This window comes from Medicago truncatula, chromosome 5 (assembly GCF_003473485.1).
Source record: "Medicago truncatula cultivar Jemalong A17 chromosome 5, MtrunA17r5.0-ANR, whole genome shotgun sequence".
Classification (NCBI taxonomy): domain Eukaryota; kingdom Viridiplantae; phylum Streptophyta; class Magnoliopsida; order Fabales; family Fabaceae; genus Medicago; species Medicago truncatula.
The window spans coordinates 30,334,227-30,395,174 of NC_053046.1; the positions used below are offsets into that span (position 1 = coordinate 30,334,227).

A 60,948-nucleotide genomic window follows, 5' to 3' on the forward strand; every position below is an offset into this window, starting at 1 on the left:
TAGCAACGATCCCCTTGAAGTCCTTGTTCGTCACTCGAGCGTATGAAGCAAACACGGACGAAAGGTGATAAGGGGTGCCCGTTTACGAGATTGTGGGGTGCACATAAGGAAGTGGATTGTTGTTACCACTGAACACCAACTTGTTACTCCTCAGAGGATCCTTATTTTTATTCTTATTCCCACCGCCACTGGTGTCTGCATCTGTTGGCGCCTTCATCTTTGCAGTCAGGCTCTCTTCAGGAGAACCACCGCCAAACACATTCAAGACCCCGTATGAGAGATCTTGTCCTCCAGCCTGCTCAAAACCCGGAGCAGTTGACTGCCCGGAATTAGTCTCCATAATCATTAGATCTTGAGAATATGAGACGCTCGATAACCTTCGGTTGCTGGAATACCTCGATAGTGGGAGGTGGGACGCCCCTCACCATAGTGAGCCTTCGAAGGCACAACTGCTTGAGATTGCACATGTCGTTTGCAAAGAAGAAAATGAAGCTTCATTAAAGCAAATAAAGAATAATCAAGATAAAATACATAGAAAGGAATCCATCCTCATCGAAGATTTACTTTCTCTCTTGCATTGGTTTGGTCAGTAATCAAAGCAATTTGAACAACTTCTCATCCTACACCTTCAACCAAACATTTTTTCATGTAAAAGAATATTTAACACCTTCAACCAAATCCTACTACTCTTGGCAAGAAGTTACCTCTTTAAAAATAGCCTTCCACCACTCATTGTGTCTTCTTTGCACTCTCTACCTCTCCCACCACCAAACTTTGCTAAAGTACCATATTGTCCCCCATAAGGAAGACCTTTATGTTTTTCAGAACCTCCATCACATAGCTCACTTGGACCATGCTTGACTCACTGTAACATTTCAAAACCCCTACTGAACAATTTTGTAAGGTTTCCATCATCTCTTCACTCACCAAAATCACTAACGATGGTGCCACCACCACCTCCTCCACACTTTTTGTATTATTTTCTAGAAAACTGCTTCGGAAAGATTTCCCCCTACTCTCTTGGCCTAATACGGCCTCCCTGCACCACCTTCTTACCGCACACCAGTTGATAGTTCCTCTTATCTTTCGCCGGTTGTTTGGCTTTCATCCCAAACCTAGCTCTGTTGACCTTTAATTTAATCTTCCCCCACCACACATTCTGTAATCTGCTCCACTCCGGTGTTGTGATGCTATCTAAATGTTAGGTATAGCCTCCACTCTGGTGATGAGCAGCACCGTGAGAGACCCTCTCTTTAGTCCCAATGGAACCTTTTCCCCAAGGTACCTCTCTCCAGTTTCTCTCTCTGTTTTGTTCCGTTGTTGGTTGTTGTTTTTGGTGGTTTAGTTTCTTTTATTTTGGTGGTGTTGCGGGTCTTGTTTTTGGTCACCTTTGGTGTTCTTCTATCCTTGTAAGCTCGTTCTCATTTTCTTATATATTTCAAACAAAAAATATTCCTTTTTTTGGTAACATTATTGGTCAAAGATTTAGCATCTTTATACTTTTTCCATTCCTTTTCAACCTAAACCACTATAGCTCAACATTTTTTTCTTTCCAAAATTAAAATGCAAGCCAAATGACAAACACTATGGTTGTCCAAATATTATCGGCTTGAATATTAAGTTGATGGATCCTATAGAACTAAAAATTATCCTCTGAAACAATACAGTGAAAGACATAACCGAAAAAGTAAACTAACTGTGGTAGTGAGTGAGCTTTGCAAATCCTTGGCCATGGAAACTGAAGCTTAATTTTTAAAGAATATAAAGATTGAGCAAAGGCCTTTCAAATTTTACAACATAACAGTTGCAAAAATTAACTAATTGATATAACCAGAGTGGATTTTATGAGTGTTCCCAATACACACTTCCTTCAAACTTGGAACAACTTCCTCAATTCTTAAGAAAATACAATGAGTTTTTCCGTCGACTTTTCTTAACTATGATTACTTCATTAATTTTCAAATAATATGAATTGCCGTGAGCAAAGAGCTACACCATCATATATAAGGATAAAAATGAACCAATATGCTGCCCATCCACTCATGTAGACAGAGATTTGCATAAACTTACAAAAAAGAGTGTACAAAGTAAACAAAGATTCCAACAAGATACATAAATACTAAAAAATATGAAAAGTAAATAAAATTAGAGGGACAGACATGATTATTATAACTAACTTTGTCGTTGTTCATCAAAATCAAGTTCTAGAAGTAATCAAAATGAAATTCCATCAAAATTAAGTTCTAATTTCTAAATGTAATAAAAAATGAAGTTCTAAAAGAAATAATCAAAATGTTATCCAATCAAAATGACAAAATGAAGTTCAAACAGTAAGCAAAATGACAACCGATTAAAATCGAGTTCTAAGATTAATCAAAATCATGATGCTTCCACGTCTATGTTTGCCTCATCTTCACTTCAAAGTTCCACCACATCAATCTTAATCTTCCTCGTCACTTGATTCAAACTCTTGATCTTCCACCTCCAACTCCTCCCTAAGAGAAAGAATGCAGGTGCTTCAGAAAATAAGAATAGGAGCGCATATGCCTAAGCTCTAGAAATGCTATTGATGTAATATAATATATGTAATAGAGATTATGGTGTGTGAACTGGTTGAGATACTCTCAGTCCACGAGGTTACATTAGTACAAATTGAAAAATGATAATCTCTCAAAAACTTGTAATGGATTTTAAACTAGAAACCGCTGATAGAATCCTTGCTGCCCTCGTGTCAATGAAGTCGCAAATTTCATAATTCAGTTCATGAAACATATTATGAAAGACCTCCAAAATGAGTCTATCAAAGATGAAAGGAAACAAAAGTAGCATAAATTAGAGACAACACAAAATACACCAAAATCTTCCTGAGTCATAGTTCTGTAAACCATTTGTTGTAACTCCGAAATATTGAAAATAGAACATCTAATCACTCCTCACAAGTCACAACCACCACGTTTCAAAAATCAAATTCTCACCCAACTCGAGAATGCCATTTTGATTCTTGATCAACCACAGCAGCTAAATTCAATCCTACTGAAAACTGGACAGAAAGCGCCATAACTCCAAGCAAGAGAAAATATGAGATTAAACCCTACACAGCCCATTGGGTCGACACACCAATCCGGAAATACCAAGGGGATACTCTTTGTATTCTCCAAACACCAAAGTCGTGGGATGACCTTTATTAGACCAAACATAGCTAAAAATTTGTTTCATTTCAATTCCAACAATGAAAAATTACATAAAGAATTGCAACATGTTCCCTTGGTATCATTAACACGAAGACAACAACAAATAATCTAGTCACACAAAGCTACCCTGGACGTGAAGAGAAGACCTTTTTATTCTTTGCACATAAAATAAACTCAAAAGTTAGGTGTGTAAATTCAAAACAAAAATACTTTTGAATACATTTTAACTAATGTGCGTTCAATACTATTAAGGTTGCAAATAGATTTAATCATTTGGTTCATCTTGTTCTTGACCAAAGGCAAAATTAATTAAACAGTAAGTTAAGGAAAAAACAAGCAGGCATACATATAACAAATCAAGACAAGTTAAACCCTTGAAACTCACCAACAAGTCAATGAAATGTGAAGTAACTTACATTGCAATTGCATAGTCGTCTGGTTCGGAGGTAATGGAATATGATACCGTCACTATTGGTCTCTTGCGGTAAGCAGAAGCAATGCAGGCAATGGTTATTCTAGGACAAAAAATGACAATAACTTCTTCGAGAAGCTTACAGTTGTTTATAAAGTGGAAAAGTGATTGGTCGTTGATATAGCAATGACGAGAGAGATCAACCTTGCGGAGTTTAAAAAGTGACAATGAAATAGCCTCTAAACCATCGAGTAAGTTACTGCGATAGTTGATCTTTACAGGATAACTAAGATCGAGTTCTTCGAGCAAAGGGAAGCAATCAGCAATAAGAAAGAGATGAGTGCTATTGAGGGTTTCAAGGTGGTAACAAGTGAGAGAGGTCAAAGTAGTAATGTTTTTGCTGAAAGCTCGCAAACCATCTGCGGGAAAGATATCTTGGTCGGAGAAATTGAGAGATGTGAGGTTCAAAGGGAAGCGAGAGATTTGAAAGAGAAGCGAGTCGAGGTCACCATAGTAGCACCTTAGGTCGAGAGAGTTGAGGTTGGAGAATCTAGGGAATAAGTCACAAAGGAAAGGTGGTGTTGGATCATATATAGTGAGAGAGAATTTGAGACAGTTGGAGATAGAGAGAAACTGCTTGGAGACGAGGGAGAGAGACTTGAAAGAGCAACGGTTATCGTCGTCGTCACCGTCTTTGAAGAGGAATTTGAAGATGCATTCCCAACACTCGTCAGGTAAATAAAGATCTGAAGTCATTGTTTTTATGGAAGAACTGAGAGATTGGAATTTTTTTTCAAATATTATTGAGGACGTATGTATGTGTTAGTTAAGTCCCGCCGTTGGTTCAGGCTGATTTGTGGGATTAGGTTAAACTCAGTCACTATGATTTAAATGAGATATGAAATTTAATTGATTTGGTTTTTTTTTTTTTTTTGGGCATAGAGGATTTCCATCATTTTGAATTTATGTTCAATTTACGTAATTTATTTATTTAACTAATTTCTTGATTTCCATCATTTTGAATTTACGTGATTTATTTACTTAAATAAATAATAATTTCTGATATGTATCTGTAGTGGACCTATTAGTTTAGTATGATTTGAATCGAGAAGGTTTGGGAAAAAAGGAAGGAGTATGTTGAAGAATAGAGAACATTGGGAGGATTATTTTTCTTCAAAATATAAAACTCTCCTCATTTAAGGAACTAAAAAATTGTATTGGAGGACGGTTTTTGGGAATTTGAGGAGTTTAAATGAATTCTTCAAATTTAATATATGTGTTGTTATAATATTTTTAAAATTACAAATACATTAATCATAAACATTAATTTATCACTCTCTAAAAAAATGTGAAAGATTTCTCAATTTTCTCCTACATTTGTGCCCCCGCCACCCGTCCCCAAAGTCCTTCCTTCCCCTCCCTCCCCTCCAAAACAAAAACTTAATGTTTTTAGGTAAGTGTAAATTAACAGTCTATATATATCTATATATATATATATATATATATATATATATATATATATATATATATATATATCTTTTGAAGATGCTAAACAAAATATATTAAGAAACCAACACAACTTCCTATAGCACAAGGTGTACTAAAGAAAGCTAAAGTATCCAAAATTTACAATAAGGCAAATCCAAAAGCTACCAAAAAGTAGCCAAGAAAAACAAAATTACATTACAACTCAAAACATAATAAAGGATTTACCCTCCAAACTGAATACTCAAAATCAAAAACAACATAATAAGATTTAAACCACCAAAATGCTTGTAGTTTAACCTTTTTCCAATAAAGATAGAAGTTGTTCGATTTGTTGTGAAAATATCTCATATTTCGGTCCTTCCAAATTGTAAAAAGAGGTGAAATCCAAATAATATTAAAAGTGAGACGTGACTTGTTGGAAATATCGACCTTATATGTAGAATTTTCTTAAGCCATAAAACATGATTGCAGCGATCATCAATCGCCACATTCAAACTAGTCAAGTGATTATAAGCACTTTTAACAGCTAGTCACCTGTTAGACACACCAACATGCAAAACCACAAACGGAAGTTGTTCCGTACACCCTTCCTCCCACGCAAACAGACTCATTCTCCACTTCCACGCCTCATCATTAACCTCTCAACCCAAAGAGAACATCTCCGCAACAATGGCACGATTAACAGCAAGATCAACCAATCTAGCAAATCTAACATCTAATGAAACACAATCCAACCAAGGATCCTTCAAGAACAACTTTTCTCCAACATCCTCCACGAAAAATTAAACTCATTCAGCTTCTTGACCCCCAAACCTCCATTCTCCCTATATAAACATAAAGTATCTCATTTTATCTAAGACAACTTCCTAACATCCTCACTTCCCCCAAAAAAAAATTACAAAAAATAGAGTCAAGGGTAGAAATGATACATGAGGGTGTTTGAAGAAGGAAAGAAAATAAACCTGAATGGAGTATCGCTTAAAGTTATTACTTTTAAATACATCCCTTAAAGGCTAAATTGCATTTTTGGTCCCTTAACTATTTAGGTAGTATCGCTTTGGTTCCTTAATTAAAATTCGATTTTTGGTCCCTTAATTTCTCTCTGTTACATATTTTGGTCATTTCCGTTAATTTTAATTCAAAAATGTTAGGTTTTCTTCATTTTCTTCTGGAATTTTTCTGGAATTCTTGTTGTTGAAGGTTAATGGAGATGATATGAAGATGAAAAAGAGGAGAACAAGAATTTTCATTAATTGTGTGTATATGATTATTTCTACATAATTTACACGGGTATATATAGTATATATTCGTAGGAGTGTAAAGAATATGATTGTATGCATCATTTAAAATATTTGGCATGACTTTGTGCGGCTTCATGCAAGTTTTCATTTTTGGTTATAGCTTTATGCGGCTTCGTGCGAGTGACATTATGTTTGTGGCTTTGTGCAACCTTCCTTTGTGGTCTATACAATATAATAATAATAATTTGGTCCCAAAAAAACGTATATATTAATAATTTTGCCCTCAGAAATTTGGTGCATGACACTCATTATCCAGTATCATAATAGCAACCTTGTCTCATTTGATCACATGTTCGGGGAGCAGCGACAAGGGTAAGGGTATATCACAAACGTTGGTTTTTTTTTAGTTTCTTGCTTGAGGGAATAGACTATTTAGTGGTTATATATATATGGTCACGTTTCTTTACTTGGATTCGAGAAAAAAGAGAGAATGTAAAACAAAAGTAAAATCAAAGTATATAACCAATGCAAAGAAGAAAATGATACTTTAAATTCATTAAAACAACCTTTCGGCTCTCAGAAAAATAGAAAGAAAAAAAACTAAACCAAATAAAAGAAATAACCTCTCGGCTCTCAGAAAAAGAAAAGAAAAAAAACTAGTAAGGAAAACTAGATAACTGGATCATACTTCAACTTCAACTACCTCATATCGAATCGTAGACATGTTGTTATCTTCTTTAACCGTGAAGGTTGCAGATTCCTGTTGGACTTGAATATTTCCATGTGCGGGCACAATGAGCTCCATCGAGTCGTTCATGATATTAATCTTTGCCTTGTATAATTTAAGGGTCGATCCTTTCTTGACGATATCAACTTGATTGTTTTGTGACTCGAAGCTTGATGGTGGCTGTTTCATCACCAACAAGGCACACATTTACTCTTCTCTGATTCTTGCGACATGTCTTCTTTGCATTTACCACTTTTACCAACAAAATTCACATCATTTAACTTTGGGCGTAGGTCTTCAACCTTTATCAGCACATTCCCACTCCCACCCATATCCAAGTTCCTGAGGAGTGTTGTACAAAAAAAGTCAGTGGAAATTATGTGTAAAATTACTAATTAATATATAGAAAGAAATAGAAAAAAGAATGATACTATTATACCTTGCAGTTGCAGATGATGGTTCACACTCCTTAGCATTGACTGGAGCATCAATAATCTAAAACCAAAATTAACAGTTCATTCATATTGAATATATAATGCAAGGCATTGGTATATATCAAATATAAAGAATCATAAGTCACATTTAAAAATTACAGAAAGTAAAGATTACCTTATCAGTGGTAATAGTCAATTCAGTTTTCTGCAAAGAAGCATCCTCCTTTTCTTTGTTAAAACCAGTACTCGCATTCTTGCAAGCATTTGAATCCCCCGAAGATTGTCCACACTGCTTAACAGTTTCAGGAGCAATGTTCTTCTTCGCTTTGGAACCAATAATCTAAAACCAAAATTACCAAGAAACTTCAACAATTCACGTATATTGATGAATATAGGCATTTTTGCATGGGAATGAATTAATGTAGGGCATTGGTATATCAAAAATAAAGAACCATAAATCACATTTAAAAATTACAGAAAGTAAAGATTACCCCATGAACAGGAACAGTCAATTCACTTTTCTGCAAAGAACCATCCTCCTCCTTTTCTATAGTCTCAGTCTTGTTAGCCCATGGACAGAAGAAAGGGTCTTCTTTCCTAACAAAATTAGTGAAACTTGAAGGAATCACAGTATCACGTTCATCACCAGTAGCTGCTGCATTCATATCAATGGAGTTACTTTCCGCCATGACAATGAGAGAAAATATTCTTGTTTATTGTGATTTTGTTATTTGTTTTGCAAGACTGGATACTATATGGAAGGACGAGCTGTATTTATAATAAGTGTTCTGCAATAAAAAAAATCAGTTGGGAAACGGTTATATGAGAGGATTAGGCAAAAACGGTTATTAAGATTTTGAGTTCGTTCTTAGCCAAATATATGACCTTTTTTTTTTAATAAAGAAATGTACGATTTATATTACCAAAAGAAAATAAATAAAAATAAATATTTCAAAAAACAAAAACAAAAATTATCTACAAAATATTAGGAAACTAAATGAGTCTCATTTCTCATCAACAAGGTGATGATCAATTTTTCTGCCCAATAAGACATTATCTTGCATGGTTATTACAATTGTTTTGGTTTTTAGTTAGAGAAAGTTTGAATCGTTAGGTTTCTAGAAATTTTATTTCTAGGTGTTGGTCTTCTAATGATTTATTAAACATTGGTTGAATAATATCTTAACCGATTTTGAAATATTCATCTTGTGATCAATGAATATTAGGCATCATATGATGAGTGTGTTGAATGATGGATATGATTTGATACCTTATGACTATTCACAAAACAAAAAGGTAGAATCATTGTAACCCTAAATACATGTCTTGAGACATATGGACTATGACTTGACCAAAGTAACTTTTATGGAATGTCTTTAATGAGAGGTTTGATGTCATTGTATGCCTATCCATCCAGGCTTGAGAAAGGAAAGGAAGATCATATCCTACACTCTTTCAACAAACACACTAAAGAGTATCAAATCGTGATTAAAAGGATGTCTTCAAGAAATAATTCTGTTTACCGCTTCTTATTTTTATATCCATCTTTTCACGTCTCTTATTACATGAATTTGATCATGTTGATTTTAATGCATGAAATACTTAAATCCCAGTAAACTACTTTTGATGAAATTTTTTAATATTCTGCGAAGGGTTGCGACTGAACCCTTTTTTTAAATAAAATAAAATAATGAAACATTATCGGATTATATGTTTCGGCACATTTTTCATTCATGCGTTAGATAATTTTCTGCCTACAAATTTTCCTATTATTATTCCTCAAAAAAAAAAAAAAAAATCTCATTATCATGTTTACTTTGAGTACTATAAAATTGGTTCAAAAAGCAAGTAAAAATGTACCAAAGTGAGAGAAAATACTATTGATAGTAAGCGGGTCGTATTTTGGATCTATTTGTAATATTCACTGGTTAGATGCACTAGAACATATATCACTCTCAATATGTATTAGTTGGAATTTACTCTCTTTTTTAAAATAAAAAAAAAATGTATTAGTTGGAATTAAAATGATTAATATTATATTATATGTGTTTTTTGAGCAATTGTTATTAAGTTTTGGGATTTCATTAGTTGAAGGGAATGTATACCACCATAGTGGATCATTCACGAATCTTGAAAAAAATATATATATTCCTTCTGATTTATGATTTATGATTTAACTTACCCAAAGGAAAATTAAATTATAAATTGTTCTTGAGACATGGTTTATAGCTAATGTGAAACAGTTAAAAATTCCTTCTGCCCACTGGTGTTGGAATGTTCGGTTGATGTTTTTGTCTAATATATACTCCATCCACATGAGTTCATGTTTCCGAATTTTTTTTTTTGACCCTAATGTAAAAAACAAAAAAAAAAACTTTATGAATATTGTTTACAAAAATAACCTACGTACTTTTTTTTTTTTTTTTTGTCTTTCAATGTCAAAACCGCCACTTTAAATAATGATAATGACAGTCTGACAAAACAGAACCTGCCATGATTTGACTTTTTAATTTATTTTTTAATTAAAATTTATACATGTGGCGTCCTCCTCACTTAAGTGAGGTGCCACGTGTGCGTTCAATTCGTCAAAATTGGTGTGGGGGTCAAAACTGCAAAAGGGGTTGGACTTAGGGGTTGGGGTCGTAATTGTTTTTTATAGGGGGCTAAAATCACAAGTTTGTGATACTTAGGGAACCAAAAGTGCTACTAAGCCTTTTTTTTATATTGAAATTAGATATCTGAATAATTGAACTCAAGTATATTTATGCCATCATTATCGATCCCCTAATCAACATGAATTAGTGAAGTTCTTATCGACTGTTACAACCTCGCTCATGTGTCACATCAGATCGAGTCATTAAAATTTAGTATTGGTTGATAATGCATGGTCTTCGATATGTTATCTTCCATATTGATTCTGGAATCAACAAAGGGGGCAAATCATCAAACTTGTTGAGATTTGATTGATACTAATCTCAACAAATGATTATTAAAATACATTCGTCGTCTGTGCATGTGATGGTATGACCTAATTATATGAAATTCAATCGTCGGTCACGACATTTAGATAAAGTGGAGGGAACTCGTATTCTAGATTTAGGTAAGAAAAATGATAGTAACTCCAAAGTCAATGTTGTTAGTGTAAAAATGATTACATATGTTTAGAAAATTGGAGATTCCTAAGTTTGGGACACTAAATCATACTACCTCAATTCATATTTAAGTACACTTAGTCATATCTTATTGTTGTAATGGTCACAATTGTGACATTGATTTTCATTTTAAATCATTTTGTCCTGATGAAAGACATTTACTTATATTTCTCTCGTGATTTTTACATCAAAGTGGAATACATGTTCTAGTAACTTATACAAGGTTATAATATGTGTTATCATTATGTGTGTTAAGATATTTCAAATACTACTGAAAAATGAATAAATTATTTATATTATAACTAATATTCATAAAATAATTAACTCTAATATTCTTTCATATCATCCAAAATTGTTATTCATCTATTAACTATTCCAAAATCCTCAACCTTATTTGAACAATCAAGTATATTTACGCCATCACTATCGATCCTCTGATCAACATGAGTTAGTGAAGTTTTTATCAACTGTTACAACCTCGCTCAAGTGTCACATCAGATCGAGTCAAATTAAAATTCAGTATTGGTTGATAATGCATAGTCTTCGATATGTTATCTCCCATATTGATTCTGATTCAATAAAGGGACATGTCATCAAACTTGTTGAGATTTGATTGATACTAATCTCAATAAATGATTATTAAAATACATTTGTCGTCTCCTGCATGCGATGGTATGACCTAATTATGTGGGATTCAATTGTCAGTCATGACATGTAGCTAAAGTGGAGGGGACTCGTATTCACACCTTCAACGTTGGCCCACACACTTATGGAATACAAAGGTAAATATCATATATCTCCAGGTACATGTAATGAGGTATAATATTACTCTGATAAGATCATCACTAACTTGAGTATTGAAGTATATATTTTTGCGGTTATTGTAAGTATGTGTTTCACTCTTCATCGTTGTATTTGCATATTCATTCTCTCCAACTTGTCTGATAAGATCTCACTTCTCAGACATGCATGTTGTATAATATCGTTGCAACAGTAACATCACTTACAAAAAGAACCATAAAAATAATGATAAAAAGATATAGAAACACAAAAAAAAATCTCTCCTAAAATCAACAACAATTCATATTTCATACTGTATTATAGTATATATCATTGCAGATACTGTAAGCATGAGTTTCGTTCTTCATTGTCGTACTTGTATTTAAAGATTCATTTATTCAAATTTGTCTGACATGATCGCACATCAGAAACATATAACGTGGTATATATCATTGTAACAGTAACTTCGCTTACAAAAACCAACCATAAAAATCAAGAAGAAACCTCTCCTAAAATCAACAATCCATACCAACAAACACTCACTACACACACATTCTTAACTTGAAATTGAAGCAAATCATCATCAATCAATCAATAACCTCATTCTAACCTTGACCCATAATAGGTCTATCTAAACAATTTCAAATTGACATTTCTTGTAAAAAAGATTGGTTAAGATATACATGAAACATGTGGGCCCAAGCCCATAAAAATAGCTTAGGATGATATCATCTTGTTAAGACAGGTAGGCAATGTCGAAAACCATTTTACAACACTTTCAAAAACATTTCATTCTCTTTCACTTCACACACACTTCACATTTTCCCCATTTCATTTCTTGATCTATATCTATCTTCATTCTCTTTGATTTTCATTTTTCATTTTCAATTTCTATTTATTTTCAATTTCATTTTCTCCCCCCAAAAATTTGAAAAACCTAGATCCAAATTTGAAACTCAGAATTTCAATTTTAGGGTTTTTATACGGTGAATTGTGAACGGTGGCTCCTTCATCGGAGGGAGTTGGCCGTGAAATGGAAGGTGGTGGTGGCAGTGGTGGTGGGAGGAGAGTTAGTTCAAGTCCAAGACCTTGTTGTGGCCGGCGTGTGGTGGCGAAGAAGAAGCAAGGTCGTGGTGGTGCCGGTGATGGGTTTATCAACAGTGTTAGGAAGCTTCAAAGACGTGAAATTTCTACCAAAAGTGTTCGTGGGTTTAGTATCACTGATGCTCAAGAACGATTCCGCAATATCCGTTTGCAGGTTCCTTTTCTCAATCTCAATTCTCTGTAAATTTATATTTTTTTTGAAAAAAAATCGTTTTTTTTAAATCTAAATCTATTATGGTTTTTTTTATATGCATGTGGAATTTTGATTAATATGTTATCGTTAATAATTGTCTGAAGATGGAACATTGTGTTTTTTATTTGATTTTTTTTATTAGGGTTTAATTGCTTGGTTTGGAGAGTTCATATCTATGTTGAAGTTTTGCTGGGTTGCCCTAGTAGAATTTGAATTGTGAATTTTTTTTTGCTTGAAGAGGGTTTTGTGTTTTGATTGTATGAGTAATGTTATTGGTTTATAGATTGATCTGTATATGATGCTCTTTTGTATGTTAAAGGACGAGTCGGCTACATTCTTATACCTTGATGATTTCGCGCGTGATTTTAAATTGCAATCTGTATTAATTTTGTAGGTCTTCGTGTCAGTGACATGGTTTCGTGCGCTATTTTATTATACCTTGATGATTTCGCGCGTGATTTTAAATTGCAATCTGTGATACTCCCTCCGGTCTTATATATAAGAAACAATTTACTTTTTTGATTCATTGAATAGTTGATGTATTTGGTCTATTTCTAGGCTAGGTACATCAATTGTTGAATGAATCTAAAAAGTTAACTTTTTCTTATAAATAGGACCGGAGGGAGTAATTTTTTAGGTCTTCGTGTCAGTGACATGGTTTCGCGCGCTATTTTATTATACCTTGATGATTTCGCGCGTGATTTTAAATGGCAATCTGTAATAATTTTTTAGGTCTTCGTGTCAGTGACATGGTTTCGTGCGCTATTTTAAATTGCATTCTGTAATAATTTTTCAGGTCTGTGTCAATGACAACAGTTATTGTGATCTTACTGGCTGCATTTTTTGTGTAAAATGTAAATATAATCTCAATGTGATTGCAATTTAAATGTTTGCTTTAGGAGTTCCACATTTGCACATGAGACTTTGGTAATAGAAAGCTTGTTTAATGTGGATCTGTAATTTAAATGTTTGCATTTTAATGTGGATCTGTAATTGCTTAGGTGTGAATTAGAGTTGCTGAGTTCGACTCAACCTAATCCCGTACTTTGATTTCTGCACCTGATCCCTCTGAAGGAAAGAAAAGAGGGTGAGATATTTTGTTCTAGCAGTCCAAATTCGAGAGCTGTAGGGTTTCATCTGGGAGAGGGTAATAGGAAGAAACATACTAGAAATAAAAAAGGAGATAAGAATTCGTTATGGAAGAGGGGAAGAGGAAACGACAAATTCGATAATTAATGTAAGGAAGAGGAAAATTATGGGTGGGAGTTTCCTGTTTCCGAAACGAGGGGATGAGAAAACGACAAATTCAATAATTAATGTAGGAAAACGGAAAATTGTGGGTGCGGGTTTCCCGTTTCCATAGATGGGAAGAGGGAAAACGTTGAAAATATTTAATTGATAGAATCAGTGTTGGAAATGGAAAGAGACATTTTGAATATAAAACGCCGACACTAGGCGTGTCTGACGTTCGTTAACACCACCACCCGTACAAATCAATATTTATTATCTTGTTCAATGTTATCGATGGCGGAAAGCCAAAGATCCGACATGCCGGCTGACATATGGCACCGTCATCCAAGTATGGTGCCATGGTGCTGCCATCCTCCACAAATTGACCAATATAATTTTCCAAAAATCCACCATGGCCGATATTTGACAACATTGATTTTGTTTTGTAGCATATTCATCGTAAGTGTAATCAATTCTGTTAAATAGCGGCTATCATGGGGCAGAATTGAACGAATTGTTATTGTTTCGTGATACACTGTTTGGTATAAAATACTGTCATATATTGACTATAGCAGCTCTATAGAATTGTTGCGTAGCAGAAATTGAAGAAATTGCTATTTTACGTTATCCGTGATTGACAATGTGTAATATGACATTTGAAACCGTGCTATTATGAGATCCGTACCTTGCTTTACTGTGCCCATTACCCCTACTTATGTCTGATTTATATTTTTACAGGAAGAATATGATACATATGATCCAAAAGGTCCTTCTTCCATCGTATTGCCATTTTTGAGAAAAAGGTCAAAAATTATTGAAATTGTAGCGGCTCAAGACATTGTTTTTGCCCTTGCACAATCTGGCGTGTGTGCAGCATTTAACCGAGGTAATACCACTGAAGCCTTGTTTTCGGCATTTTATGTTTTCTTTTTAATAAATTATGGTATTTTGTCATAATATTCTGTTCAATGATATTCTTGACACAAATGTAGATACATGATTTATGTTGCATGTTTCCATTGTTTGCTGCAGAGACCAATGAAAGGATCTGCTTCTTGAATATTAGTCCTGATGAAGTTATAAGAAGCTTGTTCTATAATAAAAATAACGACTCACTTATCACTGTTTCTGTCTATGCTTCCGATAGTTACAGTTCTTTGAAATGCAGAAGCACCAGGATTGAGTAAGCATATACCTCTATTATTTTATAACTCCTACCATCGTTTTCCAGGCTCAACAAAAAAAGAATCTGAAAGAGTTAAATAAGAGCAGTAGATAGAAAGAGTTGCCTGTCCAATTTTGTGCTGTCCTGTTCTATGCTAAATTATCTCTGTTTTCCAGATATATAAGGAGGGTTCAGCCAGATGCTGGATTTGCTCTTTTCGAATCTGAGTCTTTGAAGTGGCCAGGTTTTGTAGAGTTTGATGATGTAAATGGGAAAGTACTGACATACTCTGCACAGGATAGGTAAATATTTTAGTGTTCTAAAACATTTGTACGTGAATTTTATTATATTTAAAAAATTCTTGATGGTGGTACATTGACACTTCTCTCTTTTTTTTCTTCTTTCCCTCTAGCATATACAAGGTGTTTGACTTGAAAAACTATTCGATGTTATACTCTGTTGCTGATAAAAATGTACAAGAGATTAAGATCAGGTAATTTCATTTGTGTTTATGAATTCTATTTTCCAATATACAACGCTACCATGTAGTTGTGGTTTATGTTAATTCAATTTTTTTTAAAGATATCCCTTCACATGTTTTAATGCTTGATAGCTTTATCTTTATTTGTTTTGTCTAGTTTGTTTTTGGGGCCTTATACAACTTCGTTCTTGTTTATGATTTTTTTATCAGTCCGGGGATCATGTTGTTGATTTATACTAAAGCAAGCAGCCATGTCCCTCTAAAAATCCTCTCAATAGAAGATGGTACTGTTTTGAAGTCATTCAACCATCTTATTCATCGGAATAGCAAGGTGGACTTCATTGAGCAGTTCAATGAAAAGCTTCTTGTCAAGCAAGAAAATGAGAACCTCCAAATCCTTGATGTAAGTAATTTTCTCATTTTTACATGGATTATTATATACATTGTTCTCCATCCATATATCTTACTTTTAATTACCTTTAGGTACGGACTTTTGAGCTTACGGAAGTTAGCAAAACGGAATTTATGACGCCATCTGCATTTATTTTCCTGTATGAGAATCAATTGTTCCTGACCTTTCGAAATAGAACTGTGGCTGTGTGGAACTTCCGTGGAGAACTTGTAACTTCTTTCGAGGATCACCTTCTGTGGCATCCTGATTGTAACACAAACAACATATACATAACCAGTGACCAGGATCTCATCATATCATACTGCAAGGCTGATTCTGATGAGTCATTGTCTGAAGGAAATGGTATTTTTTTTCTTTTGTAACCCTCTGCACTGCTGCCCTATTTTTCTTTCCCAAGTATTTTTATTTTGTCTCTTCTTTTTTTCTTATGCACTTTGTCTCTTCTTATTTTGATCAATATTTATTTTTTTATAGGTGTTTGTTAGAATCTATGAAAATATCTTTAAAGTACTTTAGTTTATCTCATTGGATTAGTTTCTTACATACAATCAAGATACTCAAAATATAAGATGTTTTCAATATTATAACTGTTGTTTGAAATTGAACTGGAATGGTGATTTAGCTAATTGCTTCACATGTTGACCTGACAGAGATATAATTTTTCGATGTGTTCATGATCAATTTGTATCATTTGTTGTAAAGAAGCATGTATCAAATTACTCACAATTTCTGCTTTTTCATACAGCGGGATCCATCAATATCAGCAACATTTTAACCGGTAAGTGTCTTGCGAAGATAAGGGCAAGTAATAGCTTTCCCATTGCAAAGGAATGCAACTGCGGCGACGACTGTTCAACTGATGGTTGTAATTCAAGGAAGAGAAAGCAGGCCTCCTCCAGAATAAGGAACACAGTTAGAGAAGCCTTGGAAGACATTACTGCTCTTTTCTATGATGAAGATCGCAATGAGATCTATACAGGCAACAGGCATGGTCTGGTTCATGTGTGGTCTAACTGATGTATTGTTGAATTTGTTCTGACCTTGTGATTTCTTATTGGCTTGTCTCCTTGGTTGTTGTGATTTGTGATAGTCCTGTCCTCACCCCTCACCTGCTATGAGAGCTTCTGGGGGAACTGTAACTTTTATGTGATCTTGTACAATATTGTTTTGTCCTTGTCACTTGCAACTTAGGCATGTTCTGCATGTGGCAACAAACATGTATTAAGTTATACTGTGTTTTTTTTTTTTTTTGAGGGAAGTTATACTGTATGCTGGTAACTTACAATATGTATGTTTATGTTGTACAATAAATATGAGATGTTGGATAATGTTTGCGTCCCGGTTTTTTCTTTAACTTGTTACCTTTTGGTGGCATACAAAGTGATTTGTTTGTGCTTTCACATGGATTACTAGTGCAGTAGCGGCAAATGTGCGGCGGGTTAAAGGATCAAAGTAAGTCCCTGACCAGTGGTGTGATTATAGCTTTAAAATTTTCCTACCACTGGTACTTCAATCCTCCTTTGCTTTACATTTTATCCTAAAACTTTTTCTTATATTTCTTTACTCTCAGTTGCCAAGCCTTAATAAGTGCAAAACTTCCAAAATGAATTTGTTTTAAATTTGTTTTCAGTGTTGTTTACTTGAGAGTGCATTATTAGTTTAAATCAAGATTTAAATTTTTGTAAAAGGCATAGTGGTTACCATATGACATATCTGCCGTTTTTTTTGCCAAGACTGTGTTCTCGAATCAACTTATTTTGTATTTTTAAAAATTTATTGAAAAGTTTCATAAAACAATCTTTGAATTTTTTTTAAGATATTTCTTACTAAGCATGTGAATCATGTGCATGAGTCGCATATTTAGATGCTCTTGCACATGGATAGTTAATGTAAGTTTTACAGGTTTTAAATTACATCTAAAAGCATAATTGGGTATGTGTATTTTTCTCTATTTGGTAAAATAGGTTGGTAAGTTTTTCTATCTCGTTGAAAGGAGTTGATATGATTGATCTCTAGACTTTGTTTGAAAGTTGGGATGGAATGGCTTTTGGGGAGGGAAAGAAAGAGAAGAAAATTTCTCAACTTGTTTGAAAGAAGAAAAAAAAATGAAGGGTATTGCTAATGAGTGCCCTTATGGCACTCTTTTAAGAATTCCTAATTATGAAAATGTTTATAGGAAGTTAAATTGTTCGATTTTCAATGCGTTGAATACGTCAATTTCTATAAAATCTTATTATTGGAGGTTGTTAAAGAGTGTCTTTGGAACATTCGTTAGCATTTCTCAAAAATTAAAAGTGAGAGAAGAAAATTCATTATTATGAGAAGAAAATGAGTCTAGAAGAAAAGGTTTTCAACAAGAGGAAAAATGAAAGATCTTTAGAAATAGAATGACTGTGTCTTGGGTGAAGTATGAAAGGAATGATGGGGGTCCAAATACAATGCTTATTAGAAATCCAGTGAAGTAACCTATGTTGAGTTGAGAAATATACCTGTCTTAAATTTGTAAGAGAACTTTATTCAAATACTATAGTTAATCAAGAGTATAAAGTCATTAGCATAGGCTATAATTATTCCAAGAGTATATAATCATTGTTATATTAGTATAAGGACAACATGCTATGAATATCATCATCACCAAGGATTCAAAGATAAGACACAAGGATTTCATTGAAAAGTTCTCCAACCTTTTTATTTTCATTCGTTACAAAAGTACAATATTATAATTTTACTTCTTTTCAAATATTTACACAGATGAAAAATAATTCTCCCCATTTTCTGTCGGAAAAATTTAAAAATGAAACAAAATGAAAATAATGTGATATTTTCATAATTATTTGTAAATTGTAAAACATTTTCTCATCTCAAAGTAATAAAAAGTTTATTCTTTTGTGAGTGACGCTATTTGCCGAGACGAACTATTTCAAGAATTTCAAGATGCTCACATTTTTTATTTTTTTGGGTACAAAGATACTCGCATATTTTACTCGTGTAAATTTGGGAAAAACGAAAGTTAGTGATTGAATTTGAAATAATACATGGGTGGGTAGTGGAGGAAAAAATGTACTTAATCGTTAGTTCCGTGGGCACTTTTGTAACATACATCTTTTTCCTTTACTTATTTCTATTTTTACCAACAAGAATCACTAAAACAAAACTTAAGATGAACCGTCAAATGAAAAAGGTTGCTTGTTAGTACCACATGCTGATACTACTTCCAAGTCTTAAGTATAAGCAAAAAGTCAAATGTATTTGGTTCATATTTGGACCAGATATATTCGACTTTTTATTTATTCTTAAGATTAGAGGGTGCATTTTTTTTTTCCTAACAAAGTTCCTCAAAGGACTCCCTTTGAAGATCCCTCTAAGAAACCCAAGCTCCTTCTAAAGTTCTAATTCTCTCAACTCTTTCAGGAAGACATCCATGTTGTTTCCATACTTGTGTCTGATATTGGCATGTTAATAGCAAAACCTGACTCTGAGTGGTTGAATTTCTCTAAAAGATCCTTGAATAGTTTGCCTGCTATGTAAGATAGTCCTGAGGCTGCAAGTGCCATTGTGACATAGTACAACACAGTTTTGATATAGGATTTAGGTGGCCTTCTGGTGTAAACTTTCCCAACAGTAAGCAGAATGATGCATGCAACAGAAGTTGCTGCCACTATTGCAAGCTTAACTTCATCATAGTAGTTCTTATTAATCAAGATGCCGTATATAATGAGGGGGACAGAACCAAATATTAGGAATGAAAAAACAGCTATAACAGCGTGAAAGACGAAGTTTGATCTGTTTCCTAGTAGTTCTTGATATCGATCTTGCACATTTGTTTGCAGTTGTTGCCCTCGAGAATGGCTATCTTTCAACTCTTTAAGCTGGAAAAAGGACCAAAAGAAAGAAATCTCGGTAGTTGATAAAAAAAAATCAATGGCTGATATTACATGCACATGTACAAATATATGAAATCAGTGGCTGATATTAGTTAAATTGTTTTCATTAATGGTTCAGATTTCTTAGTTTACTATCTGCTAACATTATTTTTCAACTATATATTGTTTTCATTCATGAAAATATATATGAAGAAAGAATGCCAGAGGGACATGATCATACAATTAGTGATTATGAAATTGAGCAGTAAATGGAAATCCACTCACATTATGACCAAGGATGAAAAGTCCACCAATCAGATTTGCAAATCCCAATGTAATAATATTCACTGCAACAAACACAAGATCAGAGAATTAATTGGATATCACTAACCAAATTTTAGCTTTCAAAATTATAAATCCAAGACTGCAGACTTGCAATAATCCTCAGAACAGAATACTTACATGGGGTAGCACCAGAACTAGCTGCAGATGAAACAATTCCTAGACTTGTGATTGACTCAACTAAACCACCATACACAATGCTTTTAACTATTTCCCACTTTTTTGGTTCACCAACTTCATTTCTAGGTTGTTCACCAATATCTACTTGAGTTGGAGATTCTGTCACAATAGCACCATCCCTTGGAACATTACCTTCTGTCTGCAATGTTGTTGATTCATTTGCTTCTTCATCAACAACAACAATCACATCACCTGCACCGTAATAACACCTTTGGTTATTACACACAATGTTTTTTTTGTAAATAGCTAACCGATAATAATCGTTTCATGTGCATACCTTTATTTTCATTTATAACAGAAGGATTTATCTTCCCATTGATATCCTTTCGCACTGTATCAATCAGTGTAATATCTGTTTTTGATGGAAATATACCATCTATTGCAGAACTTGTGCTGTCAAAGGATTGAACTGGTGATTGTGCTCCATCTTGCCTCAAAGAGGAATCATAATCATTATTCTTAACAATTTCAGGCATTTGGTTCACATCTTTTGGTAACTTCTCAACAATTAGGGACGCTATGGTTGTACTTGTCGGAACAATGAATTCAGGTTTCTCTTGATAATGATTCAGAATGGCGCCTTTTGCAGTTGCTCCAGAATTAACAAATGTTTCACTAGAAGTAGTAGTTACTGATTTAACACTTTTATACTCAGATACCGTCCCATTAGAAAAGTTCGTTGAGGACGTAACTTCAACAGTATCTGCATCAGAGTGATATAGTGAAGTGAGCAACGTCACATAGAACAAAATGAATCAATGGAATGAACAATAAAGTAATATGAAAGAATTAATTCATATACATTGTCAGTGTAAATGTTTTTTACACGTCAATCAATTATAATCATTAGTTCATTTAAAAACATTTGACTTCAATCACAACTATTATCAATGATTTGTCGACACCTTTTTACACCGACAGTGTATCAAAGTTAAAGTCTAAAATGAAAATGCACATTATGCATAAGTGCACAAAAGTTTCATATTTTCTTATATTGTTGGTACATGTTTGAATGTAAACATGAATAATTTCAGTAAGAAACTAGGGAACAGTTCCTCTCCCGTGACCGTGAAAATTGCATTGGAGGGATTCTAGTGGAAATCTTCATCGTTCAATCAAATCTTCATCGCTCATCGACTTTGACCGCATGCAGTAGAGATAAATAAGCGGTGGAAATTCTACTGCAGAAAATTTCCACCGGAGAGAACCCGTTCCCAACTAAGAGACAGTTATGCAGGTTTTATGATTCTAATGCTCAGCTAAGTATCCCTATGATTTAGCTAGATTCTTTTTTTAAAACAAACAATATCAAAACAAACAAAAAATTATATTATCTTAAAATCTCAAACATACTTGTATTTGTTGTATCCACTGAAGTCTTGTTTTTCCCTCTGTTATCGGTCCTCAGTTTTCTGGTCAGCGACTGCTCTTTTTCTGAAAAATCTATGAAATCCTGCACAACGCTCTGCACTCCATTTGAGGAAATTGTAGAATTCATTCTTTCACGTCCATGATTAACATCTGACGTCGGTTTCACATTCTTAATCAGATCTGCATCACCAAGTGTACCTTCTGGATGACCAATATCAGAGGAGGATAGTAAAGGTGAAGTAATTGTTGACTGGTTCTGGTCAGCAGGATCAGTGGTAGAATATTCTTGGGAAGTGTCACCTGCTATACAAATAAAACAGGAAATTAAATTGGAGAGACAAATTTCTTTACAAATAATTTCAGTTCAGAGTCAAATTGACTTCAAGGCTTCGAGCTATAAGATTATTGCTCAAGTGCATGCTTTTTTTAATACTTCTCTGTTCAAATAAGGTAAAATCACTCGAGAAAGTGTAGACAGTTGGAAATAATTCATAAAATTTTCAAATAAGCATCATCATGCAAGTGATTTTACTTAGAGTACCTAAATAATAAAAGAACAAAGAAAAAACCTGGTTCAGTAGCTGTTTTCCTCTTATTTGAAGTAAATAAAGAGATGAACCAATTTGGACTGGAGCTTGGTATATTTGAAGAATTTTGCGAAGTTTCATCCTTGCTGGCCCCACCAAAATTACGGAACAGATTGAAACCTTTTCCTGTCAAAATAAATGAGATTAATAGGTTAAGATATATAAATAAGATAAGCACACAATCATCATATATAGATGTAGTGCATGAGTTGAAAGAGAAATGCCAGCAACAAACCCCCCTCTAGCACACTCTTTCCAGTACACTATTATTGAGTGAAGTTCATGTGGATCTCACTAATTTGGCATTTAGCCCCACAAAATAGGGAGTAGGAGCCACAATAATTTCATTCAACGGAGGTCTCCTTCAAGTGCAACCTTTATTTAAGTGTTGTAACTTGTAAGTGCCCCACAAGTGTCTGGACTCTGGTGTATGTCCACAGCCATAAAAATAATTCAACAAGAGTGTAGGGACAGTGTTGTACAGATGTTCATGTTCCAACACCTCAACAAGAAGAAATGCTTTTGTGTTTTCATAATCTTAAAATCATTATCAAATCTCTTTAAATAAGACGCTTTTGCTTGAAATTGCTTTTTCAAGTCACGTTCCCTTTAGCCAAATAAAAATGAGCAAAGCATAGACACAAAGACCACATTCTGCTATGCATCATAGAAAAGAAGAAAAAAAACTACTTACCACTAGGAATAAATATGCTGAAGCATGATAAACATCTGAATACTTCCACTTCTTTCTCAGGATGATCATCACCGTCATCATCGGCAGCAGCAGCAGCAGCAGTAACAGGAGCAGGAGGTGGATCCATACTGGTAATTTCAGATGTTACTTTTTCATAATTACCTTGGTTAGCTTCATGTGTAGTACTATCAGGATTAACCACATCATTGTCAACTACACTGTCCAACCTATCGCGCTTGCCTTTGTTGTCTAGTATCTGATTGTTCCTTTTTCTTTTCTTGAGGATAACCCTTTTAGTGATGCAAGATTTGCAATTAGGACAATACAAATCATGTGTCTCTTGTTTTGCAATTACTAACTCAACATCATACTCTTTCTCTTGCTGGTCAGTTTCTTTTATCGAGTTAAGTTCCTGTATGATTTCTTCGTTAGAATTCACAGCAGGTGTTGCTTGTTTGTCGGATGAGTTATGTAAAGCAGATAATTCTGAACTGGAAGGAACTTTGTTATCATGATTGGTAGCATCGCCGTTTTGAACTCCATGATGTCTATGAACTTCCACTTGTTCATCAAGTTTACTCTCCTCATGATTGGTAATATCATCATTTTGAACTCTATTAATTCCATGAACTTCACCGCGTAAACTAGTTTGAATAGCTGAATTTTCCACCTGTTCATCAAGTTTACTCTCCTCATGATTGGTAGCATCGCCGTTGTGAACTCTGTCAAGTCCATTAACTTCATTGCCTGCAAACATAAAACAAATTTCAATTCCAAATTTTAACATAAGATTGTTCATGGACATAAAAATTTAGGACAACATAATCATAGTTCTCCAAATTGAGTATCAAAGATACTCAGTATTTATGCTATAAGCGCTCAATTAAGCTGTTTATCTAAATATGGCCTAAATTTTTAAAGCCAACAAAGAAAAATAAACTGTCACAATCTCATCCAACAAATTTATAATGGAAGTAACTTCAGAATCCATCTCATTGAAAGGCTATTCAACTATGGCCGTCAGAACTGCGATTGTGTACTTCAGAAATCTTGGCATCTACTACTGACCTTTAGTTTCCCAAACAAAACAAGGTCCATGTTGAATCAAAGTTTTGACATTCATCGGCAAGTCAGGGTACCCTTTAAGATTCCACATGGGACCAGTCCTAGGACTGTCGAATGGCTTGGTCGACCATGTGCAATGGTGACATTTCCACACTCCTTCAGCCATAAAAGTGATGACATATTTACCAAAAATCAGAAAAGAAAAACTAACCAAGAAAATTTGAGTCTAATTGTTATTTATATTGGGGTTAGTTCCAATTAATTTACTAATCTTACAAATTATCTTCTTTCATTAAGTTAGTAATAATACTCATAAGAAAAGCCAAGCAAGACAATTTAAGGTCAGGAACACCATTATAGATCTAGTAATGCATTTACCTACACAAACACAGATTAACTAATGTTAATCGAAAAGCTCGAAAAACATCCAGAAATTGAGAAACTGTAACAATTAAACTAGTACTAACTAATATATGTCAAAAAAAATTAACAATAACCTTTAAAACTTAAATTTGATTTAATATAATCAAACAAATTAATATAAAAACTAGTCTATGATTTAATATAATTAAACTAGTCTAATTGAGAGTGATGCAGCAACAACCACATTAAAACTATGATTTAATATAATCAAAAATTATCTTTTGTTAATCCTCTCAATTAGGAGGATACTATATATAGTACATACTAAAAAACAAGAGATAGTGGTGTACCTTGTTGTTTGTCAAAGAAAACACTGTTCTTGTTCTGGAGGAATATATCAGAAGATTCAGAGCCAAAAATAGCATCATCTTTTATGGCTTCTCCAACAAAATTAGCAACTAGTCCAAGTCCAACAGGTACACAATCTTGTTCTTTATCACTGTTACATTCACCAACATTTCTTTTCTTTTCAAGTTCTTCATCTTTTTGCAAAGAAAACTCATCTAAGTCGGTGACAATTGTTGAAGTTCCATTGCTATGACCATTACTAACAAAAGAGGATGTCACAACCACAGTTGTGTTGTTATTGTCTTTGACATGTGGAAAGGTTATTTTCAATGATAAATCTTCTACTTCTTCTTGTTGTTCTTCATTATCATGCACAATTATCATTGGATGTTGGTTTTCTTGCTCCATTGTTTCACAAGGACAAAGACAGGACAAGACAACTATGACAAGATTGGGTTATGGGATAAGTATGTATGGAAATTGAGTGGAATCCAAAATTTAATGTTGTTTGCTGTTTGGTTTTGAATATTTTGCATATAATCATGACCTCACCTACTTTAGGCATGGAAAATATGAATGAGACAAGTTGGCATGGCACATGAATGGTATTTTTAGAAAAACACATGGGTTTCTATAATCAAAAGATTTCAAAATTAATATTTTTGATCAAAAATGTTTAGTGTTAAATAATTGACAAACATTCTGTAAAAAAAAAAAAATGACACTTAAATTGTTTTTTAAGGTCATGAAAAAAAATTCTTCTAAGGTATTAAACTATTCATTAGTATGTTTTCATAAAAAAGAAATCTATTTTCTACTTCAATTGGGATAATGTTAAGAAAGTTGAAGATAAATTTAACACTCAAATTGATTTATTTAGTAGTGCTACGTTATTTTATGGTTTTACTTTGTAAGGAGTCAATAAATTTAAAATAATTATTTTTTGTAGGAACGAAGAAAACAAGATAATGGGACAGGCATTACTATTAAATATTGTATATTAAAATAGAATTATCTTTTTCCTAAGTTGCATTGTGTGGTTTGTTCTGAAACGTGTGTCTGAGATTCTGAAATGGACGAGAGAACGAGGACCACTTTCTTTTTCTTCTTTCAGAAAGAAATATGGTAGAAGTTAAAATTTTCGAACAAAAAACCAATATACAAATCCCACGTTTTTTTCTTGCTAATTATTTCTTGTTTTCTTCTACTGTACTAGTAACTACCAAAAAGTATTTGTAGGGTCGATAATTCTAGATGCACAAGTTTATGAAACTAACATCCATTCAACAATTAAATGAATATATAATTAATGTGAGAGTTAACTTAAAATCAGGTTACGACACATTTTTAAAAGCAAAAATAAGTACGAATTTAAGAACTCAGAAATTCAACATTCTCGCATCTCCCCCAATAGACAACCTCAGATACATAAACGAAATCATACCGGTCCTACAATTCATATCTCTAGCCGCCTCAAACAACAACGAAATTGACACATTCACACAAGTATAATAATTTATGCTTCATTAGAATAGACCAGTCCAATTTAAACATCTTTTTAAGGCATTACGATACAAACTATAATTTGGCAGAACTGTGACAGCTAGAACTGTGAAAGTGCCTATAATGATAAAGAACAACCCATCTTTATTTTTTGTGGCAAGAATAATTCATCTTATAAAAGATAATGCAAGAATAATTCAAGTAAATGATGTAACTCAAAGACTATAATACAAGAAAATAAAAGACATGTTGTTGTGAGGATGGAGTGGGGTTCACGTGGTCCACATTCTAAGTCTATTAAAATAAATACTCATAATTAAAAAACTCAAGTGAAGTAGACAGATGTGAATTTGACTTTATTATCGATCTCCTAACATAGACTTAAAAAAATGAGGAGTGAGACACATCATGATATTTTATTCAACACAATTATTTTGGTTGATTCTTTAAAAATATATATATATTGGTTGAAAAACACAAAATTATTTATTATGGTTGTCATATTATTAAGTGTGGTGCTAATTATTTATAGTGAATAATACTCCATCCGTTTCAAAATGACTGTCGCTTTAGCCAAAAAAATTGTTTCAATCCAGCTTTAATTTTTTTCTTCCAACTTTATCCTCAATAAATGCTCAAACTTTTCTCTCCACACAATTTTCAATGCAACTTTAAGTTTATCTTATTCTTATAAAGTAAGATTATTTTAGTAAAATTGTTATGACATTACTTTATTCTATTCCTTAATCCGTGTATAATTGGCTGAAGCGACATTTATTTTAAAATGGAGGAAGTATATATTTTTTTAGACTTTGCTGTTAATTAATATATGCTTGAGAATGAGGATTTGTTCGACCATTTTAGTGTAGCTTCCCTTCCTAATTACTCTATTTTTCTTCTACTTACATGAATTGAATAAAATATAGTATTGGTTAAGGAGTATGATTTCAATCTCCTCGAACTAGTGTAAGTTAACAGTTGACTATAGTTCATGTCATAAATATTAAAAAATATTTTAATATAAACTAAAAAAAACTAATGGATTAATGAGTATTTCAGGTAGTATATGTACCAACCAAGGAGGTCTCGTCGTACCACGTGAAAGAAGTTAATTACGAGGACGGGTGTGGCAATATTATTTGAAAGAAAATGTTAACAAGTTTTTTAAAGACATTGTTTAACCATCTAAAAGTAGTAATTTTTGCATTAAAAATTATATAGTTATGACTTTAACAAGTGTTTGATTTATATTTTTAATATATAATTTCTTTTTGTGGGTTCCTTAAATAATATTTTTATAACAATTGTTAACAAAATTCTTATTTGGATATTGATATATGATGATCTTGATTGACAAATTTGAACCATTGGATGGGGACATGAGAATCCATAGATAATGGAATTTATTAATCTGATAAAAGTTTGGTGAAGGTAAGTGGTGGATCACGTTGTTCGCCTACCAAGATAAATGTTACGTGTTATATGTACGTTTGATTTTAAAAATATTAGATGTGCATTTAGTTTCTTGGTTTGGAGGAGCCAAAGTTAATTCTAGGTGTGTAATTTTAACATGTTTAATTCCTTAAAAGTAGAATTGAATTGATTCTCTTTTCGGAATTGTTTTATTTGAATTTAGAAATTATAGCTTCGAGTTTTAAAATTGATTTTACACTCGATTTTTTTGTTTATTCACTTTTGATGTATTTAAATATAAACGTTTTACATCTTTGTGAGTTTAGTTCAGTTGGTAGGGATATTGCATATTATATGCAGGGGACACTCGACTTCTCCACAATTTAATTGTGTGAGCTCTAACCACTAGGCTATTTGACCAAAAAAAAATATATATATATATATATATATAGAGTCAGGATCCGTTGACACCAGGTGTCAACGGATTCGTTGACACCAAATCTCAACGGTACATTATATTTAATCAAAGGCTAATATTAATTTTAATGTTTATATTTCCTGTATATCCTTACTCTCAACCGCACACTGTTTTTGCTCTATATGAGATTTGAAACCTGTACGTTATTATTCCTATTAATGTCTGCATCTTTTCCTTCATCTCTTTCTACAATTCATTCACCTCTTTCTTAATTAACCTAATATCTTTTCATGTTTTCTTTCCCTTTTCAGTGATGAAGAATCACGAGTTTTAGTTTAAAATCCCTTAATTCTTTTCTTTCTTTCAGAAAGTATATTGATTCATCTTATTCTAATTCATGGTCATGATTATTGATTTTATTAAGATTATAGAATCATAAGAATTCACCACCTCCCAAGCCAAATTGCAAACGGAGAAATACTTTTTAATTGGCAAAATTGCTTTGTAAATCATTAAAATAATTGCATATGGTTGCAAAATCAAAGGATATATAAATTTAATTTATGAATTAGGAAAACGGAAAACCCTTTAAACTAAATTGAATGTTGCTGTGACAAATCAAGATTTATCCTTGGTGAGTATTGTTGCGTTAAAGTAATTGATATTCCTGTAATTGAGGACATCCCATTGAGAAGATGTTACTTTTTTAGGAAACAAGAGAATTTTTAGGAAAGAAAAATATTTGAATGTTGAATGTCCATATTATGATTTTATTGAATACATTTTGGCCTTTGGATTAAGATTAATGAACACTTAAGATTTAGTGTCAACGGATCCTTGTTCAAATTATAATATTGAAGATGAAAGGGTCTAATAAGACGATTGAAGAGGAAATCTTGGTGATGCTTCCAACAGTGAAACATGCAAAAGATGATTGCATCAAAAAAATTATGGTCGAATCTTATTGTAAAGGTCTGATTGATGATATAAAGCTGGGTGGATTTTTCAGAAACAAAAGAGGAACAATAGTGAGGGAAATAAAAAGACAAATATTTTGGACAGTTTTGAATGAATAACACGTTTTTCTTAACTTCCAAATTATCTATGACTTCTTTTAAGCTATAAAAAGGTTTGGATCTTCAACATTTTCCCTCATTCTTCTTCACCCTCCTTTCTTACATTTTCTTCAATTATTTTTAGTTTTTTAGGTAGCTTTTAGGAGTTTTTGTGGTGTCATGGTCATTGTTGACTGCTCATAAGACCCCTTATGCGGGGGTCGTATAACGGTCAACAGAAGCCTTTGACATCAAAGAAAGACACAAAATATTTATATTGTATTTGTCCGAATTATATGTTTCGGAAACACTAGCAATCTGGTCCGGAATACGTAATCCGGACCAGGGGTATTTTTGGAATTTTTGCAGGGCGCGCGAGAAGGCAACAGGGTGGGAAAAGTAATAGTCATATGTTTTAAGTCTTGCAAGCATGGAGTGTTACAGGGCGGCCCACAAGGAATATTTTTTCCACCTTTCGTATTTCTCGTGAGCCCTTCAAAATTTTAAAAATATCTTCGTTAAAATTATATAATCTGAACACATTTTGCAGGCTTTCAGATTATAAAATCTAAAACATATCAAAACCTATGATTATCATAATTGATACGAAGGTTTTTTGTGACAATCATATTATCCTCATACAAATTATACAACAAATTCAGGATAGTATGAATGATCAACAATGACCATAGTATCAAAACTCACTCCCAAATAAAAACTAAGAAAGAAAATTGTTGAATGAATGAAAATATGGAAGAAGGCATGACAATTTATATAGCCATAAAATGTTTTAAAACTGTAACTTTTTTTATGGTGATTTGAAGACTGTAATTACAGTTGAAGGAAACATTTAAAATGTTCAAACCTACCAAAAATGAATTTAACACATCACAAATCGTCTAAACCTTGTTAGTAAGGCCACAACCACATTATGATATGGTTTGGATTATATAATTTAAAATGTACTCATGATATGGCAAGAAGTGATGCGAAAAACCTTTTCGTTACATGATAAATGTATTTTTTACTATCCCAATGGACTGAATCTACACTCATCACATCTCTTAATTCATTGGACCCATTCTCTAGAAGGTAAACTCAAAATATTTTTCTAACATGTAGTTATACAACAATTAGTATAATTACAGACAACACTAAAATAAGCAATTAACTAACACCCATGTGGTTATTTCAACAGTTTTTTTTTTTTTTTTTCTGTTGTGATTTGTAGTTTTCTGTATATTCTAAAATAAACAAATTACTTGAGGTTGTCAAATAATTATAAGGAAGAGAAATATAAATTGATATTCGGTCATGTTAATGATATTTTTAAACTTATTTATTAAAGATATTTTTGTATTTTTAAATATAAATTAAAATTGTAAACTTCACAATAACATAAAATGTATTTTTAAACTTATTTGTTAAAGATATTTTTGTAGGATGATGTTGGAAAAAAAAAGGTGATACTCAGTTGTGTTGATACCTCTAAAATTTGAGTTTAACGGTGGTGAGTTAACAGTCTAAAACAACTTTGTACATACAACCAATCAAAACATTTTAAATTGTCACATAATTGAAAACATTAATTGATGTGATGATTATAAATATTTTGATTGGTTGTGTGTGCAAAATTGTTTCAAACTATCAATCCACTATCATTAAACTCTTAAAATTAAGGGAGAAGAAGACGATCTAAATAATATTATTATCATTTTATTTTATTTTCTTAAGGTCGTATTAGAATAGAAAACCACAACAGAAAAGTCTACGAATTAGTAGAGTAAAAATAAAAGTAAAATAAAATATAAGATACCAACACAATAATTAAATGACAACTCATGTAATATTTTAGTGGAAGCTATCTTGCTTAAATCTTTTGCTATTGATAGAGTTCATTCTCCCCTTCCGAGCTTTTTCTTAGGTATGCTCCTTCTATATTAGGTTGTGTATACGAACACATTTACATTGGTCCATTAAGCACCTCACAATAAAAGGAAATTTACACATTCCTTTTTCACAATCGTTGTTCTCAATACATTCAACAAGTACTGTGGTGAAAAAGAAAAATATAAGAATATTAATAAAATGATATAAAAGATTGTGTATGAGTAAACATGAAAATTTAGAAAAGATGAAAAATTTGCTTACCATGGCCATCAACGTCTATTAAAACAAAAAACATGAGAATAAAGAAGATTATAACATAGATAAACTTGAGAATATTAACCATATTTTTCTCTCTTTACATTAACTTAATATATTAACACTTATGGAGTTTTAAAACTCTTCCTACATTAAGAATCATTTTTAAACATCTCTTCGATCGCTACATGAATATGTTATGTTTATCCCTTTAACACACTTAGTAATTTTAAATACTTATTTTAAATTATATTTTAACCTTTCATGATGTAAAAGGAAAAATCACAAAAAAGAAATAATATTGTTGGACCACGGGGTACATATTAGATTCGGAGTTTAAGGAATTTGAAAAGTCCTTTTGATTATAATTTTTTTTTTTTGTATTTGATCAAGACTTTTTAAAAAAGATGTAATTGCACTATTGGTCACCCTATTTTTATCAAACTTACAAAAATAATCTTCCTATATTTTACATTTCTTGCAATTTTGAAATAACTAATTCATTGGATATATCCGTGATCAAATAGGGGATTCATTCACAACAAAAAAATAACAGATGAAAATATGACTATGAAACATGGATAATGGAGGATACTTATGAGCCATTGCACCTCTTCGTGGATGCTATAAATAGTAAATTGTGTGATGTCAATGGGTCATTGGTAAACAAAATGTAGAACGGGTAATATTTATCAAACGTCCTATTTTTATTTTTATTTTACAAAATTATATATCCTTGTTGAAATTATATAATTCGAACGTTTCTATTATGGAATTTTGGATTATATAATCTGAAATATGTTTATATATAAACAACAATCATAATCTCTACCATTTCAGCAGTTTTAATTTTTGTTTTTAAAAACAACCAAAAACAAAGTAAAGAGAATGATAAAACCTGTCAAATAAAATAAAAAATATAAAAATACCACCCAAACTCTAAAAATCAAATAAAGCTAATGCAAATTTTTTTTTCTGAGAATATAAAAAAAAATTAAAATTTAAAATGAGTCTAAACGGTGTAGTTTTAGATTTTGCGGGGTGATGAAGTCCCTTGATAAAAGTCACTTCTATAAGCATCTTGATCCTTGATTTTTTTTTTCTTCTAGTTTTCTAAGAAAGTTTCAGAGCAATCGGATCAAATAGGTTGAAAACTCGATTTTCAACCGGGACACGATGAAAACACCTAACAATGACATGAAGCACGATGAGTTGGGTATGATGGTAATTAAGTATAGTTCTTAAATTAACCATTCTTGTCTTTAATAAATTCAGTTTTTGTGTTAATACAATTCAAATTATATAATCTGAACATGTTTTCCTCTAAATTCTTGGTACAAGAGGAGTTATAAGGGCGGTTCTTATTTTATAATTCGAAAAAAAAAGGAAAATGCCCTACTATTTGCGGTGTTCATAATATAAAATCCAAACTACTTATTTGTTTGGATTTTATAATATAAATTGGTAAAAACTCATTTTTCCATCCAAAAATAAGGAGAAAACTATTTTCGGATTATATTATCCGAAAATAGTCAAAATAAGGCAGACGAGAAATTTATAAAGTAAGATAAGTTAAAGCCAAAATAAAATTCTCTAAAACCCGTCCCGCGAGCATAGCTCAGTTGGTAGGACAATGCATTATTATATGCAGGGGCCGGGGTTTGAACTCCGGACACCCCATTTAAGGTGAATTCTAGCCACTAGGCTACCTGACAAAAAAAAAATCTCTAAAACCCATAGTCATTATTTGAGCGTAATAAAATGGTTTAAAAATCGATACAAAAAGATATCAATGCTTATGCATAACAATTAACAACTCTAGATTTGGATGAGACTTAATTACAAAGACCATAACAACTAGGGATGAAGTATGAAAGGATTATTAAAGATGAGCTAAGTTCATAATCTTTTAAATGTTTTTAATAGTTGAACATAGTGAAAAACACAAGGAAGAAGGAGTTTGTCTTTCTAAAAATCTTTTTGTAAACTTTGTTTGATAAAAAAATTAACACCTTTTTAAAAAAATTAGATTTTAAGTTAAAAAATAGAGGATATGAAAATAAAGAGATAAGGGAAAGACTAACACTAAGAAATTTTATATTGGTTCACTACTACTTTGATAGCTAATCTATTCCCTCCAATCTAAAGGATTTCTACTAACATCACACTGACCAAAACAACCACCAAAATATACTATTGTCAACTTGACTATAGTCTAATTTTCTCAAATTTCTAGCTTATTACGGTCAAGTCTTTTTAGAAGCACAGCCATTATTGGACAAGTTGGAAAGATGACACTCTTTTTCGTAAACAAGTGTTTTACTCTCAATGAGTGGATACAACGTGAAGTTCAAAATACAGTGACCACAAGTTATGTGTCATGTACTACTACTTATAGTACTCCTTCAGAATAATATTGTTGTATGTAATTAAAGTTGTATTAGAAAGGTAAAGTGACATTCATTTTAAAATTTTATTTTTTTTGTTAAAGCGATATTCATTTTAAAACGGAGGGAGTAATTATTAGCAATCAGGATACCTAGTTATTCTTATACCGTTATAATTACAAATTCAACTCATTTAGATACATACACAAAAGTACAGATTAACCAATGTTTTCAATAATAATATCTATAAATTGAATTTTTTATTTCTACATTTTTTTTATTTGTAAGTGCGCTTAAACCATTTTAATTTATGATTGTGAGTTGTGACCATACAAATGTTCCTTTTTATGTTATCACCTGCTCTTTAAATGAACACTTGAAGGTGATAGTAATTTGAAGAATGGTGTTTTAAAACTAAAATCACGACATACTCAAGATAATTTAAACCATTACCAACAAAGTTAACATCCGTATGAGAAATGTCCTGAGCTTTTCTCTGCAGTATATAAAGAGAAATGTAGTTCTTGACATGAATTTTGAAGATAAGTCCACTTAGATTCTTCCAAATCCTTAATCTCTTCCATTAGAAAATTATTTTTGGTATCACTTTCAACATAGTTTTGAAGATCACTTTCTTACGACACGAGGAATTACTAACGGTTTTGATTTCTATAATAGAATATCAACAAATCAGTGAAAATCGGAGTTGACTCGGAAGATTGATGAGATAAAACCGCAAGTGCACGGTTTTACCGAAGTAGTTATAAAAGAGTATCGTTCTGACAGGGAGTAGTTTAATTCAATTAACCTTTGATGATGATTAGAGGAGAATAGAGTTGTAAGTTGGGGTTTTCAAACGATTGAAAGATAATATAATAAAAGGAGTCTTGGGATCATTGGTTCATCTAAATGACAAGTCCTTCACAAACCAAACTATAAGCTTATAACTTTATGTTAGACCTAATTTCTCAAGACAGTTTCTCTTTTGTTCCTCTAGCAACCAAGCCTATTTCGCTGACTTGATTACTATTAGATTTTGGTTCCTCTAACAACCAAGCCTATTTCGCTGACTTGATCATTATTAGTTCCCTTGAAGATCGAAACTATATTTCTCAAAGATTGCAAAGACTATTTCGCTGCCTTTGAAATCCTTGTCTAAATTCACTTGTTCGAATATCAAAGCTCCACTTTCGTTTTATGAATTGATATTTGAGATGATGGATAAACAATTATAAACCCTCCACTTTCGTTTCCACAGTTTGATAATGGTTGATCCATGTTAAAGCGGTGAATTTAGATAAGAAATTAGGGTTACATATGATTAAGGCTTAGAGCTTGACTTGATTAGGATTATGTCATTTAGACTTATCCAACAATCCCAAAACAAAGAGAAGTCTACTCACTCATGTTCATCGTAGACATGGAGAAGAAGAGAGAAAGCATAAAAGTAAATGACAAGAAAGTAAAGGAAAAGAAAAGAACTTTTATTAGAAAGACAATTGTCACTTATTGAATTCCAAGAAAAGATGAATATTTGTGATGGCTAGCTACTCTATTTATAGCATACATTCAACTTAAAATCTAAGCAATTACATTACTAGAATGTTCCACAAGAAACTGCGGGCTAAAATAGAGTAGCTTAAAATCTAAGCAAAAGCAGCAAAAGTGACTTTGGAGGGTGGCACGGCCGTGCCAAGCTTCTGACTTTGGGGGAGACATATTTTTGTCTCCGAATCTTCGTATTTTCGTACCGAATCAGCTCCAAGTCCCTTTCTTTTGCTCCAAGACTCAATCCATCCAATATTCGTTCCTGAAATATAATAAAATGCAATTTGTAGTAAACTATCTCAAAAAGGAAATAATATTAACATAAAATAAACTTAAATCTATTTAAAACGAAACTAAATAACATATTAAAATAGATAATAAACGACTCATCAAAGATCCTTGTTATTTTTCGGCAATGTCGTGAACTTCCTCATCCATATCTATCACTACGAATCGTATGCCCTTATGCTTCATGGCATGATCAAGAGTAAACGACTCATCACATAACAAACATAAACCCATTTCCATCTTACCTCCCACTTCTAAGCACTCCAAATTTTCATGAGAGAACTCAATGATTGAATGAACTTCAATGATGAAGATTAAATTTAAAAATACAAGAGAGAGTTTTCATAGAAAAAAAAAAAAAGATAAATTTTGTGAATTAAGAATTGTTTTCATTGAAGACAATTAATCTAGCTATATAGCTAAGCCATTTACAAAGTGATCTATTGAAATATTTTATTTTTAATTTATTTAGATAAATAAAATGACAAATAACTATTGAAACTCACACATAAAGGATCCAATGTTCAAACCTTATTCATGATGTCTGGCCAAACAAATTCGGAATTTTACCAATTAAGCTAGATTTATAGACGGCGTATTCAAATATTCTAGAGCTCTTTCCACTCACAAATGACACCTCCGTCTAAAAGAAATAACAAACTAAAAGGAAAATATTACCCCATAGTAATTTTATGTGACAAATGATATACAGTATCAGTCGTAATTCAAGAATCATGTGTAAATGTTAACGAAACATTCAAATTGAGGTTTTTACAAAATACATTCAATAATATTTAAAAAAATTCTTCAATTTTTAAAATTAATTTACGGTTTTATTTTAAATCGGTTTGAAAATTTAAACAACCCTTCTCCTTATATCATTTTATTATTATTTCTTATTAATTATGTGGATGTTTACTCTCCCTCCGGTCACTCACTTTCTGCTGATATATTAACCACCATAACCATAATAATTTTGTGAACCAATAAAAAATAAAAATGTTATCATCTTGCAATTGCAATTGCAATACAATCATATTCTCTTTCCCCAATAACAAACTATTATTGAAGCATACGCAACTGAAACTGAAACTGAAACATAGACAAACCGTGTCGGTAGCAGCTTCCATTCACCACGACAGCCTCAGAGTTCTTGAATGGGACAAACTCTCCGATTTGGTCTCTTCCTTTGCTACCACTTCCTTGGGTCGTCATGCCCTCAAGGTATTCATAACATATTAGAACCAATCTTACTAGTTTTCATATCTATATTTTTTGGTTTATGGCCAACTGGGGAATTCAGAGTTCGAACCCCGCTCCTAGTATATCAAATATCCATGCACCACTTTGAGTTGTATTTACGAGACAAGTTTTGATTTTATATAATTAGGCCTAGTTTGGATAAACAAATTAATTAAGAGTTTATAACGTAAACACTTATGATATAAATAAGCTATTTCTTTAAATCAAATCAAATTGCTTTCATATAAGCTATAAGTTGTTTCCATAAACTATCATGTAGAGCTTATGGAAATAAATTGTACACAACTTATGAACAATTTTTTTTTCCCTGTGTGTATATTTAAGTATGAGTTTGTCACTAGGTGATTAGGAAGGAAAAAAAAAAAAAAGAAGTAGCTTATTAGATTGAATTAAGGATTTATATTGTGGGTGTTCATGGAACAGGATCAACTATGGTCCCAGAATCAAACTTACGAAGAAAGTCTTAAACTTCTCGAAGAAACCAATGCCGCAGTTGAAATGCACAAACATGGCTCTTGCAGGTTGCACTTCGGACATATTGATGCTATGCTGGTTGGTAACTAGTGTATAAAGTAGGTTCTTTTTTATGATATCAGATAATGTTCCTGTTAGCATTGATGCCAAGTTGTTGATTTATGGTTTCTGTAGGTGCAAACTGCAATTCAAAGTGCACGGAGAACCATACTGGTAACTGGCTATGAGGCAAATGCTGTTTTATCTCTTCTTCAGAGTGCTGACACTTTGCAGGGTGATTTAAAAGCTACAATTAAGCAAGACAAAGATTGGTATAGTCGTTTCATGCCTCTTACAGAAGTGGTAATTATGTAATGAGTTTTTGAATACATATCATATGATTAGTACTTCCATTTCAATTGTGTTCAGTTGTAGTTGTAAAGAGGTTTTTTTTTAAGTTTTCAAACATTTAATAGTTTCTTATATTAAACTAGGGTTTAAGAAATTCTGCAACCACAATCTGGGCTGTGATATCAAGAGTTGTGATGTCTTCGTGTCTACGATTGAGACCGCATTTGATTGCACTTATCAGCAATGCTAAGATTCGTGGCATGAGTGCAATTTTAAATCTTGAATAGAACACCATTTTTGTATAAATTCTAGAAAGTAAGACATAAAGTGGAAAAAAGTAAAAATTTTGTTAACTATTAGTCAAAATTGTTTGCTAAAGCCAAACCGGACACCCATAACATGGTGGTCCAAGGTTCAGATCCCCGTTGGGAGAGGTACTCACATTTAGTGTTCAACTTTGCCTCAAATAGGATTGCCTCCAATAGAAGATACCTGTTGAAAACCAAAATTTGAAAAAGACAAACCAACCCCAATTTACTCCATGTCTGATACTTTTTTCTCCTTATAAATATATTTGCAGATAATGGATCTTGTCATCAATCGATCTTTGGTTAAAGAGATAGAGCAAGTTATTGATGAAGATGGCTCTATCAAGGACTCTGCGGTTTGTTCCATATCTCGCACAAGTTTCCTTTTTCTAATCCTACATTATGACAGTTATTACCTGTTGGTTTTCTTTGATTTGAGTTGGCATGGGATTTGTTGCATCTTGGCTCTTTTTAATATTCCTCATTACATAGTATTTTCGAAGACAAAAATCTTCAAAGATGCATCTATCCTCTGTTGCTGCCAATCTGCCATACATCTAGCTTACTGTCAATTGCTTGTCTTATTGCAAACAACTGTATAACTAAAACTTACATCCTTGTTATAGAGTTCAGAGCTTAGAAAGTCACGTCAACAAGTACAAGTGCTTGAGAGAAAGGTAACTCCTGTTTACTTTACCATAATTGTAATGTGGTTTCTGGAGATACATTGTGATGATCAGACACACCGGTTAAAGTTGTAATTTCAATTTTTGAGTTTCACATGAACCAACTATCGAAAAAGCTTAACCTTTTAGAAGAAGACGGATGAATGGTTTTACAATATATAACACGTCTCCTCAGGCAAGAACCCTTTGGGCGTGAATCTTATAACATGGACAATACAATGACTACCTAATATCTTGCTGAAACTCAACTTCCTATTAGTGGGGATGGCAAGGATCAACCTCTAAGTAGCAAGACCACTTGGTCATACGACATGTCATCCCAAAACGTTAGGCTTTTAGGCAAAATCACATGAATGATTTTATATTATCTCTAACAGAGTTCATTTTATACTTATTATTTTGGTTTATTTGTTTTCTTTGTTTAGGTACAACAGTTAATGGAAAGCTTAATCAGAAGTGAAAGGAGTGAAACATCAATTCTTGTAAGATACACTTTACTGTACATGCATTTTCCCCCCAAACATTTCTTTCTTTCCCTATTGATTTTGTTAGAATTCAAACAGGAAGTGAATAACATTGATGGCAGGTGGTGCATAAGAACTGATTCTGGACAGAAAACAAGTTTTAAGGGCCTATTGTTGTCCAGGTTTATAAAATTTCTCAACATAGCTTTGATTATTCATTGATGGCATAAACTTCCATCGCTTATATATAGTAATTTTTTTGGTAGTAGTTCAGGAGTTGGAAGTACTATCGAGCCACTTTCTGCTGTTCCCTTAAATGATGAGTTGCAGCGAGCAAGAAGTTTGGTAGCAAAGGCTGAGGCCGATGTGCTCTTGGCATTAACCAGAAAGGTTACAACTTAAAGGCATAACCTGACATTTTGTCTTTGAATTAACAAAATAATACATCAATGATTGAGCTTAGCTATGATTTGTGGGATGTCCTATCTGACTAAAGAGTACATTAAAATGAGCCTAATTCTAGGGATATAGTTTGTATCTGTCATAAAAGTTAGAACTTTTCCTAAAATAGCTAATCGACTACACAAGGTCCTCCAACATCATTCTTTCCGTGTTTTCTTATTCTCTTTCTCTTATGTTATTTCATAATTTGTGTGCAGATTCAGCTGGACGTTGATGATATTGAAAAGATACTAGACAGTTTGGTTCAACTAGATGTGGTAAATACATTGTAATGTTTTTTTAGAGAAGTGGTTCATCAATGTCTTGTTTCCTTTCTCTGTTTTACCTCATGTACTAGTTCACTTGAGATTTGCTCTTGAAGTTTATTGGATCTCTTTTTAATGTACATCCTTGAGAGTTGTGATGGGTGGTATTTTTTACAGCTGCTTCGGTTGACTGTTTTGCGAAGTTGTTCTACACTTTTGTTTTCATTTCATGTATCAAATCTCATTTATATATCAAGTTATCTCTTGTGTCATACTGTAAGAGAAATTTCTTTTTGTTGTAATTCAGTCAAATGAACCTGTAGGCTGTAGCTTGTAAAAATGAAAATTTGGCCGGGGTTGATTAGAACATACTAAACCACATTTAGTCATGGCAATATAAAATTAAAATTTTCTGCGCATGCTTTTGAAGGTGACCCTGTTGGCAGTTTCTATTTTTGAAAAAATTGTAAACACATGTTTTTTGTGTGAAAGATAATAATGTTTTTCATATTATGCAGATTAATGCCCGTGCTACCTATGGTCTTTCATTTGGAGGATCAAATCCCAATATATTTCTTCCTGATAGGAATAACTCTTCTACTGCTGAATCCTTAACAAGGAATGACACTTTGAATGGACCGTTACCTGACAATAGGGAATGGATATTGTATCTTCCCAAAGCTTATCATCCTTTATTACTCCAGAGCCATAGGGCAAATTTAAAGAAGGTTAAAGAGGATGTCAATATTGCAACTTCAGTTAAGTCAAATAACACAAGCCTACCGTTTGTTCTCTATTCCCTTCCTTGTTTTCCTTTTAGATATTTGATATTATCAGTGACTTTAAGACTGTCTAGTGCTTATCATTTATCTGAGTGTCGTTTTAGGCTCTTTAATCTAGACTCATAATAAAGCACTTCTGGTTGCCAGGTTTCTGCACTGGACAAAGCCCAACCACAGCCAGTACCAGTTGACTTTTTGGTATCTAATAAAACTCGTGTTATAGTTATAACTGGCCCTAATACTGGCGGTAAAACGATATGTTTGAAGACTGTAGGATTGGCTGCTATGATGGCAAAATCAGGTGTTCAATGTTTCCTATCTCTCTCTCTCTCTCTCAACGTCTACCTTTATTCTATCAAGTTAAAGTTCATTTTGTTTGATTTATTATCATGATGAGCCTCTTGATATTTAACCTTTCTGACTTGAGATATGAATTGAATATTTTTTCATTAAACTGATCCATGCTCTTAGTCACGGGTGTGAGGGGTGTTAGAAATATTTGTTGTCTTCGTCACAACCACCTTGGGCTTCCTTCATTGCATTCTTTAGCACTTTCATTGTGATGGGTGTGAAAGGGTGTTTTGAGACCACATCAACTAGAGATATGATCAAAGTAGTTCTAATTTGTTAATCATGTTGCGTGTGGTGAATTCGTAGTGCGGCAGAAGACATTGCTGCAGTGCTAAATGCAAAAGCGCAGTGAACATTGAGAGTGGCATTTGCTGCTGTGTTTTTTTCTGGAATTGCGGCCAGAGCGAGAGCCTTATCGCATGAACCCATCAACTCCAGGCATCACCCTGGTGTTTCCCAGCCGTGAAATAGAAGTTTTCGGCCATGGCATAGTTTTTCTGGCCATAACTTTAGTAAATCACCAGAAGTGAGGAAATAGAAGGAAAGAGCAAGACGATGAAATGAGGAAGGAGGAAAAACAAGTTTTAATGTGGCAGCTGTTCTGTTTTAATAGGCAGGGAACCTTTTAAATTTAGGGTCTACTGTATTGCGCTTTTAATAAGCTCAATGGTGAACCTTACCTTCTATTTTTTTTTCTACCCACACCTCCCTTTTAATTATTATTAAAAGATTAAAGTACTTCTGACCTCACCACTTCTCCCCCCCTTTTTTTTGTTTACTTTTTCTTGCCTCTCTTCCTTCTCCTCCTCTTGCAATAACGGCTATCCTGCTATCCTCTTACAGCTATCCCAATTTTAGGATCGGCCGCGCTGTGTCACTATTCCGAGATTAATAACATAGATTCTTATAAGTTATGGACAGCATCACCACTTGATTTAGTTTTTGGGGTGGAGTTAAGCCTAGCACAGTAGTTAGATGGTATCAGAGCCTTTTCCAGCTCTGTTATTGGGCCACATGCATTTATCCATGCTCCACCTGTCTAGTCCTGAGTGTGGGTGGTGTGTGTTGGAAACCCATGTGACCTTCATTGTGATCACCTCGGGCTGCCTTCACTGTGTTGAGCATGGGAGGGTTTGTTAAAATCCCACATTGACCAGAGATATGAACAAAATAGCCTCTATAAGATTTGGATAATCCTTGCCCAATGAGCTGGCTTTTGATGTTGAATTAGGTCTAGCAAAAATTCTCTGAAATACTAACCTTTTAATTATGATAAAATCTTCATTCTTTTAATCCACCATTGTCATTCATGAATATTCTATGTGGCCAAACATATGTAGCATATATTTTTCCTGCTTATTTGTGTTTAAATACTCATAGGATATTTATGCTCTGAACCTGTCTTGATGCAGGTCTCTATGTTCTTGCTTCTGAATCTGTGCAAATTCCTTGGTTTGATTCTGTTTTTGCTGACATTGGTGATGAGCAGTCCTTATCACAGTCGCTGTCTACATTCTCTGGCCACTTGAAACAGATCAGTGTAAGGAAATTTGCTGTCATTGTGTTAAATAGAACTTAATGCTGAAGGCACCTTCCTTTCTTAATTATTTTTTTGCATTTCTCAATATTTCATACTTTTTTTGATTGGATCAATATTTTATAATTCAAGACATTATAGTGCTCCAATGAAATTGAGTGACTTATAAACATGTCAGTTGAGCTTGATTAGTATTTTAATTGCTGACTGTTACAGTTTACACTCACGAGCAACACAATTTTCTTTTATCATGTCTCAACTACACAAGTTTTTTTGCTTTTAATTTGTGTTGCAGAATATTAAATTGCAATCAACAAGGCAGTCACTGGTGCTACTAGATGAGGCATGTATTGTGTGAGTTTATTTAACTGTTCAAATATGTAATTTCATGCAAGTGTATGACAGATAGAGAAATGTTTGCAATTGTTAGGTTGGAGCAGGAACAAACCCCCTTGAAGGAGCAGCACTAGGAATGTCATTATTGGAATCTCTTGCTCATGGCGGTTGTTTATTGACTATAGCAACGACTCATCACGGTGAACTGAAAACCCTGAAATACAGGTAGTCAATACAAATGATGAAGACAAAAACATTAACGGAAAACAATGATTTGACATATCTTTTAACTGACAATATCTGCACTTGTAAAAGAAAAAGGGTAAACAATAGAAAAGAAGTGGAAGGAAAATTATCAAAAACAAAACTTTTTGTAGCCAAATTTGTTTTACTACCTTTTAAAGGACATGGTTATTTTTCATAAAGGGGAACCCTGATTCTGAATGCATCTGTTAGAGTCACTATAGCAATATACCCCACTGTTGCACCGACACTTTTGATTGAAGCCGTGTCTGATGTCCGGAAACATCACCATCACATGTGATTACATTCAATGAATTAATTTCTTAAAATATTGATAGTGTCGACGTGTCTTGTTGTGTCTTTATGGTGCCCATAATGGCACCTCCCAATTCTAAATTATACTTTACTCTGACAGCTACTCAAAGAAAGTTTTGTACATTATTATTTTTTGTAGTTTAGAGATGATCTGTTGTTGCTGCAGAACCTTTTATGCTATATCAACAAACAAGAAAAATTTCGATTAAATTAACAAGGAAATTTAACTTGTACTAGAGGTTTTTTCTTTTTATAAACAGGTAGTCACTGTAAAAAACTTTACAATATCAATGGATCATAATTGAATCCATTGCTTTGATACGTGTGTTCTGTGTATCTTTTCTTTCGTTTATTTTCTTTTAAAGCATTACATGGATATGTTTTGTTTTCTGTTGCCTCAAGTTTTGCTTACATGGGTTTCATTTCATGAGCAGTAATGAGGCCTTTGAAAATGCATGTATGGAGTTTGACGAAGTGAATTTGAAGCCAACTTACAAGGTTCTATGGGGCATACCTGGTAAGCACTCTAACTCATGAATATAGTAATCATCATAAGATTTTTGATATGCTTTTTCTTGCTTTTAAATTTTATGTTTTCGCTATGCTGTTTTTTTTACTGCCCCCCCTGTTTTTGCCAATGTGTTCATCCTTTTCTTAAGCAAAGATTGGTATACAAAGGCATCACTGATAACTGAGATCTCACCTAGGCTGGCACCTAAGCTAACACCAATCATTTTCAGCATACCAATTATTATTATTATTATTATTATTATTATTAAAAAAGAAAAATAAGAAATAATACAAAAGAAAGAGAAGGTGGGACATAGACCAAAGCCCTTGCAGAAGCATTATTTGAACCTATAATTAGGTAAACCTACTCTATTCCTATAAAAATTGTAAGTAATGAATGAAGGAATAGTATTCTACCAAAGAAAATTGAAATCAAAAGGCCATGGATGGTAAGCTTATCTGCATAATTATTGCCCTCCCAAAAAATGAGAGAATATAACATTCACTTTCATTGTCTATGTATAATCCTTACTTCTATATCTAATTGCCTAGGAACGATTCTAAAAGAGTTGAAAGGCAAGATAACTAATTGAGAATCACACTCCAAAGAGAGCTTGTTCCAACCGTTTTTGTAAGCCAATTCAATAGAAGTTATAGCAGCAATAAGCTTATCATGAAGGGCAAAAGCAATGCCAAGATTGACCTCAAAACAACCTAGGGTTGCCACACCCAAATCTCTGAAAATACCATCACAGACAACAAAGCTAGGAGAGCCTCTTGCAACACCATCAACGTTGCTTTTAATCCAATGCTAAAAGGAGGGTACCAATCAAATTCCCACTTAGAACAGAAAAAATGACCACACTGTTTTTCGTTGTCGAATCTGATCCATTTTTACAATGCCCAAATACTATTAATTACTGCTGCAATTATCACTACCTTTGTTTGCGTGGTGCCTATCCCAGATTGACAGCATAACTTGATTGAGAATCAAATATAATACATAGTGCATAATGGACATAAGTCGTGAGATTTTCATTGTAGGGCGCTCAAATGCTATTAATATAGCCGAGAGGCTTGGACTGCCCTCTGTTGTTATAGATGCTGCTCGGAAGTTATATGGTTCTTCTAGCGCGGAGATTGATGAGGTATTTTTAATATATCATAATTGTGTTTATTACTTGTTAACTGTTGTGTACTATAACTTCTTAAATATACATGTCAATACATCACAATTTTTTCAGCATCCTTTGACGTTGTTTACTTGTAATGTAGGTAATTACTGATATGGAGAAGTTAAAACAAGATTACCAACGGCTATTAACTGAAGCAGATCATTATCTGATGTGAGAGTCTTTGATTTTTTAAAAATTAAATTTATCGAATTACTCATCCCCCATATCTGTGCATTTCTGTAAAATTTGAAGTGGTGCCATTACTTGATGATGACAAGGACACTTCTGTATTTAACAGAGATGTGATAAGCTCATTCAATTGCTATTGCATTCAAGTAAACCTGGATCATGCCATCATATCTGCATTTTTTTTTATTCTTGATAATTGGTATATTTTTTGTTTTTTTGTTATTATTGTATGAATAACCAATGCCTACAACAGGACTACACCTTGCTAAATGTTTTGCACTGTTCCTTTCTATGCAGTGAATAGCATTTTTAATTTGGGAGGGTTCATTTATAAGAACATTGAGCCATAGATATATATATTGCGACCAAATAATGATCGGTAACACAAAATTGTATGTCCTTCTAATTACCCTAGTGAAATCCATTCCTTAAACAAAATTTCATTCTGAAACACGATCATTTTAAACGGATTCAGATACTACAGTTCTCCTTTTTATTGGCTGTTAATAATCATTGCTTGCTTGCATACAATTGTTTACAAACTGGACCATACTTTATGGAATATTTGTAAATTTTTAGTAGAGTTTTTTATGTTTGTAATTGTAGGCAATCCAGAGGACTTCACGGTAGTCTATTGAAAACCAGAAGGAAGATCGCTGAACATAGTACAAGTCTAAGACTTAAAAAACTGAGAGATGTATCCGAGGCTGCAGCAATGTCAAGATCCATTCTTCACAAGAAGGTCAGGGAACTGGATGCATCAGCTAAGAAAACCTCACAGCACGACAAAGCCATTAAGAGCTCTCGTGTATCAACAACAAACAACCTCCATACTGCAGCAGATAATAAAGAACCTGCTAGTACAAATAAAAGTCCATCTGTTGTTAAAAAATTTGACAAATCATCAACAGGTATAATGCAAGATAATGAATGAGAAAATAGCAGGAAACTAGAGTATACTGCCAGATAAATGACACAAGAAGAAAATAATGAAAAGCTAAATTGTTTTAGAATTTAATTGCCGTTTATTGATAGTATAAATAGACATGTATAAATAGACATTCAATTATATCTCACCAGGTAGATATTTGTGCAAGTATTTTATAAAACAATATTATGGCAAGAAACAACGGTGACATGTAATTGGAAATCTGTCTAAAGATTTGCACTGTTCGTAGACAGTTGTTAAACTCTTATTATGATATAATAACATGCTTCCATTTTTTATTTTGTGCATAGAATTAAGTGTGCAGCCCTAATTACTTTTCACATGGTGGCTGTGCTCTCTTGTTTTATATTTAGGAATTAAACCGTGAGAATATGTATGCAGTTCTCATTCACCTGTTAATCTTGCAGTTAGGTCTGCAGCCCCTAAGGTTGGTGATGCAGTATACGTCTCTTCCCTCGGGAAAAAAGTGACAGTTTTAAAAGTGGACTCACCAAAAGGAGAAATATTAGTTCAAGCTGGAATCATGAAGCTGAAGCTAAAAGTAACTGACATTCAGAGATTGTAGAAATTAGCAAGTCATGGACATGACCATAAATGAGTAAGTGTTTTATTATGCCATAGATAATCTGTTGGCTGTTGCGTCTTTTTTTTTTCTTCAATACCAACTATAGCAACACAATGATCATATAAATTGTAACTGTCAAGAATTAAAAAGTAGAGTTTTTTAATTTGTTTTTTTAGAAATCAGTGCATTGTATTATGCAACTAATTATATATGGTCATTGCCACACCCCTTCCATTCCCTCTATAAACTTCGAAAGACTTTTCTAAAATTGTTTCATCATCATGAAAAGGATAAATATGTACGCTTAACTTAGATATAGACTTCAGATTCAAACACTACATGTTTGCAATCCGATCAAATATACCAATAGTTGTTGTGCTAATTGTGCAGGTACACTTTTCTTCATGATGTATTTGAAATAATACAAATGTGTTCAAGTGAGTGTTGTCAAATATGATTTTGAATTTAGTTGAGTTTATGAAATTGATTTAATTACATATGAGTTTGATTGTTGAAGTAAAGTGATTTTGTTCAGATGTTTTTACTCTAAAAGGAAGTTTGATGTAAAAATATAAATCTTGCAACCTATCGTAAAAGCTAATTTTCATCACTTAAGGTAAAAATGAGGTTTGGAGACAAACAAATCTATTGGAACACCCAAACATGTCATTTAATGATCAAAATCAAGTTTTTAATTTAAACTCACATTAGCCTCTCACAAGCGTGCTTTTATACATGCACTAAATAGGGTGATCATTCTATGTGATTTTGGTAATTTTAATTCTATGTATTTATGACTCTTGTTATATATAATGTTCTTATCTTGTATGTAACTTAGACACACGAATTCCTTAACATGTCTTTTTATCTCTTTTCCTTCTCAACATGGTGTCTAGAGCCTGACGAGAGGTAAACTAAAATGCATGAGATTCTGACATCAAACTTTAGCTTAGGGGGCCAAGAATACTAATACCATCTCAACATGAAATTGATTTCAAGTCTGTAGCAGATTGTTCTCAAAGGGAAAAGGTTGATGCCTACTTTTTTATCACCAATCTGCTAATTCTTCCTTTAAGTCGAGCAGATCACTCCTATTGCCATTCTTACTATAAGCGACTGACCTTTTTCATGCTGGCTTTGTATGGGTTGCCATTAGGGGTTCCCACACTTTGAATTATGCATACCTTGCTACTTGTACCAGCTAAACCATCTTCTGACGTAGACATGCCTCCTACTCCGTATTGATTCCTTTTCCTCAGTCTCTTAAATTGGGGAGCATGGTTTTGTTAGGCTGGGAAAATTTCTGACATTATTGCAACCATTGCTTAAATTTGGACACACTGTTGATAAGTTTTATGTCTCGCATGACTTCTCTTCTTGCCATTGTTGCACATATTGCGCTACTTGCTTCCTATGCTTGCTCTCCACCTCACTTGTTAATTCTCACTCAGAATAGATTTGTAACAAGTTAAAAGATTAGTAAGCTTTAGCCTGAGCGAAGCATTCAGGTATAAGAAGCATATCTTATGTTATCTTAATACTATCTTGAGAAATCTCATAGGATTAGTTTCTTGTTTTGAGTTTATTGTAGGTAATTATGTTAATCGGAGAAAGTATCAAAAGATTTGTATTTATGACTCTAAAAATATCTGTAACACGCCTTATATTGTTCTTGTCTCCCTGTCAGAATTGATTGAAGAAATTTATGGGCATCTGATGGTGCTTGCTTCGTAGAAAGAACAATTAAACATATTCAGAAACATGGTAAGTAAACAAAGTTTCAGAAACATGGCAAGTAAACAAAGTTTCAAGTATTTTCCCCTCTATTTCCTTTCACTTTATCGAGACATGAACCTTCCTTTAAAGACTTTGTTAGGTGCCCTTTATTTTTGGTCCACTATTGATCATATTAATACTCAACTGCACTAATTTGTTTGTATTGTCTACTATAGGCTTTTAGCATGGTTGGTCGTAGAATATCTCTTCACTCTCTTCAAGAAAACACTATTGGCCTTCCATCAACTGCTTAGGATCTTTTGGCTGGACATTTTGAGAGGTCAAATATAAAGTGTTGTGTCATGTGTCTGTGAATATATATACATTGTCAGAGTAAAGATTTTTACCATTGTCAATCAGTCATATTCGTCTGATCATTAACAATGTTTGATTTTGATCATAACTATTCTAAATCTTTATATATGATTGATTTATTGTGATTTGTTGACAATCGTTGTTCAAGTAGCAAGTGAAATGCGTAATTTTGTGTAAATTTATGATAGAGGGGGAAGTCATAGCTTTCACCCTTCATAAAGAAGCTCTACCTTGCTTGTAATACCCTAGAAAGGAAATAAATATTGTTTATAACTTCAGTGCTATGGCATGCCATATAGCAACCATAATGGGGTTGAGGTTTAAAAAAGTTAAGAATAAATGATAAAGTTGGAACATGATTACGTACTTGAATTTATTATAAAATAATGCTAACAAAATTAACAATGTCTGTTGAATTCAAAACTTCCACCAAGTTGGTGGATCATTACTACTAAAGCACTAGTAATGGGTAGATGAAAGAAAAACAACTATTAGAAAGAGAGAAAAGGCCACAAAGAGAGATTTAACTGAATAAATCATTGTGTTATGTATGGCACCTGATAAATCATTGAATATTTACTATGGTTTTTTAATTTAATTAACATTATGATAATCTCTTTTATTAGAACCACCGTAATTGTGTGAGGAAGAGAAAATTAACTTTCCAACAAGTTATGATTAACAGGTCATTAACAATTAGCTGTAAAACACAAAGCTTACAGAAACCAATTGCAAGAAATATAAGATCAAAATTTGTTGGAAAACTAACATTGTCTTTTGAATTTATATCTTGTTTTTGACTTTGCTTCCTAATTCCTATGAATTTTGACTTTGCTTCCTATGAAATATCACAAAGGACAAAGTGCTCAATTTCTATATCTTGGCACCACTAGAATATGCTTTTTAAGTACTTCGAATGTACTTTGTGGCTTTGTGCTTGTCCACGCATGCGCAGATTCAACCAACTTTTAGAAACTATATTTTTTACAACAAAGATACTGTCAAAAAGAGTGCTCTATAAACAACCAATAAACTTGGGTGTAACGGAAGATATTAAACTCGTAACGAGTTAAATATGTGTTTGTTTTGTCGGTGGGAATTCCACGTTCAGCCAAAATTGCAGCAACAACCCGCGATTGCATTGAAGCTAGGAATATTTGCTTCTTAAGATCACGGTAAAAACATGTTCAAACGTGCGGTAAGAAATAAAAAAAAGTTAAAGCAAACACATGCTAAAATTTAAATCTTGGTTTTTAAGATGTACTCGCATTCAGTGTTAACACCTTTGAAATAAGATTTTCTTCTTGGAAGGAACTTAAGGAAAACCTAAAAAGAAAAGGTAGCACATTATAAACATACGGTTATGTTATTATTTTATGTCAAAAATTATGTTGGACTGTGATATTTTAACTTTAGATGTTTGTATAGCCATCTCAAACTATTCACAAAAATAAGTTGAATTTTTTTGTAAGAATTTCTTATGTAATGCCACGGAACGTTTGTCTAGGAAATGGTAAAAGAAATGTCAATTGAATAAAGTAATAATCACTATGTTGGTTAAATATTGTCCTAAGACATAACGCACTAGTGGTAATGTTAATGCATTTCACCATTACGAGATAAATATTGTGTCCCATGTTATCTCCATAAGTTGAAAAAGGTCATCGATGTTTTATAAAATGACAGCAACAATAAAATATAGGTCAAGACCATTCATCAAGAAAGAAAAATACTACCACATTAATTAATTTCAATTATATTAAAAAATTACCCTGAGCATAGGTGCCTCTTTTCTTTTCATTTTCAACGAGTTTTGCTGTTTTTCTGACCTTGTATGGGTTGTGCTCTCTTAATCTTAATATTTTTCGTCAATAAAATATAGTAGGAGTACTATTTACTAGAAACATATTCCAAAAAATTGACTTCAAGATGTAAAATAACTGGGTTTGTGATTTGGTGAAAAATAAGAGTTGAAATTCCAAGTGCCCATGATTTGATTTAATATGAACGTGCATATAATATCAATAGTTACCTTTAAAATAATATTTCTAAATATAATATATGTAGGGTCGGGGTTGAATTCTTGAATATCCACTTATTCATTTTAAAAATATGAATTTTTAATCACTAAATTACTTGACCCAAAAAAAGAGGAGAGTGGGTGTTTTAAGTTTGAGTTATTTGGTTGAAGTATTCGGAGGGGAGCGATAAAATGATATATGGAAAGACAATGAATATGGTCAATGTGTGAATGACACTCACTAAAGAGGCAGTGACGGATCCAAAAAATTTAATAAGTGGGGTCAACTTATATCATAAAAATTTATATAAAACTTTATAAACGCGTAAGCGTGCGAAAATTATACAAGTTATACTTATAATTGCCCTAAAATAATTTTTTTTAAAAATATTTGTCCATTTCTAGCATGGTATAAAAAATATAACTATAATTAATTATTTTTTCACCACCAACGTAACGTCAGTCACAACCTTTTTCAACAAATATAAGAATAGTTTATATAATAATAGTAGTTTTATGGTCTTGCCAACGATATGCTATGAGATAATTGGTTAAAGATTTCATAAAAGAATTTTTTATCTTAAAAATAAGCGTTATTTGTATCAATATAATAATATTAACAACTTTTTATAAAAAAAAAACTATTTCTTTTGATTTATTAACTAGTGCTCTTAGAAATTAGAACACTCATTAGGATCCTTCTTAGTTTTATAATTTTTTGTAGTGTAATAAATAAATTGTGTGAAGACAATAATACTATATAAAGAGAGGTCAAACTAAATATATATCTAATTTTGGGTTAAAAATACAATACCCATGTGGAGGCAAGTGGGGTCGCTTGACCCCATTGCCCCCACACTAGATCTGTGCCTGTAAAGAGGAGCAATTTTTTTTAGCAGAAAAGAGAAGCAATTTTGTCTACAAGTCCTAGCTCAACTGGCAAAATACCGAAATTGTTAGGTTGGACGACATAACCAGCGTTCGAACCCCAGTACCTCCACTTATATGTGTGAGTTTATAACAGCTTTGTCATTTCGTCTATTAAAAAAACAATTTTAACTTGGGAACAATCTTAAATCAATTTTATTTAAGTACACACTCAAAAAAAAAAAAAAAACTTTAAGATAAAAGAATTAAACGACGTGACTAAATCATTTTTCTTTTAATACATCTGTGTATATCTATCCAAATAAATTTGATTTGAGGCTCATCATGAGTGTCATCTACTAAAGAGTAGAGAATTACTAGACTTACTAGTAGGTCGATGTGCGATTTACCAAGACTTACCGTATCTCTTATGGTAATCTACCTTCTTACGCATGTGCCCAACTTGAGTTCTCATTTTTCAAGACAAATTTACACTATTAACAAGGATATGTTTGAAAAAATAATGATATATAAAGTAATATTTAGTAATTTAAAATGAGGTTTATAGGTAAGAATGATTTTCTTTTAGGTGTGTATCTTTGGATCATAACGGTGATCCACCATAATTTTACAGAAACTATAAAATGTAATTTTTAAAGAATTACAATGGGTCGTCTTAAGTTTGACACATCCATCATGATATCAACTATGAGTAAAATAGATGAAGATATTATTTTATTTCAGCTTCTAATACTATGGAACATAATAAATTCAAAAACTTATACCTTAAAAAATGTTTGATTAGTTAGTTATTATTGTTACACATAGTGATGGTAACTGTTTTTACTGTCATCACCTATGGTGAATTGTATAAATTTGTAATCCACATATGACATATAGAAATGTGAGGCAACATTATTGTAAAATGATTGCCTGCAAATGGTTATGATGTAATATAAATTACTATGAATCAAACAAGTGAATAAAATAGCTCAAATTGAAAAGAAACAAATCTCTCTCTATTCATTGTCTTCCTATATTGAGTCTGAGAGTTTAACTTTAGTACAAATTATGTGATATTGATACAATATCAACGAAAATAAAGTTACAAACCAAAATACACCAATTCCATCACTTTTAACCATCCAAAATGTCTCAAATTAAGTTCACATACAATTCAGTTCAACTTGAGTTGAACTTGAATGTAGATTTCTATTAGTATTTTATACCACACATGCTTTTCTACCTAGCCTACAACCCACAATGCCAAAAGTTAACCCACTATTAGAAAAAATTAGATCCTCTGCGGCGGCTACACAGATACTACGGCTGCACAATTGTTATATCAGAAATATTTCAAGTATTACAACTGCAAAACCATTATATCAAAATTCAGACATATTTGCATCGCTCTGGATTTTGATATACGGTTTTGCAGTCATAACACTAATTAACAATCTACTTAATTTCTAATTGGCTCTTGCATTTCCATGTCAACATGATGTTGCTTGTGCACTTCATCTCCAACACAGTCAGCATCATCAACTCCAATAGCAGCCCATCCACATTCAATAACAACATCCAAGAAATAGAGCATTGAAACAAGTGCAAAACAAGAAAACAACATAGGAATAGGTCCAAAGATCCACATGAAAAGAGGGAAGGAAAAGTAAAATGCACGCAAACCAAGTGACCAGAAATAGCTTCCACGGTTAACTGTATTGGCAACATACTCAGCTGTCAGCTTCTGTTGTCTAAGGTTTGATGATAGTTTCTTGAAAGGAACATTGATGAGTATGCTTGCATGACTATAGTACCTTATAGATTGAACATTCAACAAGAAAGCTAACATGAAACAAACCAATATGGAGAAAAATTTGATTGATAAAACTAGCTCAGTTCTATCACCAAACACTAACGATACAACACTTCTTCCCTCATTTCTACTACTCATTAACACAGCAATTAGAGAACTTAGCATTATTGCTGTTGATGCCAAAAGGGTTGATGCCATTATATTGTTCCTCAAAGATTGCACTGCCAAAACACCATTCTTGGACACATCCTAACAAAAACAAAACAAAAAAATCAATTTTATTATATGCAAACATTAGTTCTTTTTGGTCTTAACGCTTCTAACCCTAAGGAAGAAAAACCTAACAACGTGGAGTTCGGAGACAAGTATCGTCTGATGAAAAAAAATTCAGCTAAGATTCAAACTAGGGTTTTATCGATGGATCCGTATTAGCTGAAATTCATTAACCACTTGAGTCAATACGTAATCTTTATAATCTTTAAAAGTTAAAACCTCATGAATCAAAATCTAATAAACTTTAAAACAAAGAAAATAAAATTAAGAAAAAAAGATTTTGAATTGTTCATGTGGGTAGGTACAATTATGATTGTTTTCACATATACACCAATACAAAAAGATTGAAAATGAAAAAGGAAGAAATATGTTATGCATGTACCTCCATCATAGCTTGAACCCAATAACGACGATTGATTGAATTGACACCAATGACAGTTTTTGTGGGGTGTTTAACAACTTGGTAGAGAAGCCATAAATGGTATGCAACCATTACAAAGAGGCCACTAGGGACTAATATGAGATCAAGAATTTTCTTGTCCATTTAATTTTATAGAAGCAATGTAATGTATTAACAAGAAAGAGATGAAATTTGATTCTTAGATTGAATCTGATCAATTCGTCGTGTGTATCTATTTTTACGTGTTATATGGAAAGATTGAAACAGAAGAAGAGAGATATGAGACAGTACAAGCGTTACACGGGTGTTGCCTTGTTTGTTTGGTAACCGAAATGAGTAATTACTTTTGCATAAAACATGGAATTTATAATGATACACACAAGCTATATAAACCACATGGCATTGGATTGTGGTGAGCTACATTTGAAGATGGGTGGTTGAGATATAGAAAAAGGTGAAAAGGAAGAAGAGAAAAGTGTATGCATAATGTGATGATTAAAAACAAAAAGACAAATAGAAAGTCTAGCATAGATAAGTTGGTAAAAATATTGTATTAGAATTAGATTTGAAATCCGAATTTTTAATTTATTTATGTTAAAGATGAAATTTTGACCATTAAAATACTTGATAATAAGAAAAATGAAATAGATAATAGAAAAATGAAATAAAAATATGAAGTCGTTCTTTTTTTTCTAAAGAGTTAAACGACAAAGTGGACACACATTACTTATAAAAAAGATAAGTATAAATGTATAATAGGTTTGTACGTACTCAAAACCTCAACTACCTTTTTAAAGTTTTATTATTTGAAATGTATTTACAAAATTAGAAAGGTGGGGTACATACATGCCCCTAATAAACATAAAGTGGATTTGTCCTGACTATCATATCCAAAATATATTGCATGTATATAGTTTTGCAATGCTCCCTATCCCTTGATGTTGATGGGGTAAAATGCACCATCTTCTTCATCTAACAATTTTTCCTCACAATACATGGAAAAGTTTAGAGTTTTAGATAGAAAGAAAAAATAGAAGAAAGTGTAAGAAAAAGATACCAAAGTAGCATAGAGAAATAGATCGTGTGCTTAAATTTCAAAAATATCATGTGATTCAATTTCAAAAATATTTTTCTTATAAAAAAAATCACTTTTGTCATTATTATGTGTTTGTTTAGGATTTTAGAAAAATCATTAGAAAAAAAAAAAACTATTTTACCTCTAAAATGAAAAGCCATTAGGATTAGTTTTTTCTAACATATATATTTTTTCAAATATAAGGAGGTAACAAATGAACTAGTTAAAATCTTTGTTTTTTTAAAAGTGATTTTTAAGATAGTAAACAAACACAAATTGCTTTAAATTCTTTTAAAATCTCTAAAAAAAACTCTAGATTTTTCTAACGCACAATCTATTTTTTTTTTTTTAAGCTAAAACAAATGCACCCTTTTGTTCATACCATTTTTGTAAAATGATATGAAACCCATGTACTTGGATCGTTATGTGCAGGACAATGTGACAATTACCATGACGCCTCAACACAATCAAATTTGTTGAGTGGCACAATATATGACATAGGGACTAGATTGATTAACGTTTTGAATTGTGAAATTTCAATAAATGGGGGATCATTGATACAACTGGAATTTCAATAATCGTAGTTAAGTGGAGTGGAATTTAATAAATAATAGTATATTAATGAAAATAGTTATACTAGTTAAGCAAAAAAATATGACTCGCACACATACATTGCCTAGGAGATATCAGCATTTTCAAAAACATCAACAAGTGATCAAAATTCTTGTCAAAATAAAAAACAAGTGATCAAAATATCATCTGTAGTTACCACTCAAAATTTTTCAAGCATTTTCTGAATAACAGTATGGTTCTTGAAAACATAATACTCATAAATAGAATAGATGACATTGCTACATTAAGACTAGTACACTAGCTTGCTTCAATTTGTTAGTCAGGAACGTCTATCATCCATGTCTGTCTGTGCTAGCATGATGGAGCTTATACCAATCATGGTTACAATGGAGCTAGCACCATGTCCCCTGTAAGCCTGTAACTATAGATAGTCTTGAAATTTTCACAAGCCTCTTCACTCATTGGTTAAAGTTGTAACTACACCATATGCTAGGAAAACTACAATGCATTTTCTGCAAAGAGAGTATGCACATAACTAGCATAGATAAAATTAACCTTGTGATTACAATTAGCGATTTAAACTTCCAAGAGTTGTGGCCAATTTGTGATTGAACACAGACGAAATATTCAATGCTCCAAAACTTCGATCTTAGCAAGATGATTATTCATGCGATGTGTATCCTCAGCTGATAATCGATCACCAACCATAAGTTTGAACTGCTCAAATTTTGCTTCCTCGCACTTTAATGCAGCAGTTTTAGTAGCCTGTAAATTTCCTGAACCAAAGGTACAATTTCATATCAGGACTATATGTTCATAAACAAATCTTTGAGTGAAAGAAAATATGGTATCATGCATATATGGCAAATGGCAAGATCAAATTGATAAAACAGAGAAAAGGTCATAGTTTCATTCAAATGACGGTGATCATACTGTACTATAAATGAAAGTAATATGCAAAACAAGATAGGGTGATGCATCAAGGATAGAATGAATTCCTATTAATTGGATAGTAAGAAAGGAGATGCAATCTATATCTAAATATTACAAAACACAGTCCATATCAAACTACTACGAACCAATTTTCTGCCAAAAATTTCATCCCCCTCTACATAGGAAGCTTTGTGCCAAACACAGCCATGTCATCTATTAGTTTATATACTCATGTATTTTGCCTTAATTGTTGTAACCTACACATATAGTATTAATCATTCTTTTTAGCGATGGTTATCCATTATTATTACAGAGAAACGAAAGCCTCAGCCAAGTCCCTGGCATGGAGCAGATCAAGACCTTGTTGGAACTGCAAAATGGCAAGTTAGAGGCACAACCTTCTCCAAAGATTTTGGCACAGCGGCAAGAGAACATTTATGAAGTAGATAGCCAAAAATAATCTTGTTTTTGGGCAAGGAAGTTAGGTGATGGGTCTAGTTCAATGGAAATAATTTAAAATCAGACAGGTCATTGCAAACAATGCTGAAAAAACAAGGAAGAAGCAAAATCAGTGCATAATTGCAGAAGTTGGAGTTTACTGTCCAGCCGAACTTTCCCATGTGGCGCTTGGGAATGATTCTCCTTCATTAGCAACAGCTGTGGGTGTGCAAGTGCTGCAGCAAACTGCGGACAACTGGGATCTGAAGTTGGTTAAAATAAAATTTGGTTCATCAAGCTCTCAGCAAAAGGCTCCATGAGGAGAATTTATAAAAAAAAAATTCTCTGCACCCAATGGAACAAGAAGACAGTAATAGATTTCAACCTTGAGGATAAGGTTGTTTTGAGGACGGGTGACGGTGTAATGGGTAACTAGAGTAGTTAAGAGTTGTTAGTTAGTTGAGGTTATTAAAAGTCTATATGTATAAATAGAAGAATACAATGATAGAGCTTCTCCAAAAAAAAGAATACAATGATAGAGATCAATTATTGAATATTTGTAAAGTTTAGTGAATAGAGTAGTGACTATATTGTGAAGGGGAAAACCTTGGAGGAGAGATTATCTCCAATTCTCTTTATCATTTCTCAACCTTTCAATAGCAGTATTCCTCATTCTTCAATTCTGCCCAGTTTTAACCCACTTGGGTTTGCCTAGTGGTATTGGCTTGGGATCTGGGAGTGTGCTCCTCCTCGAGATCTCATGTTCGATTCTCTCTGGTGCCAATTTAGATGGGCTAATTTAGCTTCTTCAAAAAAAATAATTCTGCCCAGTTTTGGGAATTATTTCTTATACTAAAAGAAAGGTGTTCCCAACATTAATCCACATATGAGGGAACAACATTTTGGTTATGAAATATGGAGGCTTTCAATTGTATGGCTGAATGATAGATTCAAGTGAAAGGATGATAAGCATTGGTTTTCTAACATAAGTAATGTTCTGTTTCTTCTATTAGTTCTGTATAACAGGACTTTTTTTGACAAAACTATATACCAGGACTTTATGATTACATATAAACTAAAAGCACAAATATTTCTATCTCAGGGTCGATTAAAAAAAAAGTATATCTCAGGGTGTATTCACATTTTCTATTAGTCTCGCTAAAGGTGCCCTGATCTGTTCTGTTGTCTTCCATTTCATATTTTGTATAATGTTTATTTGGTGATAAGTTTTACCATTAATGATAATCCAAGATGAGGGGACAACATACTGGTTATGAAATATGAAGGCATTCAATAAACAATAGTTTTGCAAATGAATGATAGATCCGGATAATAAGCATCGGTTTTCTGACATAAGTAAGTAATGTTCTGTTTCTTCTATATAACAGGACTTGATAATATATCAAACTAAATGACATATACAAAACTACCAGAATTTTTCAATTTTCTTTTCCATGAAAAACAAAATAGTATCTAACACACCCCTTTTTTTTGTTATTCCAATATTGTCATAAAGGAGTTCGCAACAAACAAAGAAAAAAAGAGGATGCCAACATGCAGTATTTGCTCTTACCAGATAAATCAAGCAAATTAAACACAACTGGGAAATTTCCAATACTTCTGACCATTGTGATGGAAGCCCATACTTTTTCATACTCTTCTCTTGAAGCCCTAATGATGCACACATTAGTGATTGGATTCACATACTTGACTGCACACACAGACCCAAAAGTGAAAATATTATCAAAGATGAGAAATAGCATTTAACATGAGAAAATTATTAAACAGAAGGAAAACAAAAACAATAGGAGAAGAGTTATCAGCAATTTGTGTAACTACTCACCCTGAAATGATCCCAATGATGCAGCCAAACCACACTCCCCAAAATTCACCAAGATGCTATCTTTTATTGCATTCGAGACATTAAACTGTGTAATTATAATAGAATCACCCGCCGCTTGGTCCTTGTTAGGATTCATAAAAACCTCCATCACCATGTATCTGTTTTTGAACACCATCACCCTTTTCCTAAAACCCAAAATCAAAGTTTTCAAATTATCAGAACTCAGATCAATGTATTAGACTACATACAATCACTTTTCTTAATTAAGATCATTGGATCGCAAGTCTCATAAAATTCTACCACAGCCTTTACATACTAAATAGTGTTCTCGCTATCCATGTGTGCTAATGAAGTGGTTACTGTCTAGATTACAAAGAGATCGAGTTCGAATCTCCACTTGGGAATGTATTGTCTCACATCCACCACCACCACCACCATCCCACCCCAAAAGAAAAAAATAAATAAAATAGTCCTCCTCCCCTATTAAAAGCATAGAATTAAATGAAATAGATCTTGTTTCACCACCGGTACCCTCTATCCACCGTCTCTTCACTATGGTGTTTGCAGATTTGCGACTGTGGCACAAACTGCTTAGCTGTGGGGGACACAATAGCTATTCTCAGTCAGACTCCACTGTTCCTGGTGTATCAACCCAAATAGTTCAATTACACGAGCACCTAATTACTTAGAATACCCAAAACCAGACAAAGCAAACACCAAAATTACAATCAGAACAAACAAGTGTTCCCATAAACCAGCTATAGCCCGAAATTTAAACAAATTGCTATTGTTCTTCAATACATAGTGTTGTCATTTGAACAAACCGTTCGCAATTAACAACACTGGCACAAACACTTTCACCACAATGCATAAATCCAAGGTTTTAAATGAAGGTTGGTTAGGTGCAACTTGGGCCACAACCTAGGGGTTCTTGATGCCTCTGCGACTGTAACACGGCCATAGCTGAGGTCACATCACATCGGTCGCATTTCTATTTTCTTGTGGGCAAATTCAACTAAAAATAAACCCAAAATTAGCCATTGAAAATGTCATAGACTAATTTGGATTTATTTTTCATTGAACTGGGCCGCGAGAAAATTGTAATAGACTGAATTGAATCTTCACTCTATTCATTACATAAAAAATCATGATTAGGTTTGTGAACCTGTTTTGTTTTAAAATCGGTGTTCATCACCAACCAAAGAAAAACTACACGAACAAAAATCAAATCTAAAAAAGCTAGAAACATTACCAATGAAAAAAACTCGAACCAAAAATACATAAAATCCAAAGTAATTGAGCAAGTAAAGAAGAAGTGAACAAACCTGTGAGAATCGCACAACCTAGACGACGATAGCGAACGAGCGCAGAGAGAGATGGGGTAATATTAGGGTGCAGAGAATCTACTGTAAGTTCAGTGCACCTATTCAATCTAACGGTTTATTTGCATGTGTCGGTTTGTGAGAGGAGGACAAAGTCTTCGCGGTACGGTCTTTTCTTTTATCTTTCCTTCTTATCCGCTTCTTCAAAAGAAATTGAAAATTAAAATGATTTGTTGTGGAACACGTGCTCCAAAATAAAAAACAAGATCTTAGTTATTATTATTTCAACAAAAAATAAAAAAGGATTTGTTAATATATATTTCTCAAGGTCATGTTTAAATTCAGTGTTGAGAACGCAGTATTTTTAAATTTTTAAATAAATAAAAAATTACGTTATGTTAGATGTGAATATTATTCACTACCAAAAAAAATGTGAATATTATTATCCTCTTCAATTATTTGAAAAGAATATTTGATAGTCACACACAACCACAAAAATAATGTATAAACCTTAGAATAAATAAAATTTACAC

At 32.8% G+C, this 60,948-nt stretch overlaps 6 protein-coding genes and 1 long non-coding RNA gene across 15 annotated transcripts; 2 read left to right on the top strand and 5 right to left on the bottom strand.

Moving 5' to 3' along the window:
- Positions 1–3,603: 3,603 nt before the first annotated feature.
- Positions 3,604–4,395, bottom strand: LOC120580676 (uncharacterized; the record flags this gene model as incomplete). The annotated part of the gene is made up of 1 exon (XM_039834718.1): positions 3,604–4,395. A coding segment is annotated over one exon (792 nt), but the record flags the coding sequence as incomplete, so codon positions are not given.
- A 7,803-nt stretch (positions 4,396–12,198) lies between these two features.
- Positions 12,199–17,349, top strand: LOC11410874 (uncharacterized). Its single transcript, XM_003615427.4, has 8 exons — positions 12,199–12,683; positions 14,691–14,838; positions 14,985–15,135; positions 15,294–15,419; positions 15,530–15,610; positions 15,809–16,001; positions 16,082–16,352; positions 16,756–17,349. The coding sequence occupies exons 1-8, from the start codon at positions 12,459–12,461 to the stop codon at positions 17,025–17,027; spliced, it is 1,467 nt and encodes a 488-aa protein (XP_003615475.1). The 5' UTR covers positions 12,199–12,458; the 3' UTR covers positions 17,028–17,349.
- A 1,654-nt stretch (positions 17,350–19,003) lies between these two features.
- LOC11407311 (membrane protein of ER body-like protein) lies at positions 19,004–25,449 on the bottom strand. 3 transcript variants are annotated; one of them, XM_039834406.1, is made up of 9 exons: positions 24,826–25,449; positions 24,116–24,268; positions 23,048–23,794; positions 22,336–22,479; positions 21,749–22,069; positions 20,673–21,098; positions 20,336–20,587; positions 20,159–20,220; positions 19,004–19,879 (listed from the first exon to the last, which is right to left on the bottom strand). In XM_039834406.1, exons 1-9 carry the CDS (start codon positions 25,229–25,231, stop codon positions 19,418–19,420), a joined length of 2,973 nt encoding a protein of 990 aa, XP_039690340.1. In that variant the 5' UTR covers positions 25,232–25,449; the 3' UTR covers positions 19,004–19,417. The 3 variants fall into 3 exon arrangements, with proteins under 3 accessions (XP_039690340.1, XP_039690341.1, XP_024640109.1); XM_039834407.1 differs by having other exon boundaries at positions 21,749–22,066; positions 24,826–25,448; XM_024784341.2 differs by lacking the exon at positions 24,116–24,268 and having other exon boundaries at positions 24,826–25,448.
- A 5,459-nt stretch (positions 25,450–30,908) lies between these two features.
- On the bottom strand, positions 30,909–31,524 carry LOC112421965 (uncharacterized). The gene is made up of 2 exons (XR_003012352.2): positions 31,364–31,524; positions 30,909–31,263 (listed from the first exon to the last, which is right to left on the bottom strand). It is a non-coding gene; the product is annotated as an uncharacterized lncRNA (long non-coding RNA).
- Positions 31,525–31,831: 307 nt separating this feature from the next.
- Positions 31,832–48,991, top strand: LOC11405423 (endonuclease MutS2). Of its 6 annotated transcripts, none has more exons than XM_024784321.2 (22): positions 36,536–36,804; positions 37,267–37,395; positions 37,492–37,659; positions 38,228–38,311; positions 38,582–38,632; positions 39,067–39,123; positions 39,205–39,287; positions 39,372–39,495; positions 39,765–39,824; positions 40,331–40,570; positions 40,742–40,895; positions 42,358–42,485; positions 42,778–42,825; positions 42,913–43,043; positions 43,811–43,893; positions 44,931–45,034; positions 45,162–45,232; positions 45,857–46,161; positions 46,607–46,797; positions 47,155–47,201; positions 48,452–48,528; positions 48,717–48,991. In XM_024784321.2, the coding sequence occupies exons 1-19, from the start codon at positions 36,580–36,582 to the stop codon at positions 46,762–46,764; spliced, it is 2,403 nt and encodes an 800-aa protein (XP_024640089.1). In that variant the 5' UTR covers positions 36,536–36,579; the 3' UTR covers positions 46,765–46,797; positions 47,155–47,201; positions 48,452–48,528; positions 48,717–48,991. The 6 variants fall into 6 exon arrangements, with proteins under 6 accessions (XP_024640092.1, XP_024640093.1, XP_024640089.1 ...); XM_024784320.2 differs by lacking the exon at positions 47,155–47,201 and adding an exon at positions 47,661–48,272; XM_024784324.2 differs by lacking the exons at positions 36,536–36,804; positions 47,155–47,201 and adding an exon at positions 31,832–32,039.
- A 3,748-nt stretch (positions 48,992–52,739) lies between these two features.
- Positions 52,740–54,619, bottom strand: LOC11409356 (uncharacterized). Its single transcript, XM_003615433.4, has 2 exons — positions 54,214–54,619; positions 52,740–53,807 (listed from the first exon to the last, which is right to left on the bottom strand). The coding sequence occupies exons 1-2, from the start codon at positions 54,373–54,375 to the stop codon at positions 53,205–53,207; spliced, it is 765 nt and encodes a 254-aa protein (XP_003615481.1). The 5' UTR covers positions 54,376–54,619; the 3' UTR covers positions 52,740–53,204.
- A 1,420-nt stretch (positions 54,620–56,039) lies between these two features.
- LOC11410875 (probable ribonuclease P/MRP protein subunit POP5) lies at positions 56,040–60,568 on the bottom strand. 2 transcript variants are annotated; one of them, XM_003615434.4, is made up of 4 exons: positions 60,419–60,568; positions 59,094–59,278; positions 58,824–58,961; positions 56,040–56,655 (listed from the first exon to the last, which is right to left on the bottom strand). In XM_003615434.4, exons 2-4 carry the CDS (start codon positions 59,266–59,268, stop codon positions 56,507–56,509), a joined length of 462 nt encoding a protein of 153 aa, XP_003615482.1. In that variant the 5' UTR covers positions 59,269–59,278; positions 60,419–60,568; the 3' UTR covers positions 56,040–56,506. The 2 variants fall into 2 exon arrangements, with proteins under 2 accessions (XP_003615482.1, XP_024639187.1); XM_024783419.2 differs by lacking the exon at positions 60,419–60,568 and adding an exon at positions 60,346–60,411.
- Positions 60,569–60,948: the final 380 nt, after the last annotated feature.

What these genes read in the sequence shown, in the direction of transcription:
- LOC11405423 (XM_024784321.2), top strand. Translation starts at nt 36,580, where the DNA reads ATGTTATCATCTTGCAATTGCAATTGCAATACAATCATATTCTCTTTC. An exon ending in AAGGGCCTATTGTTGTCCAG is followed by an intron (nt 39,288 to 39,371) that starts GTTTATAAAATT and finishes TTTTTTTGGTAG; the next exon opens with TAGTTCAGGAGTTGGAAGTA. An exon ending in GAAGCAGATCATTATCTGAT is followed by an intron (nt 45,233 to 45,856) that starts GTGAGAGTCTTT and finishes TTGTAATTGTAG; the next exon opens with GCAATCCAGAGGACTTCACG.
- LOC11410875 (XM_003615434.4), bottom strand. Translation starts at nt 59,268, where the DNA reads ATGGTGTTCAAAAACAGATACATGGTGATGGAGGTTTTTATGAATCCT. An exon ending in ATCATTGGGATCATTTCAGG is followed by an intron (nt 58,962 to 59,093) that starts GTGAGTAGTTAC and finishes CTGTGTGTGCAG; the next exon opens with TCAAGTATGTGAATCCAATC. An exon ending in TAATTTGCTTGATTTATCTG is followed by an intron (nt 56,656 to 58,823) that starts GTAAGAGCAAAT and finishes CCTTTGGTTCAG; the next exon opens with GAAATTTACAGGCTACTAAA.
- LOC11409356 (XM_003615433.4), bottom strand. Translation starts at nt 54,375, where the DNA reads ATGGACAAGAAAATTCTTGATCTCATATTAGTCCCTAGTGGCCTCTTT. An exon ending in GGGTTCAAGCTATGATGGAG is followed by an intron (nt 53,808 to 54,213) that starts GTACATGCATAA and finishes TGTTTTTGTTAG; the next exon opens with GATGTGTCCAAGAATGGTGT.
- LOC11407311 (XM_039834406.1), bottom strand. Translation starts at nt 25,231, where the DNA reads ATGGAGCAAGAAAACCAACATCCAATGATAATTGTGCATGATAATGAA. An exon ending in TTTCTTTGACAAACAACAAG is followed by an intron (nt 24,269 to 24,825) that starts GTACACCACTAT and finishes TTATGGCTGAAG; the next exon opens with GAGTGTGGAAATGTCACCAT. An exon ending in AGTGGATACAACAAATACAA is followed by an intron (nt 21,099 to 21,748) that starts GTATGTTTGAGA and finishes ACTCTGATGCAG; the next exon opens with ATACTGTTGAAGTTACGTCC.
- LOC11410874 (XM_003615427.4), top strand. Translation starts at nt 12,459, where the DNA reads ATGGAAGGTGGTGGTGGCAGTGGTGGTGGGAGGAGAGTTAGTTCAAGT. An exon ending in GTGTGCAGCATTTAACCGAG is followed by an intron (nt 14,839 to 14,984) that starts GTAATACCACTG and finishes TGTTTGCTGCAG; the next exon opens with AGACCAATGAAAGGATCTGC. An exon ending in GTACAAGAGATTAAGATCAG is followed by an intron (nt 15,611 to 15,808) that starts GTAATTTCATTT and finishes TTTTTTTATCAG; the next exon opens with TCCGGGGATCATGTTGTTGA.